Consider the following 72,089-nt stretch of genomic DNA (forward strand, 5'->3'; position numbering starts at 1 on the left):
GCTTTTTCCAGGCCTTCCATTCTTTTTTCAAGGCATCCTTCCTATTTTTAAACTTCCTTTATGAATAAGTTTTGTCAGTTTCATTCTCAAAGTTGGTCATTATTTTTAGCCATCCTCTTTTGTGAAATGTGTACCAGGTCTAGTGCTTTTCAATACTATTTAATACAAAGATCACAGAATGTTAAAGTTGCATGACCCAAATTCTAAGAGATTGCTTGCAAGTCAAGTTAAACAAAATATATTTTCTTTCTAGAAGATTTAGTATTTATTAGTATAATATATTTAACATTTATTAGCATAATATATCTAACATTGATTAGAATTAGATTTTTTCAACCTATAAATAGATGTAGTCGAAACTCATCTTTTATCATTTGAATTCGAAATTAGTAAATTTTCTTCTCCTCTACCTATGGTTTTTCCCCAAAATTTGTGTATTCTATTTTTCTTTCTTTTTCTTTGCTATCTTTTTACATTGCTATTATTAATGTTCATTTTTTAACAAATTAGTATCAGAGCTTTTCGGGTTGCTTGTCTCGATCACGGTAATGGCGATAATGAAGTATGATATTTTGCTATTGGATTGCAAAACTAGATTCTCGTTGTGGTAGATAAAGATACAAGCAGTTCTTACGTAGATGGATTTCGAGAATACGCTACTAGGGGTAGATAAGATGCCTTCAAAATTGATAGAGGAAGAGAAAAAATGAAAAGATCAAAAGGCTTTAACGAAATTACATCTGTATCTATCGAATTAAATTCTACATGACATGATGAAGGAGAAGACCGTCGCTGCATTATGGGCAAAGTTGCAGTAGCTATGCATGTCGAAAACCCTACCTAGCAAGTTGCATATGAAACAACACATTTATGCTCATTATTTGGAGGAAGGTGCGTCTATGTATGAACACTTAACTGTGTTTAAAGAAATCCTCTCAAACCTAGAGGCTAATGAGGTTCAGTACAATAAGGAAGATTTAGAGTTAATTCTACTTTGTTCGTTGTCCCCATCTTATTCAACCTTTAGAGATACGATTTTGTATAGTCGCGAATCTCTCACAGTTGATGAAGTGTATGCTTCCTTAACATCGTATGACAAGATGAAGCATCTTGTGTCTAGATCCGACTCTCAGGGAAGGGTTTCATTATTCGTGAGAGACAAGAATGAAATACTGATGATAATCATGGGAGAACACATGAAAGAAATCCTCTCGGTAAATTTAAGGGTAGATCGAGATCTTGAAATAGATGTAAAACCTATAACTTCTGCAAGAAGAAATGGAACATTAAGTCTGGGTGCTATAAGTTGCAGAATAAGATCAAAAGGGAGGTAGCAAATCAAAAAGGAAAAAAAACCAGAACAATCTTGTAAAGCTAATGTTGTAAAAGACTACAATGATGGTGAACTCCTAGTTGCTTTTTCGAACAACCCTAAAGTGAGCGAGGAGTAGATCATTAATTCTAGTTGCACCTTCCATATGAGTCCCAATCGATATTGGTTTACAACATATGAAACAGTGTCTGAAGGTATTGTTTTGATAGGAAATAATATTTCATGTAAAATCGAAAGTATTGGCATGATCAAAATGAAGATGTTCAATAGAGTCGTCAGGACACTGAGTGGCGTACAACATGTACCAAAATTGAAGAGGAATTTGATCTTGTTAAGTACTCTTGATTCAAAGGGCACAAGTACACAACTGAATGTAAGGCTCTGAAGATTAGCAAGGGTTCCCTCGTTGTGATGAAAGGGCACAGAAAGACTGTCAAGTTATATGTTTTACAATGTTCAATTGTTACAAGTGATGTAATTGTCACTTCCTCTTCCTTGTCAGATGATGATATTACTAGACTTTGACATATGCGTCTAGGGTATATAAGTGAGAATGGCATGACAGAATTGACCAAAAGAGGACTTCTTGATGAACAAGCCATTAGCAAACTGAAGTTCGATGAACACTGTGTTTTTCCGAAGCAAAAGAGAGTTCGATTCACTAAAGGAATCCATAACACGAAGGGAGCACCGGATTATATTCATTCTAATCTTTGGGGACCATCTAAAGTGCCTTCAAGGGGTGACGCTAATTATATGCTGATGATCATTGATGATTTTTCTAGAAAGGTTTGGGCATTCTTTCTGAAACAGAAAGTGATGTGTTTTCCACATGAAAAACATATGAAGCATGATAGTATATAATGACTTATGTTACGTGAAGTTATGCCATGAAACTGGATTTTCATGCAAGAGCTTGAAGATGTTTATTGTGTATGATGATACAAGGTTTCATGCAAACACTAGAGTTAATCTATGCTTATTGTGGATCGAGTTGGCTTACTTTCATGTGGTTGCATATATATAAAGTTTCATGCCTTGAATATATATGTATGGTCCTAGATAGTTGTATTTATAGTTATATTGTTGTGAGGGTAGGGAAATGTGTATATATATACTCTGAAATAAGGTGATATATATATGTATTTTCTGGTAATATATATAATTCTTAAAAACTCATAAAAATCAAATTCTTTGGTTGAAATGGAAAAGGTAAATGACTGATATGCATGTGTCCTAAATTCAAATTTTATTATAGTATTAATTTATTAAAAAATGAAAAGATAAAAAAATACTCTCATATTAATACTTATTATTTTGTACATAAAAGGATATTTTAGTAATATCATAACTGAATTAGTGCTCAATTGACTTGTGAGATCAAGCCAGTAATAGAGTTAATACAAGTATAGACAAGTAACTAGTATGGTTCTCGACTCATGCTTCACATTGGATTAATTATTTTAGGGATAAATTATAAAGTTAAAATATAAAGGTTATAATATGCTCCAAGTTTTTGTACTTTCTCCATATTTGTATTCAGTCCCAATATTTTTGTGTTTGAAAATTTAATCCCTTTAATTTTTTGATTTAAAATATTAGATCTAATTGTTAACACCGTTAAAATTATTTTTTTTGATAAAATGATTGGGTACTTAATTGAATTAAAAATAGCAAACAAAGCCCCGAACTTTGGCCCAAGTCACAACCAAATGAAAAATGGAAATCCGGCCTCACTGTTTTTAAAATGATAGCCTCCTAATAATTAAAAAAGAAACAAAGCATTTAATGAAAAGTAAATAGAATATCTACCCCAATCAAATCTGAAACGGCTGGCATCCATTTTCTACCGTTTAGTCAAATCGAAATCCAACTTTCTGACGATAGCAATTCCCAAGAGATAAGGTTAAGTTTGCTATCTGCTTTTGAAAACATTTCCTTTATTCTCTCCTTCAATCCGGGTTTCTTGGTCCTCTCCTCTCCCAGGCAAGAACATGCCGGTCCAGATCTACTCCTATCAGGTAAACGTTTTCCTCTCTGTCAAGAGCACTTTTTGCCAACCTATGTGCATGCGAGTTCTCTGATCTATTAATGTATTGAAATTTTAGTTACTGGAAACATGGTTTCTTATTATGGATATCTCTGATAATAGCCCCAATCACTAATTTATCTAGTGAAGCTTTCAACATTTTTTAATAACTGTTCTGGAGTCCCCCATGATTTTGATTGATAACATTCTTAGTGAGATTCCTAACTTTATACTTTCCAAACATGTGTACGCCTCTGCTACGAACGAGGAAGAAACATTGTTGTGAACCACCGTCTTAAGCACCAACAAATCCCCTTTTTGGTCCCATCCTACCAGTCCTGTTGCTGACTTGGAGCTTCTTCTGTCAAACGCTGCGTCGAACTGAATCGTTGCTTTTGGTAAGTCCTCCTGAATCCTGCAACTTCTGATCGTAGTCTTCTGTAACTTCATTGCTCTCACTCCTTCATTTCTGCCATTTGTCTCTAAATGCTTTGTGCTAAAGCCCATCCCGTTTTGTTTTTCCCTTCATGTATAAACTGGTTTCGGGAAATCCAAATCGACCATAAAGCATAACAAAAAAGTCGACACTGAGCATCAGTTCCTTTCTTAAAAACCCAAGTTAACGAATTCTAAACTTCTTTTGTTATAGGGCACTCTCAAAATACATGGAGGCTTTCTTCAAACCAGGACCGGCAACGAGGGCATTCATCATTTGTAATGACTTTCCTGCACCTGAGATTAACAAAATTGGGAATATAGTCTCAGGAGATTCTCCAAATAGTCATTGTAATTTTTGGGGGTAACTGTAAGCCCCATAATTTTCTATAAAATTCTTTATATTTGGTCTGTAATAAATAACTAGTAGGATTTAGGGTAGCCTCTTGTAATAGTTTATAGGTGCTGTGTACAGAAAATTCACCGAATAATTCTCCCTTCCAGACTTGGACGTCTTCATACTCTATCTCTGCTAACGGCATCAGTAAAATTTTCTGAGTTGTTTCCGCTTGAAAGGTATTATTAATCAAGGCCTCCATCCATTTCCTATTTGAATTATCAATAAGGTCTGAGTCTAATTGTAATTCCCCATTATTTGATCTACTTTTTCCTTCAACTTTTCGCGATCCCCTGTATCCAACTGTCCTCCCAAATAGAGATGTACCCTCTACCCACTCTCCAGTACAATCCTTTTTGATGAAGACCCTTTGCTGCCCAAATACTCCTCCAGGTGAGTGAAGGTAAATTCCCTAACTCTGCCTTAAGAAAACATGTTCGCGGATAATATTTTACTTTTAGAACTCTGGCTAATAACGAATTTGGATTATTAAAAAGTCGCAATCCTTGTATTGCCAGCAACACTATTAAATTGAGCAAGATTTCTAAAACCTAAACCACCGTTTTCTTTTTAGGAATAAAGATTTTTCCAAGTGCACCAATGTATTCCCCTTTTCCCATGTCCCTCCTGCCACCAGAACTTGGCCAGACACTCAATATCGTTACATAGTACTTTAGGTAATAAAAAGCAGGCCATCGTATAAGTCGGAATAGCCTGAAAAATATCCTTTATGAATACTTCTTTCCGTTCTTGCGATAAAAACCTATTGCTCCAGTTATCAATACATTTTTTAATTTTATCCTTCAATTTTTGAAAAGAATTTTTCCCCCCAACCCACCATTATAGGCAGTCCTAAATAACGTTCTAGTTCATTAGAGCTTCGTACCCCCAAAAAATTGACAACTAATCTCTTATCTTCCTCCATTGTATTCTTGCTGAAAAAATAGTTGATTTATCAAAATTTACTCATTGTCCTGAGCAAGACTTGTATTCGCATAGAATGTTCTTGAAAAGATTAGCTCCCCTGCTTGTTGCTTCTCCAAGCAGAATGCAATCATCAGCAAATAAGGGATGGGATATTTGCGGGCCGTTCTTACTAATCCTAACACCTTTTAGAAAACCCCTATTTGTTGGTAGTCTCATAGGCTTGACAGTCCTTCACATAAAAATAATAAAAACGGGCTAAGTGGATCCCCTTGTCTAAGTCCTCTAGCTGGGAAGAATTTTTCTCCGATATGTCTATTGATGATTACTGAGTAAGAAACCGTAGTTACACAATTCATTATAGTATTTACCCAACTTTGATCAAACCTTATTCATAACATTATTCTGTTTAAAAACTTTCATTCCACTCTGTCATATGCTTTACTCATATTAAGTTTAATAGCCATATACCCTTTTTTTCCCCAATCTATTATGTTTTAACTTGTGCAATATTTCATAGCTAATAGCAAATTATCTAAAATAAGTCGACCTCGCACAAAAGCACTTTGCGCCTCATCAATACATTTTCCAATGACTCCACTTAATCGATTTGCTATAGCCTTTGCAATGATTTTATAAAGAACATTACATAGGCTAATTGGCCTAAATTGTGACATATTAGAAGGACTAGGAACTTTTGGGATAAGTACTATATTTGTAGAGTTAATTGGACTTACCTCTTTAACGCTGCTTAATATCTGTAAGCAAAAAGTGGTGACATCATCTTTGACTATTTGCCAACACTTCTGATAAAATAGGGCTGGAAAAACATCTTCTCCTAATGCTTTTGTGGGTCCCATAGCAAAAACTGCTTCCATAATTTCATCTTTGGTATATGCTGCTGTCAGCTTCCGGTTATCTTCCTCATAGATACAACGTTCAACCCGTTCTAATATGTGTTCATAATTCCCCCTTCCTTCTGTTGAAAACAATCTTTTAAAATAAGACCGTGCAACACCTTTCATATCTTGCAAGTCCACTATCTCTCTTTCGTCTTCGTTTTTTAACTTATGAATGAGATTCTTTCTCCTCCTCTGTGATGCTTGACCATGAAAAAAAGTTGTATTTCTGTCCCCATATTTTAACCAATCTATTTGGGCCCTCTGTTCCCAGTAACATTCTTTTTTTTCGATCTTAAAATTTAAATTGATTTTCATATCAATCAGTTTAGCCAAGGTTTTATCATCTCTTTCTTCCTCAGCCAACTCTGTTAATTTCCATATGATAACCTATTTTGTCTTCTTCCTTTCATTTTGAATTTGCTCAGCCCACCATTTTAATCCTTTTTTCAAAAAGTCTAATTTCTGTACCAGCTCTCTTGATGATTTCTCCCACAAGCTCTTAACTTCATTAACGAAAGACTCCTCCAAGGACCACCAAGCTTCAAATTTAAAATTATAGCTCCTCCATCGTTTTTCATGCCGCCTTGTATTAATAAGAAGTGGGCAGTGATCAGAAAATGAATGCACTAAATGCTGAACTTTCACCTTTGGAAACATATTAATCCATTCCGTATTAGCAACTCCTCTATCTAACATTTTTTCTATGTTCGTCTCTAGTAAATTTCCTCTTTCCCAAGTAAACCAGCTACCTTTGAAACCCACATAATACAAATGACATTCCTCAAGTGTTCTTCGAAACAATTCCATCCTCCTCTCATCTCTAGGCAATCCTCCTTTCTTTTCAAAACCATACATAATTTCATTGAAATCTCTAGCAACAAACCATGGGAACTCCACATTAGTAGCCAAACTTTTCAAAACAGCCCATGAATCATTTCCATCCTGCACATATGGGGATCCTTAGAAACCTGTAAATCTCTATTGGCATCCTTTTTTCCTTATCAACAACGATCACATCAATGTGTCTTTTAGAGAAACTGCATAGCGTTATATCAACATCAATTCCCCATGCTAAGCACAATCCTCCTTTCGTACCTTCTGATTCGACTTCAATGACATTCGTATAACCACATCTTCTATGAACTCGTTCCATCTGCTGTCTACCAACTGTTGTCTCCATAAAGAATACTATTTGGGGATTATGTAACTTCAGCATCTGCCGAAGTCTTTTAACTGTCCGTAGTCTCCCCAAACCACGGACGTTCCAGCTTATTATTTTCATTGCACCCGGTCGACTTGCCTCTTGGTAGCCGCCGATGATAAAAGGTCGAATTCCACTATTTTTCTATTTCTTGTAGTTGCATTAGCACTCTCTGCATTATCAAAAAAATCTTCCATTTCCCCCATGCTTCGCTTTTTCCCCTACTTCCCAACTAAGGTCTCATCTTCCACATCATGTTCCATTGCCATACTCTAGATCCAATTTTGTCCTTTTACCATTCAACAGATAACACCCCTCCTTCAATACTAAACCCCAAAATTGGGTCAATAACTTTTCCCCTTCTTTCTTTTATATTTCCATCCCTATGACTTGATCCCACAGACCGATTTTCCATCCATCTTCCTTCCCCTTTTCCTTATTCCTCTTCTCGTAGCCATATACTATTCATTAAAAGGGCTCTTCGAGATTGCACTCGCAATGATAAATCCCAACCCAATTCATCTGTATCTACCCCTATCATCATTTTTATCTCACAGAAAGAGTCATTGTGGCCCAACTGTCCACAGTAGAAATAGAAAAGCGATAGTCGTTTATATTTAAACTTAACATATGACCTAACCCCACTGCATGAAACCTACTTCTTCCTTTTCAAAGGCTTCCTAACATCAATCTGTACTCTTACCCTCATGTAATTGTGATTTTTTTTTCCTAGATTTGAAGTATCATATTCCAGGAAAACACCTATAAAATTGCTCTATTAAATTCACTGGTGTAACATTCTAATTTTTTATTAAATTCTCACTTGGTAGGCACATTACAAAAAATGGTATTGTAATGGACATATATTTAACATAGAATTTTAATGGTTAAAAATTCTTAAAATTCACATAGTTATTTTTAATAAGAATAAAGTATTCAGACTAACCAATAAAACTAAAATATTTGAAATGTAATTAAAATGTTTTGAAATTTAAAACCAATTTTTAAAAAAAAACATAATAATTTGAAGATATTTTTTTTCTATTTATATTAATAAGCATAAAATATGACTCATAAGCATTGTGAGTTTTTTCTTGACAATCCAAGAAAATGTTTTAAAATTTATTTCCTTCTTGAAACATAGAGAGTTAATTCCCCCCTCCCCTCAAAGTATATATTGGTACATTTTTTAATAAAAATATATAGTTCTTGGTATAATATCTTAAGAAAATTATTTGATTTTTAGGAAAAGGAAATAAGAAAATCGTTTAAATTTAAGAAAATGATCGTAAATTCTAATCAGTTCTTATGATTTTGGGTGCTTAAATTTTCTCTTGACTAGATCAATCATTGTCTAACCTAAATTAAAAAATGAAATTAATTTGCTCATTTGAACAACAAAACAAGTAGTATTGATCAAATTCAATGATACAATTTATTACAAGCATAATTTTTGGATTAAGTTTTACTTTCCTTATTTAAGAAAACCTGTTGAAAGAGTAAAGTTGAGGACTTGTTGATTTATTCAAAAAGTGCTGCGAAACCCATTTTCCATGACTGATTGCTAAGACTATACGCTCCGTCGACTGGTAAGTTAACACCACTAATAAATTTAGCCTCATCACTTGCCAAATACAGTGTCGCATTGGCAAAATCTTCAGGCTCCAATACGGTGCCTTTCAACACTGCTGAAACCGCAAGCATTTCCTCTCCTTTCTTCTTATCAAAATTCCCAATTGATTTTTGGAACAATGGGGTCACAATTGCGTTAGGCGAAATGCAGTTAACTTTAATTCCATGCTCACCTAACTCCACGCTCAAGCTCTTCGTCAGCCCTGTGACGGCATGCTTTGATGCCTTGTATGCATGGGGGAGGCCCGTACTGATTTTTGAAACAATACTTGATGTGAAGAGTATGCAGCCTTTCTTAGCCGGGACCATGGCCCTGGCAGCATACTTGGCACCCAAGAAACCACCCAATACATTGGTATCGAACACTCTCTTGAAGTCCTCAATGCTGGCTTCTGTCACTCTTACTTCACTGTCACCAGTAATGCCTGCATTGTTGAACATGATATCTAGCTTTCCGTACTTGGAGACAACCAAGTTTACAGCATTTTCAACATCGGATTCGCATGTTACATCGCAGTGGACATAGCTGATGTTTTCCGTTCCAAGCTCTTGACAAAGGGAGTGGGCTAATTCGTCTTGAATATTGTTGCGCGGAAGCGTGTGAAAGAGTAAAATTATTGTACTAAAAAATCACACTAAGTTCAATTCCCAGGAAAGAGAGGTGGATCACGAGGATCGCTTACATACCAGATCTTTCCTAGCCAGAATATCCCTCTATCGTAATTTAATAGCACAATAAATCACTACAATGACACTTGCAAAATATGTAGAACAAAAATAAAGAACACTAGAATTTTAACGAGGTTCAGCAAATTTTGCCTACGTCCTCGGGCACAACCAAATATATTTCACTCTAAAAATACAAGTGAAAGTTTACAAATAGGGAGAGAGAACAATTGCCTTAAGTAGAGAATGGCAAGTGTGGGATGAAGAAAGTAAGAAATGGTTAGGCCTATTTATAGTTGAGGTTTAAGGATCAACTTGCAATGTCCCTATACAATTAGGGACCAAAATTGTAATTATCCCATGCCAACTAATCTTACTTTCTACTTTCGGTGCCTTTCGGTGCCAACTTTCTGCCACTATTCATCTTTGAAAAGTCAAAGATTGTAGGTATCCAATAATCTCCACCTTGAAGATTTGATTAGGATAATCTTATCTTCACACAATTCTTTCTACCTTTGACAACAATACTTAATAGTGCCTTCTTCAACTGTTAAACTTGCAGGATATTGATCAAGTTCAAACAATGTTCGAACTTGGTTGTTGTTACCACCTTGGTCATCATATCTGCGGGATTATCTGCAGTCTTGATCTTCTGAAGATAAATTTTCCCCTCTTCAATAATTTCCCGCACAAAATGGAATCGTATGTCGATATGTTTTGTACGTGCATGATAGACTTGATTCTTTGGTAAATGAATAGCACTTTGACTATCACAATACACGTTAATATGCTCCTGAACCAACCCCAAGGTTTTAGCCATACCTTGTAACCAAATAGCCTCCTTTACAGCCTCTGTTACAGCCATGTATTCGGCTTCTGTGGTTGACAATGCAACTGTAGACTGTAGTGTAGACTTCCAACTTATTGGTCCTCCAGCAAGTGTAAACACATAACCGGTGGTTGATCTTCGCTTGTCCAAATCACCGGCATAGTCAGAATCAACGTACCCAATAACACCTTTACCAAGTGTATTATCCTGCTTGAACAGTAATCCAACATCCACGGTCTTCTGAATATACCGTAGAATCCATTTCACAGCTTGCCAATGTCCTTTTCCAGGATTATGCATATACCTGCTCACTATACTAACTGCCTGTGAAATGTCGGGTCTTGTACACACCATTGCATACATCAAGCTACCCACTGCATTAGAATACGGAACTTGCAACATGTATTCTCGTTCCGTATTCGTCGAAGGAGATAGTTGTGCAGAAAGCTTGAAATGAGAAGCCAACGGGGTACTTACAGGTTTGGTCTGCTCGTTCATGCCAAACTGCTGTAGTACTTTCTTCAAATACTGCTTCTGAGACAAGCTAACTCTGCCATGAGCTCTATCTCTACATATTTCCATGCTAAGAATCTTCTTAGCTTCACCTAGATCTTTCATCTCAAACTCGAGATTGAGTTGAGTCTTCAATCCCTCAATCTCAACTTTGCTCTTAGATGCTATCAGCATATCATCAACATATAAGAGCAAGTATATGAAAGTTCCTTCTTGTAGCTTCTGAAAATATACGCAATGATCAAATTTACTTCTTGTGTACCTTTGCCCTTTCATGAACTGATCAAATCGCTTGTACCACTGCCTCGGAGATTGTTTCAATCCATAAAGCGACTTTGTCAGTTTGCAAACCCAATTTTCTTTATCAGCAACATTGAATCCATCAGGCTGAGTCATATAGATTTCCTCTTCCAAATCACCGTGTAAAAATGCTGTCTTCACATCAAGCTGAACTAGTTTAAGATCGTATTGCGCAACCAAGGCTAGCAAAATTCAAATAGACGAATGCTTCACAACTGGAGAAAACACTTCATTGTAGTCTATTCCTTCTTTCTGAGCGTAACCCTTTGCTACCAATCTAGCATTGTATCGAATTTCATTTTTACCAGGAAATCCTTCCTTCTTTGCATATACCCATTTGCATCCAATTGCCTTCTTTCCTTTGGGCAGTCTCACCAACTCCTAAGTCCTATTTTTATGAAGAGACTGCATTTCTTCATTCATAGCTTGCTTCCACTTTACACCATCAGAGTTACTTATTGCTTCTGTGTAAGTGGAAGGAACATCATCATCTGCAATTGGAAGTGCATAGGCCACCATATCGTCAAAGCGAGCAGGCTTACGAATCTCTCTTCTTGGCCTCCTATATGCAATTGAATCTTGTTGCTGTAGAAGTTCTTGGGTCGAAACTTCTTCATCATTTGTTCTTTCAATATTAGCTGGATCATCATTAACCTTTTTAAACTCCACCTGCTGTAAAGTACTACTGGTTTTGTCATCCTTTTGTGAATCCTCGTTCTTCATCATGGTTGATTCATCAAAAGTTACATCTCTACTGAAAACAATCTTCCTTGTATCAGGACACCAGAGACGGTATCCTTTTACACCACCAGTTATACCCATGAATAATGCTTTCTTTGCTCTTGGGTCTAACTTAGATTCTTTTACATGATAATATGCAGTGGAACCAAAAACATGTAAAGAATCATAATCAGTAGTAGGTTTACCAGTCCACATCTCCATAGGAGTTTTTCCATTTATTGCAGCTGATGGCAATCGGTTAATTAGATGGCACGCATATGTAACTGCCTCAGCCCAAAATTCCTTGCCCAATCCAGCATTGGACAACATACATCGAACTTTCTCCAGTATAGTCCGATTCATGCGTTCTGCCACCCCATTCTGCTGTGGTGTATCTCGAACAGTGAAGTGTCGCACAATGCCCTCATCTTGACATACTTGTAGAAATGGATCATTTTTGTACTCAGTACCATTATCTGATCGAAGTCGTTTGACCTTTCGACCTGTCTGAGTCTCCACCATCTTCTTCCACTTTAGAAATGCATCCAAAACTTCATTTTTTTCTTTTCATTAGATACACCCATACTTTTCTTGAATAATCATCAAGAAAAATGACAAAATAGTGCATACCTCCCAAAGAAGCCACTTTGGTAGGTCCCCACACATCACTGTGAACATAGTCCAATATTCCTTTCGTATTGTGAATTGCTGAACCAAATTTTACCCTCGTCTGCTTGCCCAGAACACAATGTTCACAGAATTCCAATTTGCAAGAATTTGCACCTTTCAACAAGCCTTGCTTCGCCAAAGTCTGCAAAGCTTTTTCACCAGCATGTCCCAATCGCCTATGCCATAACCTGGTAGCCTCTGAATCTGCATCTTTCGCAGAAGCTGTTGATGTTGATCCAATAACTGTACTTCCATTTAAATAGTACAAGTTATTTCTTCTAGTGCCTTTCATCACCGTTAATACCCCAGCTACTACCTTTAGTAATCCATCTCTCAAAGTGATTGTGAGCCCTTTAGATTCTAGGGCCCCTAATGAGATGAGATTTTTCTTCAAGCTGGGTACATAGCGAACATCTGTCAGAACTTGGATTGAGCCGTCATGGTTCTTCAATTTGATTGTACCTACACCCATTGTCTTACAGGCACTATCATTGCCCATAAAAACAACTCCACCTTCTAGTTCTTCAAGACTAGAAAACCAGTCCTTATCAGGACACATATGGTAAGTACATCCCGAATCTAATATCCACTCATCCGTTTGACATGCTATTGCCATGCCAACCAAGCTAAAGTCTGACTCCTCATCATGCTCCGCTACACATGCATTAGAAATAGACTTGCCCTTTTGTAACTTAGGACAATTCTTTTTCCAATGCCCTTTCTCACGACAAAAGGCACATTCATCTTTGGCTGGTCTCCCTTTGGACTTACCCCTTCTACCAGGTTTGCTGCTGTGTGAACGACCTCTTACTGTTAAGACTTCTGCAGTTGTATCTCTGTGATCTCTTTTATCTTTCTTTCGAGTCTCAGATCTATACAACGCACTACAGACTGCATCAAATGTGATTGAATCTTTCCCATGAAGCAATGTGGTGGTAAGATGATCATATTCATCAGGAAGGGAATTCAACAACAATAATGCCTTGTCTTCATCTTCAAATTTCTCATCCAAATTTAGCAAGTCTGTTAAAATTTTATTGAATGAGTTCACATGGTCATTCATCGACATACCGGGTGCATACGTGAACCGAAAAAGTTTCTTTTTCATATAAAGCCTATTTTCAAGACTTTTCGTTAGAAACTTTTCTTCCAATGTATCCCACAGCTTCTTCGCTGATGTCTCTCTCATGACGGAGTACTTCTGCTCTTTGGCCAAACATAGGTGGATTGTACCACACGCCTGTCTATTGATCTTGGCCCACTCCTTGTCATCCATCTTGTCAGGTTTTTCTTCAAGGGCTATATCCAGCTCTTGCTGACATAAGACATCCAGGATCTCACACTGCCACATACTAAAATTATTGGTACCGTCAAATTTCTCTATTTCAAATTTTGCATTTGTCACAGTAGTCCTTGCTGATGACGATGCTGCTGCCATTTTCTCCTCAATCTCAACTACTGTATACGTGAACAGTACCATATACGTGAATAGTGCCGTATACGTAAATAGTATCGTATACGTGAATAGTGTCGTATACGTAAATAGTACTGTAAACGGTCGTATTCCCTAAGTACGAACCTGGCTCTGATACCAATTGTTGCGCGGAAGCGTGTGAAAGAGTAAAATTATTGTACTAAAAAATCACACTAAGTTCAATTCCCAAGAAAGAGAGGTGGATCACGAGGATCGCTTACATACCAGATCTTTCCTAGCCAGAATATCCCTCTATCGTAATTTAATAGCACAATAAATCACTACAATGACACTTGCAAAATATGCAGAACAAAAATAAAGAACACTAGAATTTTAACGAGGTTCAGCAAATTTTGCCTACGTCCTCGGGCACTACCAAATATATTTCACTCCAAAAATACAAGTGAAAGTTTACAAATAGGGAGAGAGAACAATTGCCTTAAGTAGAGAATGGCAAGTGTGGGATGAAGAAAGTAAGAAATGGTTAGGCCTATTTATAGTTGAGGTTTAAAGATCAACTTGCAATGTCCCTATACAATTAGGGACCAAAATTGTAATTATCCCATGCCAACTAATCTTACTTTCTACTTTCGGTGCCTTTCGGTGCCAACTTTCTGCCACTATTCATCTTTGAAAAGTCAAAGATTGTAGGTATCCAATAAATATCAGCAATCAGAACCTTGGCTCCATGTTTGACAAATAGTCTGGTTGTACACTCTCCTAAGCCACTGGCACCACCAGTTATCAGTGCCACCTTGCCATCCAGTCTGTATCAAACAAAGAAGAAATAAGGTTTAGATACTAAAAGTTGGACCCAAACCTATTCAATATCATATCTTCAAGGACTAATTATATGAACCGAATTAAGCTTCGAGTTCGACCATTTTCACTTTAAAAACACATTGGTAAGCCTATCTTAAAGAAGAAAATTCTAAATGTGAAATATGAATTTGCGGAATCGTTAGATTTAATTACCTTTTGGTTTCTGAGGACCCGAAACTCATTGTTTTAACGAAGAAAATAGAATTTCGCCTTTGCTTTTTCTTTTGATTGAATGCTTGGGATGCTGTGGTTTCAACTCAATGTTATTCTGGTCTTTTATAGCTTCAGGGAAGGTAACAATGTTCTGAAAATTCAACGATTTCATCATCCTAGCTTGTAGACTTTTCTAATTATCACTCTATTCTAAACATGTGGAGTCAAATTATATTTTCTAATAACAAATGTTTTTTAGAGTAAATTATATAATTTTCATAAACTTTCATTTTAGATATTTAAATATTTTAACAAAATAAACATCGAATTAATTTACATAGTACGTTAACTTTAGCACTCTCATGGAAAACCCGTGTAGAATTTAGTATAAGATTTTGATTTATTGATATTTTTCACATATAATCAGGGGTGTAGTCAAAAAAAATTTCTGAGAGGACTGTCATTAAATTATATATTTTTACAATAGTAAAAATATAATTTTATCATTTTAATAGTTTATATATTTATAATTTTCAAGGAGTTAAATTAAATTTTTATCATTTTTAGGGGGCTAAAGTATAATTTTACCATTATTAATTTAAAATTTTTAAATTATAAAGGGTCTAAATTAAAACTTTATGATTTTTCTAGTAAGCTCCAACAAATCATATAACTAAACTATTATCAATTTAATTACTACTTTCTTTTATTTATAAATGAAGAACCCGAAAAATTGGAGAAAATTATTTGCCTATTCCCGTACTTCTCTGGTGCAATAGTGACGCAACGGTGATAAGAAGAAACTGTGAAGAGAAAACGAAGGAAAGCAAGGAGATGGAAGATATGTTTTTAAAAATTTTCTGCTATATTAATTAGTGACAAATTTTCTGCTTGACGCTTACAATAATTTCACTAATTGGTCGACACATTTGATGATTGATAATTCAAAAAACATTCGTAGGTTTACGTTGCTATATGTTTGGCACCAAAGTTTACCTCTAAAAATCACCAGTAAACATAAGAGAGATTACTAGCATGAATAAGATAGAAGTTTCTCAAAAAGGAATGAAATATTAAAATAATAATTTTTAGAAGAGGAAAGTTAAATCTTATTCGAAAAATAATGACACCGAAAAGAAAAGAGTAGACAATATCATTTTTAATTGATTTTCTTTTTGTATTTTGGTTATATTTTAATATATTATTTGACTATTCAAATTCAAATATATCATATTTTTTGGTCAAAAGTTTGGTACATAGTTTGAATAAAACATTAAAATTTGCATTTAAATATATTATATTTTTTGTCAAAATTTATGTAAATATATAATTTGAATATTCAAAATTTTGATATTATTTTTAATGATTTTATGTTCTAATTCAATGTTTAATCAATATTATTTTAGTTAAATATTGATTTTACATTTGATTTACGGGAATATAAATTTAAGTAGTGGATTCTTTTCAAAGTCTAAATAAGGGTATGTTAAAATTAGGTTCACCGGTTGTAATTATTGAAAAATAGTAGATTCTTCTCACTGAACTAGTATACGTAAACGTAGGAGAACTCAGCTGCATAAACAAATTTTTTTATCCCTCGTTAAACTTGTTTAGTTCCACAGTAATTTCTACTCATACATATTGCTTGTTACTTTGCAATTATTTCAAGTCAACAAAAATTATTCTTAAAAAATCAATAATATGAGTCTGTCCAACTTAAACATGAAAATACTTCAAATAGAAAATTATCTAAATTTAAATTACTCAAATATAAAATGACACCAACATATAACTTCAAATAATCTGATATGATTTTGTCCACAATTCCAAAATGACTCATAGTAGTTGACAAGAAAATAAACCCTCGCTTTTGATTTTTCTTCTGATTGCAATGCTTGGGATGGTGTGTTTCAATTGAATGTTATTCTGGTCTTTTATAACTTCAAGTAGGGTAACAATGTTCCAAAATGTCAACAATGGCATCCTCATGGTTTGTACGCCTTCGTTATAAAAATAATATATTTTATAACTTTCAAATCAGTGACCCAAAAAAAACAAAAAATTGATGTCTCGATTATGACTTTTCTAAGTAATCACCCTTGACCCGGAATATGTATATATCATTAGCCAAGTATTTTGGCTCGGTTAGGTTTCATAAATTAAATGATATTGATTTAAAGTACTTAAGCGGAAAACCTTTTTTTATCAACTATTTATTTTGAAATGAAAATGAAAGTGGCCACCAATCTTTTTTATTTAGGTGTGATTGTATCACCTCGTAATTTAATTATTTTAATAAAAGTTTAAATTTACTAAAACGATCATTTTTGGTCTATAAAATCCAGGAAATGGGTTCGGGAGTCGATTACGCACGAGGAAAGGTTAGCACTCTCGTAACGCCTAAAAATGATACCTAGTTGGTTAATTGATGTCTTAGTGTCGAGAATTGAAAATTTGAAAAGAGTTCAAAACATGATTCCTTTTTATATTAAGGCATTGCATAACTAAAATAGTTTCCGCAAAAAGGGCTTATTTCAAGTTAATCGAGAAGAAATTAAGGATCATGTCCCGTAAGTTAGAACACAATACCTTAAATCCTCGAAAACAATAACAACCGCCAAAACCTTATTTTTTTTATTTATTTTAAAGTATATATTCAACTATCTCGATTTTAGAAAGAAGCCATATTCCGTAAGCTAAGAACACGACTTTTTTAGTTCCAAAATAATGAACATTACCTCGGTTTTGAACGTTATATAAAACGAAGATAACATCTTTTTTTTTAAACATATTTTTTTTACAAAAAAATGAATGAATATGTTGTGATATAATATATGAAATGATGATAGTAATACAACTACAATAATAATGAGAATACCAATTTTATAATACCAATTTTATAATAATAATATCAATTTTATAGTAATATTGATTTTATACTAATCACAGAGTAGTTATTATCATATTAATAATATAAGTAAGTAAAATGATAATAACAAGGATAAAATAGAATAACATGTAAAAATAATATGGTAGTTTGGTAAAATAAAATAAAATGGGTACATGAGTAGGATATTAGAATATAAAATATAAATAAATTAAATAATGTAACCATGATAATAAAATATATGAGATTATTTAAAATAAAAATAAACGGAAGATGCATGATTAAAAAGACAAGGCATGAAAGTACTAAAAATAAAAGAAGTAATAAAATAAAAAAAATTGAGGTAATAATGACAATATGACAAAAATGTATAAAAATGAACAATACGAATTTTAAAATAAAAAAGTAAGGCAACAATAAATAAATAAATAAGCAAATAAAAAAATTATGAAAGGCTGAAATTGCCATAATAAATAAATAAATAAGTAAATAATAACAAAAAAATAATGAAGAGCTGACATTAAATAAATAATGAGTTAAATTGAAATTTAAATAAAATCAAATTATAAATCGTAAAATAATAAAGGAAAAGGGAAAGTAAGGACTAAATTGAATGTCCATTGAAATCTAAGGTCTGAATTAAAAAAACATAAATGACTAAATTAAAACACGATGTAAAGTTTTGAGGACTTCGAAGAAATTAATCCAAAAATACACGCGTCCTTCCCCTGAGGGTCAGCGGTCTGAGGACCAAATTGAAAGAAATTTAAAATTAAGTGGTGCGATCTAAAAAAGGAACAAAAAAAAGAAATTAGGACCAAATTTAAAAGAGGCCTAAAAGCGAAAAGACCAAGGTCTCAAATAGACCCTTGCAACAAAAACACGCGGATCTAGAGGTGGGTAGGGTTGATTTTCGGGTCGAGCCTCAAAACGACGCCGTTTCAGGCATCCATCACTTAAAATGGCCCATGGTCCAAAATGAAAATAAAATAAAATTGAGTGGGAAAATCAAAAAAATAAAAATAAAATAATACTAGATTGAAATAAGCTGAAAAATAGAAGGGCCAAAGGCGCAAATAGACCATTTTTTAAAAACACACGAATCTTGAGGTCGACGGGTTAGTTTTTGGATCGATCTTCAAAACGACACCGTTTCGAGGTTTATGGACCCAGGCCAAAACGACGTCGTTTTGAACCTTTATTTAAGTTAAAAATTTCTAGAAAATAAATTATTTCAGCCTTAGTTTTTTCTCTGAAATCCCATTTTGCTCCAGCCATTGGCGTCGTCGCACGTTCACCGTGCCCATTGGCCATCGGCGATGGTGATGGCGACCGCCACCTCCAATAGCTGAAAAAACCCAAAATGCCCCCTTTTGCGTAGTTTTTTGCGTAGAACTCGGATTTGGAGTTGAAACTACCATAATCAAAGCCAAAGTTCCAAACATGAGAAGACCCTTCAGTTTTCTTCTCTCCGATACAACCATCAACGAATCTTTTAAGGATTTAGAGGTCTTCTGCATTGGAGCCACCCACGACAGCAGCAGACCAAATGCTAGGTGAGTTTTATTTTTTGTTTTCTTTATATATATATGTATGTAATAACAAATTCAAAAAAAATCACCTTTTGAAGTTTTTTTATTTTGTATTTTGAATGCTCTTTTTTTTAAAAAAAATCCCCTCTTACAAATTTGTTCAATGGCTTTTATAGTCATTTCATACAATTTTTATATATTTTTTTACTATTTTTACCACTGTTTCTATCTGTTGCGTGTTTGGTTTCTGTCCTTGCAGATGGTGGTTGACGGTGGTAGAGGGTAAGGTGTGGTGCTGATGTGGCCAAGGCATAGGAGCGGCGGCGAGGCTAGGGTTTCTGCTGAAAAGTTTAGGCTAACGGGCCATTAGGCCATTAGGGTTTTTTGTTAATTTGGGTCGTTTGGGCTTGATGTAATTTGGGTCTGACATTTTGTAAATGGACTGGACTGTTTATTGGACTTCTATTTATTTGATTTTTTTATTATATTATTTTGTTTAGTGGGCGGGGCAGAATTGGCCTATTACAACTGCCCCTCTTTGCTCAATGTCGCATAACGGGAATAGAGCAAAGACTTTAAAAATGCCAATTTTGACTGGTCTTGCCGAATCTCGACTTCTTTGGTGCTTCCCTTCTTCAAGTAGCCTCATTCTAACCCACTACAACTTCAGGGATATAGGAATTGTAATTTCAATCTACTTCGCTGCAACCTCAAGGAGATGAGATTTGTAGTTTTAATCAGCTCCACTCTAACTTCAAGGAGATAAGATTTATGGCTTTAATCTGTTCCACTGCAACTTTAAGGAGATATGGTTTTAATATGCTCTACTACAACTTCAAAGAGATAAGAGTTACTATCTTCTATTTGTTCCATTGCAACTTCAGGGAGATAAGATTTGTAGCTTCAATCTGCTCTATTGCAACTTTAGAGAGATAAGATTTACTATCTTCAATCTGCTCTACTGCAACTTCAAGGAGATAAGATTTATTGCTTCAATCTGCTCTATTGCAACTTTAGAGAGATAAGATTTGTAGCTTTAATCTATTCCACTTCAAGGAAATAAGACTTACTACGGTAGATTTAATCCGATCCACTGCAACTTCAATGGTATAGGATTTGTAGCTTCAATCTGCTCCACTGTAACTTCAGTGAGATAAGATTCGCTATGATGACTTCAATTCGTCCTACTGCAACTTCAAGGGTATAGGATTTGTGGTTTCACTGATCTGTTACGCCGTTCTCTAGGGAACATGACCTGTAGAATCTATTTTATGGGCTTATATTTATGCCAAGCGATTAGTATGTTATGATCAGAATGAATCAAATGCTTCTAACTAGATGTATATGAATGATATTTGCATGAATGCAGAATGTCATTTTTTGAGAATGATCCTTTTTTACTGCTTTGGTTGGCATTGCTTGTTCGTCAAGATTCCATCACTGATGTGTTCCCATGCCTTCTTGTTCAGATCTGGTATCTTTAACAGAAACCCACAAAATAATTACAATTTAAACTACTCATTCCCAAACATTTTCTAACTCTTAAATTTGGTCAATTCTGACTAGTGGTTCTATTTCAGGTCATTGTACTATTTAGAAAACCTTTTAGAGCAATATACAAAAATCCTTTTACTTCAATATTATTAGTCCATTAATCATTATTTCAATGAAAAATGTTTAAAAAAGATCATAACAATGGTCAAGATTGAAATTTATTGGGAGCAAAGCTCGAAATGAATAGATTAATCAAAGTAGAAAATGTTGCTAAAATACAAAATTAGTAAGATGAAACTAGGTGCCCCATATACCGTATAATAAGCTTCTCTGCACTAACTTCTCGAGGACACTTTTTAAGCCTAATTCGTGTTTAGGAGATCCAGAGTACTTTGTTGATGCCCCAAAATGTAATGTTCTTCCTTTCGAGAAGACCTGGCCATCACATGTTCAATCTTTAATCCAAATTTGAGCTGCCCTTTTTCGGGTTTTCAACTTAAAACTCCTTTGGTCTCAATGAGCCCTTTGTGAGTTTTCGCCTTGGCTTCTCTTTTTTTTAGGTGAAGTATTTCTTGATTGCATCCGAATTCACAGGATTAGACAAGTTTTTTCCATCCATCTTTGTTAAAATCAGCGTTCCTCTAGAAAAGGTCTTCTTTACCACATAAGGTCCTTCCCAATTTGGCATCCACTTTCCTCTGAAGTCTTTTTGTATGGAAAGGATCTTTTTCAATACCAGGTCCCCCTCATGGAATTCTCTGGGGTGAACATTTTTGTCATAAGCTCACATCATTCATTTTTGATACATTTGACCATAACGGATAGCCTTCAACCTCTTCTCTTCAATCAAGTTCAGCTGATCATATCGAGATTGGGTTCATTCTACTTCATCTAACTTCAATTTTAACAAAACTCAGAGAGAAGGAATCTCAACTTCAATAGGCAAGACCGCCTTCATTCCATAAACCAATGAGAAAGGCGTTGACGTGGTGGAGGTTTTAATAGACATTCGATAAGCATAGAGGGCAAATGGTAACTTTTCATGCCAATCTTTATAAGTCTTTGTCATTTTTCCCACGATCTTCTTAATGTTCTTATTGGCTACCTCCACTGCACCACTCATTTTTGGGCTATATGGTGACGAGTTATGATATTTGATCTTGAATTAACTACAGACCTCCGCTATCATACTATTGTTCAAATTCAATGCATTGTCATAATCCTTTTTGGCATCTCATACCGATATATGATCTCTTTCTTCAAGAATTTACTGACTGTCGACTTCATGACATTGGCATAAGAAGTGACCTCTACTCACTTGGTGAAGTGATCAATGACCATAAAGATGACCATTACAAGCTTTGGCGAGATCGACCCAATGACATCCATACTCCATATAGAGAAAGGCCATGGAGAAGTCATAACATGAAGAGGTGAATGAAGCACATGAATTTTGTCTATCTAAATTTGGCACTTGTGGCATCTCCTGGCATAACTGATACAATCCCCTTTCGTGATGGACCGATAATACCCGAATCTTATGATTTGCCTGGCCATTGTAAAACCATTAGCATGTGTTCTGCAAACACCCTCACAAACTTCTTCCAAAATCTTCTTGGCCTCAATGATGTCCACACATCTTAGGATCTCCCTATCTAAGACATAGTCATTGGCCAATATCTTCAGCATCCTTTTATCATTCTCGATCGCCTGATTAGGGTATTCACGATTCTTTACATATCGTAATATATCATGGTACCAAGGGTGATCATCCTTTTCCTCTTCCTCGATGTTGTAGCAATGAGCCGGTGCCTCATAAATACTCACTTGGATAGGTTTTACATCCTCTTGTTTGTTCATTTTGACCATGGAAGCTAAGGTAGCTAGGGCATCAGCTATCAAATTTTCATCTCGTGAAAGGTAGCAGAAGGTGATGTCATCAAACTCTTTAATTAACTCTAGGACTAGCCTTCTATACTCGATCAACTTAGGATCTCTTGTCTTCCATTCACCTTTGAGTTGATAAATCACTAGTGCAGAATCCCCATATACCTCTAGTATTTTGATCTTGCGTTTTATGGCTGCATGGATACCCATGATGCATGCTTTGTATTCTGTCATATTGTTCATGCAATCAAAATCCAATTTCCAAGTAAAGGGATAATGATCCCCGTTTGGGGATACAAGGACTACCCCAATTTCGTTACCCATAGCGTTTAAAGCTCTGTCAAAATTTAGTTTCCAAGGATCCCCTTCTTAAGCATCTTTTTCAGTGGTTGGAATATACATCAAATCTTTATTCAGAAAAGCAAAGTTCAAAGGCTCGTAATCTTCTAGAGCTCTATTGGCTAGGAAGTCTACTATTGCACCCTTTTTTATTGTTTTCTGGTTCACATAGATTATATCAAACTCAGAAAGCAGAATTTGTCATCGGGCAATTCTTCCATTCAGAGCAGTCAACTCCATCACATACTTTAGAGGGTCTATTTTTTAGATTAGCCAAGTTGTGCGGTACAGTATGTACTATTTTAGTCTCCAGGTTGTCTAGATTAAGGCGCAACACAACTTCTCAATTGGCGGATATCTTGTCTCACATTCAATGAATTTCTTACTGAGTTAGTATATCGCCCTTTCTTTTCTTCCTGACTCATCGTGTTGGCCAAGCACGCATCTCATAGAATTCCCAAATATTGCCAAGTACAGTGTCAGTGGCTTATCTGGACTAGGTGGCATCAGTATTAGAGCATTAGACAGGTAATGTTTGACCTTGTCAAAAGTTTTCTGGCATTCTTCGTCCTACACACCTGGATTTTATTTTTTAAGGAGATCGAATATGGGGTCGAATTTCTCTGCTAGCTGTGAAATGAACCGGGCGATGTAATTTAATCTCCCTAAGAAACCCCAAACCTCTTTTTAAGTGCACAATAGAGGCAACTCTTGTATAGCCTTGACTTTATCTGGGTCAATCTCGATCCCTTTTTACTGACTACGAATCCTAGGAATTTTTCCGACCTAGCCCCAAAGGTACATTTTACCGAATTGAGCTTTAGTTGAAATTTCCTAAATCTGAAGAATAATTTCCTCAGGACTTGTATATACTCTTCTTCTATTCGAGATTTTGCAATCATATCGTCGACATAAACCTCGATTTCTTTGTGCATCATATTATGAAAAAAAGTTACCATGGCTCTTTGATATGTCGCTCTCGTATTTTTCAGTCCGAATGGCATTACGTTATAGAAAAATGTTCTCCTCACAATTAGAATGTAGTCATTTCTGTATCTTCAGAATGCATCTTAATCTGGTTGTATCCAGAGAAGCCATCCATGAAGGAGAACAATGAGTAACCTGGCGTGTTATCAACTAAGATGTTGATGTGAGGCAACGAGAAATTGTCATTTGGGCTAGCTTTGTTTAAATTCTTATAGTCTACACACACTCGTACTTTCCCATGTTTCTTAGGGACGAAAACTATATTAGCTACCCACTTTAAATATTTAACCACTTGTAAAAAACTAGCTTCAAATTGATTTTTGACCTCTTTTTTTATTTTCAACAGGATGTCGGGCTTTATCCTTTGGAGTTTCTATTGAACTGGCTTTCATTCCTTCTTTATGGAGAGCTGGTGTACCACAATATCAGTACTTAGCCCAGGCATGTCTTGATACGACCATGTAAAGACATCTTTGAATTCTTGAAGTAACTCGATGGGGCCTCGTTTTGTCTCTACTGTGATGCAAGTTCCAATCTTCACCTCTTTCTTTTCTTGTTTGTCTTCTAAACTCACAACTTCTACTGACTCTTTGTAAGGTAAAATTTGTTTCTCATCTTGTTCTACCATCCTTAACAAATCAGGAGATAGGTTATAAATTCAATCCTCTTCAAAGTCCTGAGGTTCCTCTAGACACATATCTAGCTCAAAAGGAGATTCTAAGTCAGTAGCAGCGTTGCTCATATCATTGATATCTAAAGACCTATTATAGGAACGAAGGAAGACCCAAAGAACAAATGAATCTAAGAATAATTATCTGTGTGGTATTAGTATGAATGAAATGGAAAGAATAAAAGAACATTTGCCAAAATGAGACATAAAGATGCATTTTATTGAAATAAAAATAATGGACATATACCTTTTTCACTAAAGGATTCTTATTGCTCTCAGGCTTAGAGCAATAAGTGTGTTTTGAACATTACTCTGAATCAGTTCTAAAAATTACAGGGATCTCTTCCACAGTCTAATTGTTCAGAACACTTCTGGAGATATAAGGACGAATGCCTAACAAGTTTTCCCCAATTCCTTCTTTGGATATAACATTGATGCTCAAGCTTTCCAACATTCCTTTTGAACTCTCTTTTTCTACCATTCTTCATTTAGGATAAATTATTTCTCCTGACACAAATGTTTTAGATATATGGGGAAAAGTTATCTGTTCCTATTTGACTTCTCCCCCGTTAAGTTACGCTTTTCTTCTTTCTTGTTTCTTATCCAACTCTCTCTTCTTTTGCTTCACATTTGGCTTGTATCCTAAGCCAAAATGGTCTCATTTGTCCATCAGCATTGGTGCCTCGACTCTCTTTCAAAGGTATTTTCTGAGTTTTTTTTCAAGTAAGGCTCCTTTTCCAACCATCAATTGCATGTCCATCTTCGTGGTTTTGGATATTCTTCGTACTGGGATCTTGTTTCCTACAACAATGAAAGATGCATTAACAAATTTCAGTGGTCGAAAGGAACATTTTATTACCTTATCATCTGCTCTTATGTATAGTATGTTACTAGTTACGGATGTAATAATATCCTCTTCAGCGTTTATCGTCACCAGTCGACCCTCCGTTAACAACTTCAGTTTTTGGTGTAGTGACGATGACACTACCCTAGCCGAGTGAATCCAAGGCCTACCCAACAAGCTATTATAAGAAGGTTTGATATCCATCACTAAAAAGTCTACCTCATATATGTTCAGACCAATTAGGAGAGGTATTTCAATCCTTCCCATCACCCTCCTTTCTATACCATCGAATGCTCTCACTATATTTTGACATGTCTTTATGTAAGAGCTATCCACTAGTAATCTGTTTAATGATGATAGAGGCAAGACATTCAATGCAGATCTATTTTTTTATTAATACCCCCGGCAATGTATATCTTTTACAGCTGGTAGTGATATGTAGGGCCTTTGTGGATTCCATGCCCCTCGGAGGTATTTCATCATCATTGAAAAAGATTAAGTTGTCGGCACTTATATTGTTAACCAGTAGGTTTATCTTATTCACAGAAATATCATTAGTGACATAAGTTTCATTTAACACCTTCATTAACGTGCTACGATATGTCTCTGAGCTCAAGAGCAAGGTTAGTACTGATATGTGAGCTGGTTGTTTGTGTAGCTATTCTACAACACTATACTTGCTATGCTTCAAGAATTTCAAGAATTCTTAGCCTCGTTCTTATTTACTAGCTCGTTAACAGGAGATTCAAACCTAATCGTCATTTCTTTCTTATGTTCAACTGCCAATATTTTTCCTTTAACGGGCTCGGTTCTCGCACTTGCAAGGTTATAGCGCCCCTTATTGTACGTGTAGAAACTGATATCCTGGTCGTCTTCTGAAGCGCCCACCGAGCTCTTCTCTCCTGTAACCATCACATTGCATTCATAATTCTATGGAACCTTTTTGTTGTCCTTGTAGGGAAAAACCACAAGTTTTTTAATTATGACTCTTGGCACAGCTTATGTTCCTGCTTTATTACTTCTCGACTGTGAAATAATCAACACCGGGTGATTGACTTTGTGGACCTTCTCTGTTCATCCTTCCTCTAAGGCGCAGATGTCTCCTCCTTTTGAGCCTTTGACATCTTCAAAGAATTTTAGCTTCTTGTTATCCATCAAACTTTACACTAGAGCTCTGAATTCAGTGTACTCTTGGATCTCATGACCTTCTTCAGTGTGGAACTCACAGTAGCTCATAATCCCTTTAGGTATCTCTTTCGAATCTTGAATCATTAATCCCACGTCTATTATTTTTTTCCAAATCCATTGTAGTGGGGTTTTTACTTTTGCCACATCAGTTTTGGTCCTCTTTCCTCCACTTTCCATTATCATGTTTACCCCTTGATTTGAATGACTAGGTAGCAGATTTTCTGCCATATTAGGTCCCCACGGATCATCGAACCTTACGATTCTCATCTTGATGAACCTTTCAGTCAAATTTTTGAATGCAGTGTAGTTCTCAATTAAATGTCTCAATATTCCTACGTGGTACTCGTATTGAGCATTTGCATCATACCATTTTGGGGACGGAGGTTGCATGAGTTCTAAGTAAAATAGGGATACCACATGCGCATTGAACGAATTCTAATATAACTTCCTATATGTGATCGGAATGAGTGTAAACTGGATTTTTTCTATATTTGGTCTTGAGTTAGATTCTTGCCTTAAGGGACCCTGATGGCTGGTTGTTATGGTCCTTGGTTGGCCTACAATGTCCTATTTTGATAAACTTTATACACACTAGTGGAGTTCACTTCATTTTTCTTCTTTCTCGGGGCTGATCTTTTAGCGTTTTCCCTCGTATCTATTTTCCCACTCCTTACTGTATTTTCAATCATCTCTCCAAACATTACTATATCTGAGAAGCTCTTGGTAGCACTTCCCAACATATGGTTAATGAACGGGGTTTTTAGAATGTTTATGAAAAGCATTGTTATCTTCTTCTCCAGAAGAGGTGGTTGGACTTGTGTCGCCACCTCTCTCCATCTCTAAGCATACTACCTAAAGCTTTCACATGCCAGTTACATGGTTGTATTGATTCATAAAAGCCTACGTCAGGTCTTTCCATGAGTTAATTTTGGCATGGTTGAGCTAGTTGTACCACTTGGCGGCCCACTCAGTCAAACTATCCTGGAAGCAGTGAATTAACAATTGGTCGTTATTGACGTATCCTGTCATTCTTCGACAGAACATTGTGATATGGATTTCAAGACAACTAGTCTCATTATATTTTTTGAATTTTAGAGTTTTAAATTTTGGTCAGAGCACTAGATCTGGGACTAAGCTCAGTTCCCTAGCATTAACCCCGCAAAGGTAATCGGCATTCTCTATAACTCTGAATTTCTCTTCCAACCACTTACACCAACCTTTTAGTTTTTTTGGCAGTTCTACATTTGCTCTATCCATTTCGGCCATTTTTTTCAAATCGGGAACAACTGGGTTGGTCGGATTATCCCCGAGGTTGGAACCTGAACCTGTTAGGTAATTCACCGGTACTAAAGTACTAGCTTGATACTATTGAGGTCTTATGGTAACAGGTACCCTTCATGGATATGTATCTGGTTGGGCTTGGGCATTTACTGGGTAAAGCCTGGGGGTATATAGGGTCTTTATTATCATCCTCAGAGTTATTTACAGTACTTTTCCCCTTTTCAGTCCCTCTGGCCAACAACTAAGTCAACAGGCTTATCATGCTTCGTTGGGACTCTTGTATTTAATCCCTCATGTTTTGTTGTACCTTAGCTAATTTTTCCTGCAGCTAGCCTTGCAACTGATCTTGCATATCCTTCTGAATTTGTTCCAATCTCTCTAACTTTTGATCCATGGCTCTGGTTTTACCTCAGGTGCCATAACGATATTCGGTTGGCAAATTCTTGTTGGTTTCCAGGGTAATTGTCATAATTTTGATTAATTAAGGTCTTTTTATGAAACTTAATGCATGTGATGAAATGTAATGTTGATGAATGAAAAATGAATGCAAAAAGAGGTGTTGATTCTGATTCAATTCTATTAGAATAACTTTACTAGAAACTGAATCTCTTTACATAAAACGGATACATTTTACATATACGACCTTGTCCAAATATTCAAAGCCTTGACTTTCCTAAGAAGCCAAGCTAATTCTCAGCCTCGATCTGATTTTGATTCGTATTTTAAGCTCAGCATGTCAACTTGAATCGTTAGGGTTTGCAAATGGTCGGCTACATCCTATACTTAAGTCACAGCTTCGCCCATGATGTGATCTTTATCTCTAATCTGACCTTGAGGGCATTGAAATTACTTTTTCCAGTGTTCATTGTTCGTTTCTAAAAGTTTAACTCGAAGTTCACAATTTGGCAGTGTAATCTCGAGCTCTTCTATTTTTCTCTTCAACTCTTCAATCTTATTTAGGCTTGCTTTCAACTCAATTATGGAGTTGCGACTACAATATTGACGCAGTGTCCTTTCTAATCCTGTTACCCGAGCCCTTAATCCAACATTTTTCATTTCGACTTTCTAACAAATCCCTTTCTAGAACATCTTTTCGAACTCGAGCATCTTGAAATTTCTTTTCCCACTGATCAACTCTAATATTTCCTTCTTTGATTTCTTGCCACCATTGTTCTGATGTTTTACCTAACCTGATAGTCATTATCAATAAGCGCAGCTTCTTATAATCTATTTTTAGACTGTCTAAGTCTTCTTCAGCTTTATTCTTTCCTTTTCTCATTTTCTAGGCTCTAACTTTTGGACGTCGACGTCTAACCTTAGCTACATCTTTTCCTCTTCCAACTGTTCTATCTTTTTCTCCGGCTACGAACTCCTATTTTCAAAGTCTTGCTTTATGACTTCCAACTCAGACAGGTTTACTTGTAAGTGTTCTTCTATTGGCCGAGTGTTTTCTTGACTTGACATAAGGACATACTCATTGACTATTTTACCCTACCACCAATCATATTCGAGGGTTGTCATGGGATTTGCAGTAAATCATTTCATTTTGTGGGTTTGGTTCTAAGTGTTCGATATTTCACGAACCTTTTTCTTGTAATATCTCCCTTGTACACAAACTTGCACCATGCCAACCCTTGCATTATCGGTATAAACTGCCTCAATCTATACAGTTGTAATACAAGTAGAGAGGAGTATCCAATAGCTCTCTATATCTCGAGTAAAGGGACCTAGTCGAAGTCTGCACATCAGTTCAAAATCTTATTAAGGATCATCTAATGAGCCCTCCATTCAACGTCTTCTTCTTGGAGACTCTGGAGAATTGCCATACATTTTTCCTCTGAAATATCATCTCGCTTTGGCGTAGCCATGAATTCTTTCAACAGAGAGTAGTTCTCTGAGAATACTCAATAAGAAACATTTTGTACCTTCTAAAAGTGGCTGTGAAACCAGATTAGTAAGAGTTGTGCACACACAATAAATCTTCCTTCACCCGTTCTCCAGGCATTTATTCAAAGATCTGAAAGTTTTTGCCAAAATTGTCAAGACGGGTGTGACCCTTTTGTTAAGCCGGTCAAATAAATCTAAAACTGTCTCATCTTTGAGGAAAATGATCAACCTATAGATACTCAAGGTGAAGACGTTAACTCTTTTCTTCGTATCTGGATGTGCCAAGATCAGATCCCGTAAGCTTTTCTAAGGGATGCATTTACTATCTCCCTTTTGTTTAATCTAGGTCGTAACTCATTGCTTGCTCATCCCCCTGATGCTCATTAGGTTTTTAAGAAATTCGGGACGTTAGCTTCTCTAGAATAAGCTTTGTCGGCTTGAACCCTCGGGCATCGGAGTAGAGTTGTGTATTCTTCTACGGTGGGCACCAAGTCTATCTTTCCAAAAGTGAAACAACTATAGACAGGATTCTAATACTGGGCAAGAGCTCAAAATAAGTGCTTATCCATTTTGACATCGAGTAGATAAGGTAAATCACCATAGTTACAGTAGAATAACTGCTTGGTTTCGTCATCCCATTGGTCTCATACCTCTTTCAACTATTAGAGATTATTTTGAGTCACATTGATGCGAGTAAAATCTCATAATTCTGACATGTACCCCTCTGTTAGGCTGTCACCCTTCTCTTGTTGTGTCTTCTCAAGCCATATCCAGACGGCTGCATTATCTTCCACTTTATCTAGAAATCCCTTTTCCATGACAAGCTCTCCATTTAGCAACTGAACGTGAATCAACACCATTTTCTATGATGAAAATGCAATGCAGACACAACCAAAATAAAATGAAACAAGTCAGTACATTTCATACAAAGCAAGAAATAATAAATAGAAAATTTATAGATTCAGTATGGTTTTATTTAGGGTAGGTTCTTAAGGCTCATTATATGTGGTTCGGTTCTAAAGTAAGGGTATCTGGACCAACAGATTCCTCGATCCTCACCCATTATAAGCTCATATAGACTAAGTTCGATTCAAGGGAACACATTTCCCTATGGTTATACGAAGATAAAGATTTCACGAAGACATAGGTACGAATGTATCCCGAAAGCGATCCACAATCCTATACGGAGGTGAAGACCTCACAAAGGAATAGCTTCTCACTCACACTTAAGACGGGCAAAATCAAATGATTATGCAATGCACTATGAGGAAAACACATAAAAAAAACTTCTGAAGTAATAAAATAAATATACTAGATCGCTATATAGCCCGAGAGATCAAGGACAATATATGAAGAATGAAATGCAATAAAAGGGGTCGTAAATTTAAACCAAATTATCAATTTTCACTAAAAAGACCAAAAGTAGTCAACTCGCGGGTTGACCCTCTTATTTTGTCCCCAGCGGAGTCACCAAGTTGTCGAAACCACTTTTTTATAGACTTTTTATTTTAAAATGAAAATGAGAGTCGCCACCATTCCTTTTTATTTAGGTATGATTGGATCACCTTGTAATTTAATCATTTTAATAAAAGTTTAAATTTACTAAAATGATGATTTTGGTTTACAAAATCCAAGAAATGGGTTACGCACGAGGAAAGGTTAGCACTCTCGTAACGCCCAAAAATGGCACCTAGTTGATTAATTGATGTCTTAGTGTCGAGAATGAAAATTTGAAAAGAGTTTAAAACACGATTCCTTTTTGTATTAAGGCATTACATAACTAAAGTAATTTTCGTAAAAAGGGCTTATTTCAAGTTAATCAAGAAGAAATGGTCATCTTTCCGTAAGTTGGGACACAATGCCTTAAATCCTCGAAAACGAGAACAACTACCAAAACCTTGTTTTATTTATTTATTTTAAAGTAGATATTCGACTATCTCGATTTTAGAAAGAAGCCATATTTCGTAAGTTAAGAACACGACTTTTCTAGTTCCAACATAATGAACATTACCTCGGTTTTGAACGTTATATAAAACGAAGATAACATCCTTATTTTTTTAAAAAAAACATATGTATTATTTTTTTACAAAAAAATGAATGAATATGTTGTGATATAATATATGAAATGATGATAGTAATACAACTACAATAATAATGAGAATACCAATTTTATAATACCAATTTTATAATAATAATATCAATTTTATAATAATATCGATTTTATAATAATGGTACTAATCACAGAGTAGTTATTATCATATTAATAATATAAGTAAGTAAAATGATAATGACAAGGATAAAATAGAGTAACATGAAAAATAATATAGTAGTTTTGCTAAAATAAAATAAAATGGCTACATGTGTAGGATATTAGAATGATAAAATATAAATAAATTAAATAATGTAATCATCATAATAAAATATATGAGATTATTTGAAATAAAAATAAACGGAAGATAAGACGAGGCATGAAAGTACTAAAAATAAAAGAAGTAATAAAATAAAAAAAATGAGGTAATGATGACAATATGACAAAAATGTACAAAAATAAACAATACAAATTTTAAAATAAAAAAGCAATGCAATAATAAATAAATAAATAAATAAGCAAATAAAAAAATCATGAAAGGCTGAAATTGTCATAATAAATAAATAAGTAAATAATAACAAAAAAATAATGAAGAGCTTAAATTATATAAATAATGAGTTAAATTGAAATTTAAATAAAACTAAAATTATAAATCGGAAAATAATAAAGGAAAAGGGAAAATAAGGACTAAATTGAATGTCCATTGAAATCTAAGGTCTGAATTAAAAAAAAACATAAATGACTAAATTAAAATGGGATGCAAAGTTTCAAGGGCTTTGAAAAAATTAATCCAAAAATACATGCGTCCTTCCCTCAAGGGGTCAGCAGTTTGAGGACCAAATTGAAAGAAATTTAAAATTAAGTGGTGTGATCTAAAAAAGGGAAAAAAAAGAAATTAGGACCAAATTTAAAAGAGGCGAAAGGACCAAAGGCGAAAATAGACTATTTTTTAAAAAAGATGCAGATCTTGAGGCGGGCGGGTCGATTTTCAAAACGACGCTTTTTTTAGGTTTATAGACCTAAGCCAAAACGACGTTATTTTGAACATCTATTTAGGTTAAAAATTTCTAGAAAAAAATCATTTCAGCCTTAGTTTTTCTTTTTTAAATCTAAAAAACCTTTATTTTTTCTTTGAAATCCCCTTTTGCTCCGGCCACGGGCGCCGTCGCATGTCTGCAGTGGCCACCGGCCATTGATGACGGCAACTACCACCTCCGGTGGCCAAAAAAACCCAAAATGCCCCCTTTTGCGTATTTCTTTGCGTAGAACTCCAATTTGGAGTTGAAACTACCAAAATCAAAGCCAAAGTTCCAAAAAGAAAATGAGAAGACCCTTCGGTTTTCTTCTCTCCGATACAGCCATCAAAGAATTTTTTAGGGATTCGGTGGTCCTTCGCATCGGAGCCCACCCACGACGGCAGCAGACCGAATGCTAGGTGAGTTTTCTTTTTTGTTTTATTTTTATATATATGTATGTAATAACAGATTCAAAAAAAGAAAAATAATCACCTTTTGAAGTGTTTTGATTTTGTTTTTCGATTGCTTTTTTTTTAAAGAAAAAAAATCCTCTCTTACAAATTTGTTCAATGGCTTTTATAGCCATTTCATACCATTTTTATATTTTTTTTACTGTTCTTGCCACTGTTTCTATCTATTGAGTGTTTGGTTTCTGTCCTTGCAAATGGTGGTTGACGGTGGCAGAGGCTAGGGTGCGGCGCTGACATGGCCAAAGCATAGGACTGATGGCGAGGCTAGGGTTTCTCCTGAAAAGTTTAGGCTAACAAGCCATTGAACCATTAAGGTTTTTTTGTTAATTTGGAATATTTGGACTTGATGCAATTTGGGTTGACATTTTATAAATGGATTGGACTGTTTATTGGACTTTTATTCATTTAGTTTTGTTTATTATATTATTTTATAAATGGATTGGACTGTTTATTGGACTTTTATTCATTTAGTTTTGTTTATTATATTACTTTGTGTGCGGTGCAAAATTGGCTTGTTACACACAACACCAATAATTGAATTGCATTTCAACGTAACTCAAGGCGCCATTAATCAATCAATGCGACGTAGGAGTAGGGACTTGGTTATATATTGTCAAGTTTATATTTATTTATTTCAGCTTGTTAGTTTATTTTGATCTATTTTTTATATTGGAAAAATATTAAATTAAAAATAAGTATAAAAAGTTTAAAAGTAAAAAAGAAACAAATAACCTCATCAAAAATTAAATAAATTTTCATCGAAATTTTTCAGAAATTGTTATACTATTATAAAAGTTATTGAAAACTTTTGCCATGTAGCATACTATGGATCGGCACATGGTACACTTGAGCCAGCAAGATGTAATGGAGTACTGAGGGATGATAAGGGTTTGTTCTCAGGCCCGCTTGGTGTGATGGTCTCCAACGAAGCTAAGTTATATGCGGTCAAAAATGCACTATATTTCAACTCTGTGGATTGGTTTGACGGTCAGAGTATTCGGCCTTCGTCCTAATAGATTCTTCTATCTTACCACTTCTAATAAAAATAAATTGCATAAATTAAATTAAGAATTATAGATGAAATCCAAATAGATTCTTATCTAGGTATTATTTTGTCACTTGATTAATACAGGATTGTCTTAGTGTTTTATTCTTTGGTGTATTTATTAGTTAATTTAGATAATTTAATTTAATTTAATTTTAATCAATCCTTTAAATTGATAGGTATACTTTCCTTGATAAATTTATTAGTTATTTTAGTTTACATTATTTAAGATTCTTCATTAGTGTTATAATATATAAAGATGGATGAAAATGAAGACCAACTTTCCGAAGAATTTCATATCTTGATTAAGGCTACTAGAGTTTGAAAATTCAAATTAGCACGTCTTGTTTTCCTCAGAGACTGCAGCTAACACCTGCTATAATTGCATATTGATGAAGAAAGCATACATCACAGACCGACCGACAATACAATTTATTACAGGTACTTTAATTTTGGGTAATTTTTATTTTCCCTATTGAAGAAAATATTGTTCAAAGCTTAAAATAGAGGACTTGTTGATTTATCCAAAAGTGCTGCAAATCCCATCTTCCATGACTGATTGCTGAGACTATACCCTCCATCGACAGGCACGTTAACACCACTGATGAATTTAGCCTCATCGCTTGCCAAATACAGTGCTGCATGTGCAAAATCTTCAGGTTCCAATACGGTGCCTTTCAACACAGCTGAAGCCGCAATCATCTCCTCTCCCTTCTTCTTATCGAGCAACCCCAGTGTTGTTTGGAACAATGGGGTCACAGTTGCGTGAGGTGAAATGCAATTAACTCTAATTCCATGCTCACCTAACTCCACGGCCAAGCTCTTCGTCAACCCTACGACGCCATGCTTCGATGCCTTGTATGCATGGGGCAGACCGATGCTGATTTTTGAAGAAATACTCGACGAGAAGAGAATGCAACCTTTCTTGGCCGGAACCATGACCTTGGCTGCATACTTGGCTCCCAAGAATCCACCCAAGACATTGATATCGAACACTCTCTTGAAGTTGTCAGTGCTGGCGTCTGTCACTCTGACTTCACCATCACCAATAAGGCCTGCATTGTTGAACATGATATCGAGTTTTCCATACTTGGAGACCGCTAAGTTTACGGCATTTTCGACATCAGATTCGCATGTTACATCACAATGGACATAGCTGAAGTTTTCAGTTCCAAGCTCTTTGCAAAGGGAGTGGCCCAATTCGTCTTGAATATCAGCAATCAGAACCTTGGCTCCATGTTTGAGAAATAGCCTGGCTGAACACTCTCCTAAACCACTGGCACCACCAGTTATCAGTGCCACCTTACCATCTAGCCTGTATCAAACAAAGTAGAAAAAAAGTTTATATACTAAAATTCAGACCCAAACCTATAAGATATCATATCTTAAGGGACTAATTACATGAACTCAATTAAACTTGAATCCTCCTTATCAACATTGACAGGATGTAAAATCAACTCGACTTGCCAAATTGAAATATCTAAATCCAATATAGTGAAATATGAATTTACGGAATATTGCAAGGATTTAGTTACCTCTTGGTTACTAAAGACTCGGAAGCCATTGTAGTTTGTGAAGAAAATAGACCCTCGCCTTTGCCTTTTCTTTTGATTGCAATGCTTGGGATGCTGTGGTTTCACGTCCTGTTATTCTGCTCTTTATAACTTCAGGGATTGTTCTGAAAGATCAAAAACGGCGTCGACCTTGTTTGTATGCTTTCATTTTAAAAATAATATATTTACTATAAACAATAATATTGCGTCCAAAAATTGAACTCCTCCATGTTTGCTACTTTCTAGTCTATTGGGACAAAATATTTTTCCATTATTTTTGCTTTGACTTGGAATATGTCGGGACTTGTCAGTATGGGCGTAACTTTTTATAATATATTTTACTACATGTGTGTAGAATTTAAAATATTTCATTGTATTTTTATTTTTAGAATTTTAATTTATTTACTTTTTCAAATTTTAAAGTTTAGAATCAATCGTTAACCCTGTTAATTTTTTTGTTAAATTTAAGTTTATTAGAACGTAATTATTTTTACTTACACGGATATTAAGTGAGTATTTTTTTTATTTCAAATATCGCACCAACAAGTTGAATCAAAAATATTGATAGTATTAACAAACGGAGTTTAATTTTCAATCTGAAAAATAAAGAGATTAAATTTTTAAAAATTAAAGTATAAGAAATAATTAAATTTCAAAATTCTAAAAAATATAGGGACTTATGTAATATTTTAACCTATTTTTTTAAACATTTTTTTGTTATTGGAAAAAAGTCAAAGGAATATTAAAAATGGATTTAAATATTGAATATTAAATTCTAAAATATAATTTCAAAAGATCATACAACAATTTAATTCAAAGGCTAACTCTATTTTTTTTATATAAAATGAAAATTAAAAACCAGGCTTAACCTTTACCTACTCAATTAAGCACGAAAAACATTTCACAATAAGTCTGTCGCCATAGCCCCACTTATCGTTGGCTTTGATATAATCTCGATATGATCAACTGAACTTGATTGAAGAGAAGAGGTTGAAAGCTATCCGTCATGGTCAGATGTACCAAAAACAAATGATGCGAGCTTATGACAAAAGGGTTCGCTCTAGAGAATTCCATGAGGGGGACCTGGTATTGAAAAAGATCCTTCCCATACAAAAGAACTTCAGAGGAAAGTGGATGCCAAATTGGGAAAGACCTTATATGGCAAAAAAGGCCTTTTCTAGAGGAGTGCTGATTTTGACCAAGATGGATGGCAAAAACCTGCCTGACCCTGTGAATTCGGATTCAGTCAAGAAATACTTCACCTAAAAAAAAGGGAGAGGCCAAGGCAAAAACTCGCAAAAGGGCGTATTGAGACCAAAGGGGTTTTGAGTTGAAAACCTAGGAAAGGGCAACTCAGATTTAGATCGAAGATTGAACATGTGGTAATCGCGTCCTCTCAGAAGAAGAAACGTTACATCTTGAGGCATCAACAATGTACTCTAGATTTTCTAAACACATATCAAGCTTAAAATGGTCCCCGAGAAGTTTGTGCAGAGAAGTTTATGCTATGATATGTGGGGCACCTATTTTCATTTTATTCATTTTGTATTTTAGCAATGTTTGCTGTTTTGATTAATCTATTCATTTTGAGCGTTGCTCCAATAAATTTCTATCTTGTCCATTGTTACAACATTTTTCAAGCATTCTTACATTGAAATAACGATTAATGGACTAACAATATTCTAGTAAAAGGATTTCTTCCTATTGTTCTAAAAGGTTTTCTAAATAGTGTAAGGACCTGAAACATGACCAATAGTCAAAACTAACCAAATCTAAGGGTTGGAAATATTTGAGAACGAATAGTTTGAATTGTGTTTATTTCTTTTAAATTCCTGTTAAAGATGCCAGATTTGAACAAGAAAGCAGGGTAACACATCAGTGATAGAACCTTGACGAAAAACGAGCCATATCAACTTAAGCATTAAAAAGGGACTCATGACATTCTGCATGCACACAAATATCATTCATATACATTTAGTTAGGAGCATTTGATTCATTCTGGTCATAACATCCTAATCGCTTGGCATAAAAAGGCTTATGAAATGGATCCTACAGGTCATGTTTCCCAAAGAACAGTGTAAAAGATCAGTGAAACCACAAATCCTATACCTCTGAAGTTGTAGTGGGTCAGATTGAAATCACCACAGTAAATCTTTTCTCCCTAAAGTTGCAGTAGAGCAGATCGAAGCTACAAATCCTGTACCCCCTGAAATTGCAGTGGGTGGGATCTACCATAGTGAATCTTATCTCCCAGAAGTTGTAGTGGAGCAGATTGAAGCTAAAAATCCTAAACCCCTAAAGTTGCAGTGGGTCAGATTAGATCTACCATAGTGAATCTTATCTCCTTGAAGTTGTAGTGGAGCAGATTGAAGCTAAAAATCCTATACCCCTGAAGTTGCAGTGGGTCGGATTGAATCTACCATAGCGAATCTTATCTCTCTGAAGTTGCAGTGGAGCAAGATAAAACTACAAATTCCATACCCCTAAAGTTGCAATGGATTGATTAAAACTACAGTGGCGAATTTTATCTCCCTAAAGTTACAGTGGAGCAAGATAAAGCTACAATTCCTATATCCCTAAAGTTGGAGTGGGTCAGATTAAATCTACCATATAAAGCAGATTAAAGTTACAAACCTTATCTCTCTGGAGTTGCAGTGGGTCGGATTAAATCTACCATAGCGAGTCTCATTTCCCTGAAGTTGCAGTGGAGCAGATTAAAGCTACAAATCTCATTTCCCTGAAGTTGCAGCGGAGTAGATTGAAATTACCCTTGAAGTTGTAGTGGGCTAAAATGAAGCTACTTGAAAAAGAGGAGCACCAAAGAAGTCAAAATTCGACAAGACTAGACAAAACGGGCCCTTCTTAAAGTCTTTGCTCTATTCCCGTTACATGACAACGAGCAAAGAGGGGCAGCTGTAAAGGCCCAATTTTGTCCGACCCGAAACCAGAAATAAATAAACAAAAAAAATAAAAACCAAAAAATAAATAGTAAAACCCAAGTCTATTTACAAAATATGCTAGTCCATTTACAAGTCCCGAAAGCCCAAACAAAAAAACCCCAAGGCCCAGTGGCCCAATAGCCTAAACATTTTTTCAGTAAAACAGAAACCTTAGTGCCCATCGTGCCACTGCCCTTGGCCATGTCAGCATGCTCGCGCCCTAAAGCCTGATGCCTCATCTACCGCCCTTGCACCAAAACGGCAAAGGCAAGGGTCTTGCCCTGTCATTGACCCTCCACTACCACCTACAAAGAGAAAGCAAAAAGGACAACGCAGGAACAACAAAGAAATAGTAGCAAAAAATAGTGGAAACCGCAGAAGCAACAAGGAAAATGCAAAAAAATAATATGTAACATATGGCTATAAATGCCATAACCACCTACAAAAAAAAACAGAGATTTTGAAATAGAAATCATATACAAATATTAAAATGTGATTTACTCTCTTTTTTATTTTTCCTTTTTAAGTAATAAATAAAAATAAAAACTTTCACCTGTCGTTTGGTCTTCGCGCCACCATCGGTGTCTCCTTCGGTATGAGAGGGCGTCGAATCCTTGGGGATTCAGCCAAGGCCGCGATAGAGAACATCGGGAACCGAAAGGTGTTCTTCCTTTTTTGGGAGCTTCAGCTTTAGTTTGGTATTTTCGACTCCGAATCAGAGTTCTACACGAAAAATGGGTTAAAATGGGTTTTTAGGCGATTTTTCGGCCACGACGGAGGTCCGTTGTTCCTATGGCCGGACTTTGAGGCCTCTTTCAGAGAAAAAAGAATAAAAAATGGTTTTCAAAGTTTTAAAAAATGATAAGCAGAATGAATTTTTTTAAAAAATTTTGGTTTATATAAGTTGGGTTAAACGACACCGTTTTGACCGGTGTTTGTAAGTCCCAAAACAACATCGTTTTGAAGACGACCCGCCAACCGGACCCAACCTTAGCAAGATCTGCGTGTTTTTTTAAAAGGGGTCTACTTGCTGCTGTGGTCCTTCCACTTTTTTGCTAATTTTTAATTTAGTCCTACTGTTTATTATTTTGTTATTTTCGCCCTTTTTGTTTTGTTTTTTGTGCAATTTAGTCCTTGGACCACTGTAGACCTGTTTAGGGGATGACACGTGTCTCATGGCTTGGAATAATTTCTCATTTAGTCCCTGTTTCTTTTCACGCATCTCATTTTGGTCTTTTATTTTGTTTATTTTTTATTATTTACAATTTATACCCCTAATTTCATTTAAATTTCAATTAAATCATCTACTTATTTCATTTCAACCTTTCTACAAACTGTTATTTATTTATTTATTACTTCTTATTTTTTTACACTTAAAAATTAGATTGTTTATACTCTTTTATTTGTGCATTTTTTGTTCATTTATTATTATTGTCGTTATTATTTTTATTTTTATTATTTTTCTTGTTATTTTATTATTTCTTTTATTATTTTTGGTACTTTCATGTCATGTTTATTTATCTTTTTAAACATGCATTTTCCATTTTTATTTTTATTTTAAGTTACCTTATTTATTTTAGTATTATGTTCTGATTATTATTATTATTATTATTATTATTATTATTATTATTATAGTATTCCTTTATTTATTTATTATATATCATTCTAATATTCTACCTATATAGCCATTTTATATTATTCCATTATCACTATATCATATATTATGTTTAAATATAATTGTCCATTTTTAAACTATACCCAAAAGATAAATACACATTATTTTAAATGTTAGATTTGTTATTACTCAATGAATGACATTTTAAAATTAAGTCAATATCCCGTATTTGGAGATTCGAGAAGTCATGCCCTAACTTACGGGGTTCGACTTTCTCCTGAACTTAGATAACCGAACATCCCTTTTAAAATTAAAACACATGAGATTTAATTAATAATCGAATAATGAGCAAACTTTTGAGATGTTGTGTCCTAACTTATGGGACGTGACATTTTTGTTTACCTCGAGAAAAGAAGGCCTTTTACATATGTTTTAACTTACTTAAGTGATTTTAAGTTAAAATATCATTATGCAAGGTGGGATCGTGTTTTAAATTCTCTTTAAATTTTCAATTTTTAATTTTCGACATTAAGACATCGAATAATCAATTAGGTACCAATTTTGGGCGTCATGAGGGTGCAAATCTTTCCTTGTGCATAACCGACTCCCGAACTCATTTCTTAGATTTTGTAGATTGAAAATTGTTTTAATAAATCAAACATTTTATTAAAATTACGAGGTGATCCGATCACACCTCATGAAAGTGATTTGTGACGACTTCATTTTCGTTTTTTAAAATAAAAAATCGATTTAACACAAGTAGAAACCAACCCAACCCCCTGAATAGAAATTACCTCTTGATTACTGAAGATTCGGAGCTCATAGTAGGTGAGAAGAAAATAAACCCTCGCTTTTGATTGGAATGCTTGGGATGGTGTGTTTCAATTGGATGTTATTCCGGTCTTTTATAACTTCAGGGCGGCCGGTAACAATGTTCCAAAAAATCAACAATGGCATCCTCCTAGTTTGTACACCTTCATTATAAAAATACTATAGTTTATAACTTTGAAGTCAATGATCCAAAAAGAATAAAAACAAAGTTGAAGTCTCGATTATGACTTTTCTAATTAATCACCCTTGACTCGGAATATGTCGGGACTCTCCAACCTAATTACATTTTTTTTAAATACAAATGTTTATTACCATATCCATGCATATGAAGCATATATTTTATCATTAGCCAAGTATTTTGACTCGGTTAGGTTTCATAAATTAAATGAAATTGAACTGCATTTCAATGTAACTCAAAGAGCCATTAATCAATTAGCGCCACATAGAAGTAGGGACTTTGTTATATATTGTCAAGTTTATGTTTATTTATTTCATGGTTTATTTTGATTTTTTATATTAGAAAAAAATTAAATTAAAAATAATTATAAAAAGTTTAAAAGTAAAAAAAAAATAATCCTCATCAAAAATCAAGTAATTTTTTATCGAATTTTTTCATCAAATTGAGCCTTTATCGACAATGAAATAATGCTGTGACATGTAGCATGTATAATGAATGTTGATGTGGGTTAAAATTATAAAATTATTATAGAAATCATTATATTCTTATAAAAATGATTGAAAAGGTATGCATGTAGCATGCATGCCATGGATCAGAACGAGGTAAACCAGGGCTAGCGGGATGTAGTAGAGTACAGAGGGATGATAAGGGTGTTGTAAAGGGTTTGTTCTCAGGCCCGCTTGGTGTGATGAACTCCAACAAAGATGAGTTACAACTTACATGCTGGGAAAAATGCTCTACGCCTCTTTAGCTATTCGCAATGGTTACATAGGATATTGTTAGTAATTCTTTCACAACTGATAACGTATATGTGGTAATTCATACTTTTGATTCTAATCATATTTTTTCATATGAGACTTTTAGTTATTGTGAGAAGGGGGATCAAAGGGCTAAAGTGTTAAAATTTCCAAAAGTTAGATCAGTTTTTGAAATTGAGGAGCAAAGAAAAAAGGTAGAGGTAAAAAGAGTAAGAACAATTTTCCAAAACCAAAATCTTCAGGAGAAAAATTGCTAATGAATAGCTATCATATTCCGATTTTCAAAATCAAAAGAAGATATCATGGAAAGAGGCGACGGAGGCATGGAAATTTGAAATGAGGTCCAATTTGGCCCCATACTTCAAAGTTTAAAATTTTTGTTTTATTCTCCAAAAATTTTGATGACATTCAATTTAGCCCCTGACTTGAAACCAAATTTTAAACCTTAGTTCTAAAATCAAATTAAATTTAACTTAGTTCTAGTGTCATGAGACTAGACTTTCAGTCTCGTAATTCGTGCAGCCTTAGGCGATTCTATCGTTTCAAATGTGCCGAAGTCAGTCTAACTTTCACAAAGTGAGGATTCTCGCAAAATTCCTCCAAGGCACCAATTTATATAGCGGAAGCAACTCAAGCCAAAAGAATGTTCAAAAGAACGGAATAACTACAAAAAACAATGCATGAGAGGTGTTTGAGCAGATGCTATCAGAAAATTCTATTACTCTAAGAATTTAGGATACAATGGATGATTTACAACTGAGGGGGAGACTACCTATTTACAGTTGAGTTCCCCCAAATCCAATGGTCTAGCTAAATTTACATCGACAAACGAGATAAAGCCTATCCCTACAATTAAGGGATTTACAAGATTACATAATCAAATCTAATCTAATCTTATTAAATATTATACTACTCAATCTTCTAAGATTAGTTTCCTTATTTACCAAGGTAGCCTAATTTCTCATATTTGTATTGTTGACACCATTTTTTGGATGAAAAACGGGGTCGACTTGGATTTTGAAAACAAAAACGAAAATGGGAGTCGCCACCAATCTTTTTTAATGAGGTGTGATTAGATCACCTCGAAAAGTGGTTGTTTTTAATAAACTGTTTGATTTTATTAAAACAACGATTTTGGTCCGCGAAATTCAGAAAAATAGGTTCGGGAGTCAGTTACGTACAAGAAAGGATTAGCACCCTCGTAACGCCCAAAATCGGTACCTAGTTGATTAGTTAATGCCTTAATGTCGAAAATTGAAAACTTTGAAGAATTTAAAAATATGATCCTTGTATGTTGAAAATTTTTGGGAAAAGGGGCATATTTCACATTTATCGAGAAAAAGAATCATATCCAGTAAGTTAGGACATGATGTCTCGAATTCTCGATGCGTAAAAAATGCTTATTTGAAAGATATTTCAGCTATCTCGAATTAAAAAGGGATCACGACCAGTAAGTTAGGACACGATCCTTTTTTAATTCCCGATATCATTTAAAACTTGAGTTTAAAAAAATTCGTGTAATAAATTTTAAAAGAATATTCAATTGTTTAAATGAAATGAAGAAATCGCAACCCAATACGTTAGGGCACAATTTCTCAAAATATTAAACATTGAATATTGCATTTATTTCGAAAAATCCTCGTCTCGAGAAAATAATGTGTCACATCCAATGCGTTAGGACACAACGTATTGAATTCTCGATAACGAGCTTTTTATCATTTTTAAAAGAGTAATCCCGATTATTTAAGTTCAACGAAGAAAGTCGGAACCCAATACGTTAGGGCTCGATTCTCTCGAAGATCCAAAATACCAAATATTACTTATTTCTTTTAAAATTTCTTTTTTGAAATCTAAAAAATGGGTGTAATGAAATGGTAATGATAATGTAAGTAAAATAATCACGAGCAAAACAAAATATAAATAAGTAATGAGACTAATATATAAAAAAAAAATACCAAACAGACAAACCTAAGCAAGATAAATTAACAATAGCAGATATGTACATGAAGAAAATAAATAAAGATATATATATGAATTATAAAAATAATGGAAATATATAAAAACATGTATATATAAAAGTATGTATATATATAAATTAAAGAGTATGAAAAAAAAGTATAGAATTACGTGTATATATATATATATATGAAAATTAAGAATATGTATATAAATATATATATGTATATATATGGTATAGAAAACATATATATAAAAATACATATATAAAGAAGTATAGATATATAAGAAAATATAAACATATATATAAAATAAGGTGTAAAGATATATAAATAGTTATATAATAGTAATATAATAGGACAAGTTTATTTAAAATTTAAATAAGTAAATATAAATAAAAATATAACAATAATAAGGAGGAACTAATAGTATAATAATAGTAGCGTAAATATATATAAAGGGAAAATATAATAATAATAACTAGATTAGTTAATAAAACAACAAAAATAACAAAATGGACCAATTTGAACTAAAAATAAAATTCAAAGATTAAAACTATAATAAAATGGGCAGAGGGGGACCAAAACGGAAGGGCGCGAAAGGGAGAAGGACCAAAGAGGGAAATAACCCCTCGTTCATAAAACGCACAACTTCAAGGTGGACCAGATTGTAAAGCAAAATAGGTTATAGGGCAAAATTAAAAAAAAACGAAAAAGCTCGATTGCAAAATCATTTAAAAGCGGAAGGATCAAATCTGGAAATATCCCAGAAGTAAAAAAAGCGCGGATCTTACTAACGGGTCGGGTCGGCCGAATCGGGTAGCTCAAAACGACGCCGTTTTGGTGTTTTGACGGGCTGAGCAAAACGGCGCCGTTTTGCTTCCCTATTTAAACTAAATTTTCTCTTCAAAAAAAACACTTAGCAACAGTATATAAAAAAAAGCCTCTAGCTTTTTCTCTGTTAGGGTTTTTTAAAGCCCTCCTTAGCCGCCGCCGTTTCAACACGCCTCCACCGCAGCTTCACGCTAATGGTGGTCGGAGACGCGTCCTCTGGGCATTTAGCCTCTTGCTAGCGGATCCAAAGGCGAAGGTAACCCCTTTTTCCCCTCTTCCCTTTTTTTACGTTATTATAAGTTTTTGTTTAAGAAAAATAAAAAAGACTTATAAAAATAGAAATAATAACGATAAGTAAAAAAGAAAAATAAAACTAAATGGAAATGGTGATGCTCAACCTTTGGAATTCTCTGGTTTTTTTCTTTTGATTTCTAAAATGTTCCTAAAAAAAGAGAGATTACAAAACGTTCGGTTCCTGGCTTTATAGCCATTTTTACATTATTTTTATCATATCTTTTTGCTTGCTGGTGTTTCCTTTCTGTCATTGCAGGCGCAAGTGGCATGGGAGCGGCAGAGCAGGTGAGCGGCGATGGGACGTGCGGCGGCCAGCAAGTGGACGACCCTAGGTGCGGCGCACCTAGGGTTAGGGTTTCCTACTTTTTTTGTCTGATTAATGTTTTGGGCTATTTGGGCTGTGGGTTAGTTTGGGTTGTTAATTTGGTTTTGTTTAGGGTCTGTTTTGGTTAGGGTAATGGGCCATTTGGGTCTGGGCAAAATTGGGTTGTACATGTATCATGGGTCGACTGATCTCCATCTAACCGATAGACTTCAATGGGATGCATTTTGTGCAATGGTAACGGGTTTTGAACTGCGGCTCGTGACACTAGAATTAGATTAATAGGTCAATTTAACTTAAAACCACATGAGCCCTTATTTCAATAAAATAAATGTCCAACAAATTCCATGCTGAAAAGCACAAATAAAGTTAGGTGTTTACAGTCACCCCTCTTTGCATGTTGCTTGCTAGTAAGGAATATGCAAAGATGAAGACTCATAATTATTTTTTACTTAAAAATAAAAACCAACCAAACAAAATAAGGTCTTAAAAAGTGAAGGAATCTATTAGTAGGATTTTTTGTGAAAAAGAAGAATGGATGGAGCTCAAAACTTTGAAAAAACTAAGGATGGGATTGGATGGGCAGTGGTTTACTTGCGGTTAGTGTAAAAATAGCAATAGCAGTGAGATTAGATGCTGTAGAGATGTTGTAATATGAAACAAAAAGTAAGCTAAACGTACCGCACCCCACCACCCATCCAAACCCACCCTAATTGAACCTCACAACCGAGCCTCTAAATAGGCAAGTAAATTGGGTTTCCAAATGTAAATTGACTTCACTGATCAAGAATAGACCTCAAAACTAGGTCTCTAATGATAATGGACCCCAAAACTAGGTTTCTTAACATGATCTTGGTTTTGTTGTAATGTTATAACGAATCTTTATTTTGTTTTTTATCATATTCATATCAGATTCAGATCGACAAAAATTGAACAATTAAATAAAATTAAACTCAAATTTTCGCTGGTAAATATGTACTCTTTTTCTAATTCAATTGTCGAGTTAACTCATGACCTCTCAGAATCTTTGGTTTGTTCCACCATCCTCCCCGAAAATCATTAGAATTCGTTTTCAATAAAATCCTCAGCATTCAAAACAAAATTCTTTTTTATATAAGAAAACAATTAAGACACATTTAAGATTCTTCATTAGTGTTATAATATATAAAGATGGATGAAAATGAAGACCAACTTTCCGAAGAATTTCATATCTTGATTAAGGCTACTAGAGTTTGAAAATTCAAATTAGCACGTCTTGTTTTCCTCAGAGACTGCAGCTAACACCTGCTATAATTGCATATTGATGAAGAAAGCATACATCACAGACCGACCGACAATACAATTTATTACAGGTACTTTAATTTTGGGTAATTTTTATTTTCCCTATTGAAGAAAATATTGTTCAAAGCTTAAAATAGAGGACTTGTTGATTTATCCAAAAAGTGCTGCAAATCCCATCTTCCATGACTGATTGCTGAGATTATACCCTCCATCGACAGGCACGTTAACACCACTGATGAATTTAGCCTCATCGCTTGCCAAATACAGTGCTGCATGTGCAAAATCTTCAGGTTCCAATACGGTGCCTTTCAACACAGCTGAAGCCGCAATCATCTCCTCTCCCTTCTTCTTATCGAGCAACCCCAGTGTTGTTTGGAACAATGGGGTCACAGTTGCGTGAGGTGAAATGCAATTAACTCTAATTCCATGCTCACCTAACTCCACGGCCAAGCTCTTCGTCAACCCTACGACGCCATGCTTCGATGCCTTGTATGCATGGGGCAGACCGATGCTGATTTTTGAAGAAATACTCGACGAGAAGAGAATGCAACCTTTCTTGGCCGGAACCATGACCTTGGCTGCATACTTGGCTCCCAAGAATCCACCCAAGACATTGATATCGAACACTCTCTTGAAGTTGTCAGTGCTGGCGTCTGTCACTCTGACTTCACCATCACCAATAAGGCCTGCATTGTTGAACATGATATCGAGTTTTCCATACTTGGAGACCGCTAAGTTTACGGCATTTTCGACATCAGATTCGCATGTTACATCACAATGGACATAGCTGAAGTTTTCAGTTCCAAGCTCTTTGCAAAGGGAGTGGCCCAATTCGTCTTGAATATCAGCAATCAGAACCTTGGCTCCATGTTTGAGAAATAGCCTGGCTGAACACTCTCCTAAACCACTGGCACCACCAGTTATCAGTGCCACCTTACCATCTAGCCTGTATCAAACAAAGTAGAAAAAAAGTTTATATACTAAAATTCAGACCCAAACCTATAAGATATCATATCTTAAGGGACTAATTACATGAACTCAATTAAACTTGAATCCTCCTTATCAACATTGACAGGATGTAAAATCAACTCGACTTGCCAAATTGAAATATCTAAATCCAATATAGTGAAATATGAATTTACGGAATATTGCAAGGATTTAGTTACCTCTTGGTTACTAAAGACTCGGAAGCCATTGTAGTTTGTGAAGAAAATAGACCCTCGCCTTTGCCTTTTCTTTTGATTGCAATGCTTGGGATGCTGTGGTTTCACGTCCTGTTATTCTGCTCTTTATAACTTCAGGGATTGTTCTGAAAGATCAAAAACGGCGTCGACCTTGTTTGTATGCTTTCATTTTAAAAATAATATATTTACTATAAACAATAATATTGCGTCCAAAAATTGAACTCCTCCATGTTTGCTACTTTCTAGTCTATTGGGACAAAATATTTTTCCATTATTTTTGCTTTGACTTGGAATATGTCGGGACTTGTCAGTATGGGCGTAACTTTTTATAATATATTTTACTACATGTGTGTAGAATTTAAAATATTTCATTGTATTTTTATTTTTAGAATTTTAATTTATTTACTTTTTCAAATTTTAAAGTTTAGAATCAATCGTTAACCCTGTTAATTTTTTTATTAAATTTAAGTTTATTAGAACGTAATTATTTTTACTTACACGGATATCAAGTGAGTATTTTTTTTTATTTCAAATATCGCACCAACAAGTTGAATCAAAAATATTGATAGTATTAACAAACGGAGTTTAATTTTCAATCTGAAAAAATAAAGAGATTAAATTTTTAAAAATTAAAGTATAAGAAATAATTAAATTTCAAAATTCTAAAAAATATAGGGACTTATGTAATATTTTAACCTATTTTTTTAAACATTTTTTTGTTATTGGAAAAAAGTCAAAGGAATATTAAAAATGGATTTAAATATTGAATATTAAATTCTAAAATATAATTTCAAATAATTTAATTCAAAGGCTAACCCTATTTTTTTTTTATAAAATGAAAATTAAAAACCAGGCTTAACCTTTACCTACTCAATTAAGCACGAAAAACATTTCACAATAAGTCTGTCGCCATAGCCCCACTTATCGTTGGCTTTGATATAAAATAAGGAACTTTTTCAATGCATTATAGTGAATTAAATGTGAAAGTCATTTTAATAATATTAATTATTAATTATTCATATATTTTTAAAGAAAAGTTAATGAAATGTCTGAGTAAAGTTTATTGTCAAAAATATATAAATTTATACACCATGTGTAAAATACAAACACTTTTTTAAAATTAATAACACTCATATATTTAATTAACATTTTTAATACATTTGAGTAGTTGCTTTAGACTGCTATCTTTGTCTTCGCTTAAATTCATTAGTTATAGAAGAGTTCAAATAGGATTGTGTCTAAAAAGTTTACGGTAAAAGTATTATGAAGTCAATTGTATTAGGAGTTAGATTATATATATTTTTTATTTTAAAAATCGACAAATTAATTTTTATATATTATATAAAAGAACAAATTAGTCTTTCTGTTAAAAATTTCATCCAAATTTACAATTAAAAATTGATGCATGTACATAAGCATGATTTACATGCCACGTGTCATTGTCTGGTTATCTCATCAATCATGTCAATTTTTAACAGTTCAAATTAATGAAATTTTTAATAAAAATAACCGATTTATTTTTTATTTAATATACATACATTAATTCATCTATTTTTTAAATTATAGAACAAAATACAATCTAATTCTTAAATAAAAGATCCTATGGTATTTTGACCGCAAGGTTATTCAAATTAGTCATGAGGGGCTGTGAAAGCTTGACCACCGTGATTCGGATAAACTAATTAGCAGCCAGATTTACGAAGTCTTTACAAAATATCTGCACTAAAATTAAATTACTTAAAGAAAACATTTAAAATAATTATATTAAGGCTTTGAAAATGTCTTTAGAAAATAATTGTAAAATCAATAAGTTTTTAAGGTAAACTTATATTCAAAATTTTAATTATATTTTTAGCAGCGAAAAAGTGATATCTAACTTAGTTTTAATAAAAACCATATTTCATGTATAGATTAAAATTCATGTTTTCACCATCCTAAAATCAAATTGAGTGTCATGCATGCTATATACATAAAAAAAACTTAAATCCCAAGTATCATGTCATAATTCAAAAATAAAACAATATAGTCTCTGATATGATAAGAATATCAAACGATAAATCCAAGATATTTGAAAAAACAAATCCGTCAAGTCCCTCCAAATGTTGTGTCCGCTTCCTAACCTAGTAGGTTACTTGTAAGGATGGAAATAAAATGAGAGTGAGCTACGAAGCTCAGTGTGAGTTCCATCGCAAGAAACTCAATGCAAACAGTGCATAAAACATGCTAAATAACGATGCCTAAAAAGGGCACCATCAATTAACAATTCCGAGTTCACAGTTTATGTATGCATGTGTTTGTGTATGGCAATGCAATTTTAATATATCAAAATAAAAGTTCTACCCAACTCTGCTACACACCACAATGGTTGTTCCCCCTGAACTCCAACAATCTTATACATCGGGTTTTGATTTAACCACCAATGGTTTGCAGATGAGAACTACCACTAGGTTGTGGATGCACAGCAAAACAATGTAGATAAAATCTGCCACTGACTGTAGATGCACAAAATGTTTGCAGTTATTAGGATAAACACTGCCAATGGTTGTGGCTATACAGCAAGTTTGAAGATAGACTATCAATGGTTGTGGTTTGCACAACAAATTTGTAGATAAACCGTCAATCTTCCTTCGTACATATCGTCCCACCTCATGCAATAAAATATGACATGCTTATAACAGATCAAGACGGTAGAAACTAATATGCTTATAACAGATCAGTAAGGTAGTGATTAATGTGCTTATACATATCAAAATGAATGTAATTAATATGCTTATAGCAAATTAATACACCAGGAAAAGACATGCTTGTCATGTGTTCGATTTAATGGTATCATACGACATGCTGAACATACAATTAGTAATACGGATGCAACAAGCATATATTATTCACATATCAAGCATATACAATAATAATTTGATCATTCAGATCATGCATTCCAATACTCATATTATCAGGGGTTCAATTGAAAGAAATAAAACTCTAAAAATAGTTTAGGGACTATTCAGAGACTAAACTAAACAAGTGATAAACTTCTGGGAAAACTTGTAAAATCTAAAAAACAGAGGTCACACGACCGTGTAACAGGCTGTGACTATGTGACACTTGCAAAACTATCCTACATAAAGGACACTGTCGTGTGGCAGGCCGTGTGAGGGGTCGTGTGGTCCACACACTTATGTGATAGACTGCGTGGCCTTAATCCTAGGCACAATTTGCCCCAATTTTCTTGTAAAAGAACACACACCTCTCACCGGGATTCCAATCGACGTTTCTTACAATCAAATCTAATCTGACACACCTAAAAAAGGTACTTCAAACGGCATATTTGCACAAATTAACATTATGTATCAAGATTTGACAAGATTAACGAAGATTTTTGCAAGATTCAAAAAAGATCATTTTAAATGATCTTACGATTAGCGTAGATAAAAATTCTACAAAAATCTAAGATTAAACACCAGGATTGAGATTTGCAAAGACTAAGGACGTTATTAGGCGACAATTAAGATTCCGGTGGAAAAATAAGTATTAGGAAACAATTTAATTTGAGAGAGAAAAATATTTAACAGTAGAAAGATGTAAGATTTAATGTAAAAGAGAGGATAGAAAATATGAGAAGAAATAGGAAGGGAAAAGAAAATTTCTAATTAGGTTTTGAAGAGAAACAAAATCCATGTCTGATTGGTAAAAAATTGGACTAAATAGTTAGGTTTTGAGAATCTTAGGGGCGGCATGCAATTTCTCCTAGCTTACTGAAAAAAAAATGAAAGAGACATGAGAATGGGGTGGGTTAAGCCTGGTTTAATTAAGGGGAGGACAAATGCTTAACTATTGGGTTGATGCCCATTTCTTGCTAGGTTTTCACTTTCAATAATATTTGTTTTAGCGTGGTTTTCATCTTAGTTTGCTTAAAATAAAAAGAAAAGGAATGGGAGAGGAGTGGAGTGGAGTGGAGTGGTTTGAACCTAGAATCTCTAAGGAGTGTGCTAACTACTTAACTATCAAGCCTATTCAATTTCTTGTTTATTTGTTTCAATTAACCCCTATATTTTGGGGCATGACAACTCTTTTCTCATTAAATAAATTTCATCCTCGAAATTTACTTGATTCAAACAAATGAGGAAACTATTGACGAAACACATCTTCCAGTTCCCACGTAGCCTCTTCAGTGCCATGGTTCTGCCATAGAACCTTGACAAGTGAGATCCTTTTCCTACTCAAAACTTTTACATCATGATATAGAATTTGTACGAGTTCTTCCTCAAAGGAAAAATTCGGTTTCACCTCAATCTCTTCTATTGGTACGATATAGAAAGAGTCGAGTCGATATCATCTCAACATGGAGACGTGGAAGATGTCATGAATTCGACCCAACTCTGGAGGTAATTCTAGTTGATACGCTACTGAACCAACTCTTTTAAGGATTCTATATGGTCCAATTAACCTAGGACTTAATTTGTTATTTCATCTAAACCTCAACACTTTTCGTCATGGGGACATTTTCTGGGAGACTTGATCTCTAACACTGTACTCAATCTCTTTCCTCTTTAAGTCTGCATACGACTTTTCCCTATCCGAAGCCACTTTCAATCTATCCTGAATCAATTTCATTTTACCATCAGATTTTTGTACCACTTTTAGACCCAAAATTTTCCTTTCACTTAGTTCCGTCCAACACAGTGGTGTTCGACACTTTTGACCATTGATTAAATGCTAAAAATACATATTTCACGTAATTTAATTAGTCAATTTATGAGAATGCACCACTGATTTTTCCATTTTATATTAATTTTATACAGGGGTGCAATTTAGGGTCAAAAGAGAAAAAAAGAAGCAATTGGGCTAGATTGAAGAAAGGAGCAAAGAAGGCGGGCCAAAACGATATTTTTCCAAGATGTAATTAGCTAAAATTTTATGTTGACTTAGTGGGAGATTATGTAGGGATTTTTATATCATGGAATATTTTATTTCCTTGATTTTCTATGGCTAGTGGCTCTTAATTTAGCAAAGCCACTAGTGTAAATAAGGGGCTACTTTGTTCATTTAATAATCAAGTCTTTCATCAAGTTTTCAATCAAGCTTTCATCTTCTAAAATATAATCTTTCCTTTCTTCTTTATTTGCTAGCATTAGTTCCTTATTTTCTATTTCATTATTTAATTTTCAGCTTTAGAAATACTGCACCCAAACCTTGCGTCACTCACATCCATCTACCTTCATTTCTTTTATTTAACCCTCTCCAAATATGCTCAACTCCAATATGCCTCAAACTTTAGCCAACTAAACCCTTTTCAGCTTTAGGTCCGTGTTAGCTTCGTTAAGATCCGTGAGTTACGAACCCAAGTAATTTAATTCCTAATTTTTAGTATTTATTACTTCTCCGGATTAAGAGTATGACTTCATCAACTCACAAATTCAAATCAATTGTAAGTTAAAAAAGACGTCGTTTGAGTTAGTGTGGTTAGACGTACAGTTGGAATTCCGAACGGATCGATTGACTAATTGGTTTTTCGTGAACATATTGGCGTGCCAAGTGGGGATTGTTGTTTGGTTCCGTCAAGGGAAGTAGTAACCGAATTTAAATTTCCCACGCAGTTGAGGGCATTGGTTCGAGCTAGGCTCTTCTAGAACGCAAAGCTGCCGGAGTTCTAAATCACGAACGTTTTGTTGGTTGTTCGATCAGTAAGGGTTAGTTATAGGACGTTCCATAACTAATTTACACAAGGAAGAGTTGGTGTCCGAGGTGTCCTTGGTAACTATAACTAGCTTATTAGAAAAGAGGAATTCATCTAATTTCAAGGACCGATTCAAAGACGAGAAAAAACTCGTGCCTAAAGCTGAGCTTAGTTTAATTAATTTTTCTTCAGATTTATTTAACTATTTTTATTATTTTATTTTCAGCTTTTACTTTTCACGCATTTTTTTCCCTGTGTATTTCAAGTTCCAGGTTTTCAATTTTATCCTCCCTCTAAATTTTTTGGGCACGACAACTGCCCAAACACAAATCTGGTCGAGAAAGAGAAACAATTTTCAGTAAACCTAGTCTCTGAGGGATCGACCCTACTCCCTATACTGCTTAAATTACAAATTAAGCGTAGGTTTATATTGGTGGACTCGACACACATCAGTTTTGGCACCGTTGCTGGGGACTGGAAACACTTACAATTGTTTAAATCATTTTCATGACCAGATCTTCATCTGGAGATCTCGAATATGACCTAGAGATCGAGAAATTAGCACGAGCACGACGAAAAGAGACAGAAGCTCTTAAACATGCAAAGGCAATTCAATGTGGAAAACAAGTCGAAGTGGTTGAACCTGAGACTGAACCACTTTTTGAAACAAAAGAAGCAAAAGACAACCTCGGTGAACTAGAAAGAATGGCAAACCGAACCATTCGTCAACTAGCCGCTACTCCTAACGAGCAAACACCGTTGTGTATCAACTATCCAACCGGAGAAACCCCGTTCGAGTTAAAATCAGGTCTGATTCACCTTTTGCCCACTTTTCGAGGCTTGAAGAACGAAAATCCACACACTCACTTGAGAGAATTCCACATGGTTTGTTCAAGCATGAAACCTTAGCGAGTAACCGAAGATGAAATTAAACTTCAGGTTTTTCCTTTTTCTTTAGTTGATACAGCAAGAGAATGGTTATTTTACTTACCTCCAGTTCTATTACAACGTGGGATGACTTATCTCATGTATTTCTTTACAGATTCTTCCCAGCGTCGCGAGCAGCTAAACTTAGGAAAGACATAGTGGGAATTCACCAATTGGAGAGTGAATCGCTCTATGACTATTAAGAGCAGTACAAAAAACTGTGTGCAAATTGTCCTCAACACGGTTTGACAGGAACAATTACTTCTTCAGTATTTCTATGAGGGTTTGCTCCCTATGGAATTGAAGATGATTGACGCTGCTAGTGGAGGGGCACTTGTCAATATGACTCTTCAAAGGGAAAGAAAACTGATATTCACCATGGCGGCAAATTCTCAACAGTATCGGTCGAATTCAGAACCCACAAGATGGGTTAATGGGGTAAACGTTTCATCCTTAGAAGATAAATTGGATAAGCTTACTAATATTGTTCAATCTATGCTTACAGAAAATAAGAATCTCACCCAACTGTGTGGAATTTGTATTACGTCTGAACATCCGATGGATTTGTGCCCAATCCTTAACGATAATTCAACGGCACATGTTGACGCTATCAGAGGTTTTTCGGGACCTCCATAAAGATGCTATGATCCTTTCTCCAACACTTACAATCCCAGGTGGAAGGATCATCCCAACTTAAATTACGGAGCTAATCCCCGATATAATCCATTATACCAACTGAGACCTCTACAACCACCACAACAACAACCCAAGCTGAGCACATCTCTAGAAGCTGTTGTGGAAAGACTTCCCATCGATGCTGTAAAATATCAACAAAGGACAGACACATCAATACAAGATTTAACTAATCAAGTTAGTAAACTCTCGATGGCAGTTAATCGTTTGGAGTCTCAAGGTAAACTACCTTCCTAGACAGAGCCAAATCCTCGATAGAATGCAAGTGTAATAACTCTTCGTAGCAGAAAGGTTCTAGAAACAATTCCAGATAAAAGTCATGGGTAAGACAAGGAATGGGAAAACCAGATCTCTGGTCCAAAAGCCAGACCAAAATCAGAAATTCAGAAACCAGTCGTAATGCCACCTCCTTTTCCAGGGAGGCTCGTAAAGGATAAGAAAGAGAATGAGGAAAAAGAAATCCTTGAAACATTTAAGAAAGGTGGAGGTAAATATCTCTTTGCTCGACGCTATCAAACAAATCCCTAGTTATGTAAAATTCCTCAAGGAATTGTGTACTAGCAAGAGGAGGTTAATAGGTAACGAAAGAGTAAATGTAGGAGAAAATGTCTCCGCAGTACTGCAAAAGAAAGTTCCGCCCAAATACAAGGACTAAGGTATGTTTGCTATTTCCTGTGAGATAGGTAATGTAGGAATTAAGAAAGCCATGTGTGATTTAGGGGCTTCCATTAATGTTATACCTTATTCTATTTATAAGTTGATTAACGTGGGTCCTTTAAAAGAGACAGGAGTAATAATCCAGTTAGCGGACAGGTCAGTCGTCTATCCCGAAGGATTGCTTGAAGATGTCCTTGTTAAAATTAACGAATTAGTTTTCCCTATAGATTTCTACATTATTAATATGGAGGACGATAACTCAACTAATTCGTCTGACCTTTTGCTTGGAAGGTTGTTTCTAAGTACCGCGAGTGCAACGTTCGAAGCGGAACACTGACAATGGAGTTTGATGGCGAAATCGTGAAATTCAATGTTTACGAAGCAATGAGTCATCTTAACTCACTATTAAATATTTCTAGTATCGATAATATAGATTGTCTAAATCAATCTTATTTCGAATATCATGACTTTGATGAGTTAGAAAATGTCATTTACAGAAGCATTGACATGGATGTTTTAAATCACCTCGAGGAATTTAGCAATTATAGAAGAACCGTTGCGAGAAACTGTCAAACACTTGGAGACGCAACCATCATTGATGAACAAGGTAACCAATTTGAACTATTACCTTCCCAAACTAAAATGTTGCCTTTGGTTTTGCAGCCACCAACCTTGGAGCTTAAAGTATTATCGGACCACCTTAAGTATGTCTTTTAGGGAGAGAAAGACACCTTACCGGTGATAGTGTCAAACTAACTAACCAAAAACAAGGTGGAAAGTCTAGTTCGAGTTCTGAGAGATTATAAGGAAGCTATTGGTTGGACAATAGTTGACATAAAAGGGCTAAGCCATCCACTTGTATGCACAAAATTTCCATCGAAGATAACACGAAACCAAAGAGAGATGCTCAAAGGTGTCTTAATCCACCCATAATGGAGGTAGTAAAGAAGGAGATCCAGAAACTGTTGGATGCTGGAATGATATACCCGATTTCTTACAGTGATTGGGTTAGCCCGGTTCATGTCGTGCCCAAGAAAATTGGCGTGACAGTAGTGAAAAACTCGTCAGGAGAGCTGGTCCCTACCCGAGTCTAGAATGGATGGATGGTTTGCATCGATTACAGAAAGTTGAATGCAGCTACCCAGAAAGACCATTTTCCACTTCCTTTAATCGATCAAATGCTCGAGTGATTAGCTGGTAAGACCCATTATTGTTGTCTCGATAGGTACTTAGGATTTTTCTGAATTTCGGTGGCTTCTGAGGATCAAGACAAAAACAACTTTCACATGCCCCTTTGAAATGTTCGCGTATAGACGAATGCCGTTTGGACTCTGTAATGCTCCGGGCACTTTCTAAAGATGCATGATGAGCATATTCTCTGATTATGCCGAGAAAATCATTGAAGTCTTCATGGATGACTTCACGGTATACGATAATTGTTTTAATGAATGTCTCGATAATCTTGTTTTAAATTATGAGAAATGCCGCTTCATGGTTAACAAAGGATTAATTTTGGGTCGTATAGTTTCTTCGGAAGAAATTGAGGTCGATAAGGTAAAAACGGATATTATTAACTCGTTACCTTACCCCACATCCATGAGTGAAGTTCATTCGTTTCTTGGTCATGCAAGATTTTACAAACGATTCATGAAAGACTTCTCGAAAATCGCGCAACCGCTTTGCAGTCTATTACAAAAAGATAAAGAATTTGAATTTGACCAGACTTGTAAAGACGCATTTGACATGCTGAAGCAGAAATTGGTCTCCGCTTCCATAGTGTAACCACCAAATTGGAACTTCCCGTTCGAAATCATGTGTGACGCAAGTAACCGAAATGTAGGAGCTATTCTTGGCCAAAGAATAAGGAAAGAGCCTCATGTTATCTACTATGCTTCGAAGACTTTTGATGCTACCCAAATCAATTACACAACCACTGAGAAAGAATTATTAGCCGTTGTGTTTGCTTTAGACAAATTTAGATCTTACCTGTTGGGAACTAAGGTGATTATTTTTTCTGATCATACAGCTTTGAAATATTTAATAGGGAAGAATGAGGCAAAACCTCGACTGATTAGGTGGATTCTGCTCTTACAAGAGTTTGATTTTGAAATCCGAGATAAAAATGGATGTGAAAACTTAGTAGCTGACCATCTGAGTCGATTACCGATTCTAGTAGACGACACACCATTGAAAGATAACTTTCCAGATGAAAACATGTTTTCAGCAAATGTAATCCCTCCTTAGTACGTAGATATAGTAAATTATCTCATTACAGGTACTGTTCCTTCAGAATTACCAAGGTCTAAAAAAGATAAGATAAAAAAAGATGTTCGGTATTACATTTGGGACGATCATTACCTTTGGAAGCATTGCTCCGATTAGATAATTCGACGGTGTGTAGCAGAAACAGAGGTACAGTCCATCTTAACTTTTTGTCATTCTTATGCATGTGGAGAACACTTTGGACCTAAACGCACCGCACATAAAATTCTTGAATGTGGACTATTTTAGCCAAACATATTTCGTGATGCCTTTTTATTCTGCAAAACCTGTGAAAGGTGCCAAAAAGTTGGCAATCTTAGTCGTCGAAATGAGATGCCCCTTACTCCTATTCACATTTACGAAATTTTCGATGTGTAGGGCATCGATTTTATGGATCCTTTCGTTTCTTCTTTTGGTAATTTTTATATACTCTTAGCTGTTGATTACGTTTCTAAGTGGATAGAAGTGAAGGCCACTTACAATGATAATGCTAAGACCGTAGTTGACTTTCTTAAAAGTTCTATTTTTTCCAAGTATGGCACTCCACGAGCATTAATCAGTGACAGAGAAACTCTTTTTTGCAATAAGCTCATAAGTGCATTTATGGAAAAATATGGAGTGACTCAACAAATTGCCACTTCTTACCATCCATAGACAAACGGGCAAGCTGAAGTGTCGAATCGAGAAATCAAGTCCATTTTAGAGAAGACTGTTAAACCTAACAGAAAGGATTGGAGCTTGAAACTAAATGACGCACTTTGGGCTTATAGGACAGCTTACAAGGGACCAATAGGCATGTCACCTTATCGACTCGTTTTCGGTAAGCCGTGCCATCTCTCGGTCAAATTAGAGCACAAAGCATTTTGGGCAGTTAAGTAGTGTAATATGGTGATGGAGTCTGCAAGAAGGTCTTGGAAGTTAGACATCCAGGAACTTAAGAAAATTAGAAACGATGCATATGAAAATCCTCGAGTTTATAAAGAAAAGACGAAGGCGTTTCATGACAAGCTAATCACTAAGAAGTAGTTTTCAATAGGACAAAAAGTTCTCCTATACGACTCCACCTTAAAAATTTTCGCTGGTAAGCTTCGATCCAAATGGATATGTCCATTCATTATAACTAATTTATTCTCGAATGGTGTAGTGGAAATTCAAAGCGAAGAAACCCGGAAGTGCTTTAAGGTGAATGGTCAAAGACTAAAACCCTTTTACGAGAATTTTCAAACGCACACAGTTGAGGAGATTGTTCTTGAGGAGCCCAGAACTTGAATAATAGGTCGTCGAGCTAACGACGTTAAAAAAAGCTCTGTTGGGAGGCAACCCAACTTTTTCCCTTTATGCAAATAAAATTTTTGGAAGGTAAAACGGAAAGTGAAAATGCATGTCGAGTATCGGTTCTGTCTAAGGAAAGACTTGGTACTTAAGAATGTCAATTGTGACTCACCTCTCTTTCCTGGGAACTTACCTGGTGCATTTATCACGACTATTTTACTAAATCTCATAATCTTATTTTTTTAATAATTTAAGCATAGTATTAGCTAAGCTATAAATTTGAGAAATAAAAATTACACATTTTATTTTATTTTTCTTCTTTCTATTTTATTTTATTTTGCAAGCAGACCTTCCAAGACAAAATTGAAGCCCCTATGTCAGCCCACAAAATTCCTTCAATTTTAACCAATGACCCACCATTTAACACCATAGACACAACTACGCGGCCACCCTCCATGACGTTGAAATACATGGGGAGTTTCTTTTTCTCTCTTTTTCCTACTTATCTTTACTTTTTATTCTTTAAATTACATTGGGAAAATGTAAAATAAGTAGGGGGAGGGGAACATAAATTGATTCTAATTTACTTATCCGTTGTCGCTTTTTGCATGTTTCTTGTGAAAGGTAAATAATTTCCTTGATAAATTGGGATGGTCCACTTATGATTTGACATACTTAGCTATTTAGATCTTTATGTATAAACTTTTCAATAGCCTTGACTTAAAGCAAAAAAAAAGGAATAATAATACTCCTCTGATATGAACGTTAAGAGTGAAAATTGGGGTTGTACACCGAACTGAGTAATCGGAATATGGTGCTTGGGTTGTCATCACATCTCGCGTAAAAAGGTTCGTGTAGCTGTCCAATTTCTTTGCACTCACTCCACTAACAAGCTATCACGAGTAGGGCGAAATATCCCGCTTAGAGACATCCGAATTGAGTAAACCGGAACATGGTGCTTGGGTTGTCATTAAGTCTCACGTCAAAAAATTCGAAAATGTTCTAAGTACAAAAATAATAAAATGAGGGGTACTCTTCCTTATTTCTTAGGCTAGGTTAATATGTAAGGACTAAATTGTTGAATTGTGCAAACCATGGGGGTCAAGTCCTATTATGGAGGAAATTTTTCCTTTTGCAGATACATACAAAATGCTCGAGGACTAGCATGAACTAAGTAGGGGGATTTGATTAAATGCTAAAAATACATATTTCATGTAATTTAATTGGTCAATTTATGATAATGCACCAGTGATTTTTCCATTTTATATTGAATTTTATATAGGGGTGCAATTTGGGGTCAAAAAAGAAAAAGAAGAAGCAATTGGGCTAGATTGAAGAAATGAGCAAAGAAGAAGGGCCAAAACGGTATTTTTTCAATATGTAATTAGCTGAAATTTTATGTTGACTTAGTGGGAGATTATGTAGGGATTTTTATATCATGGAATCTTTTATTTCCTTGATTGTCTATGGCTAGTGGCTTTTAACTTAGCAAAGCCACTAGTATAAATAGGGGGCTACTTTGTTCATTCAATAATCAAGTCTTTCATCAAGTTTTCAATCAAGTCTTTCATCAAGTTTTCAATCAATCTTTCATCTTCTAAAATATAATCTTTCCTTTCTTCTTTATTCGCTAGCATTAGTTCCTTATTTTCTCTTTCATTATTTAATTTTCAGCTTTAGAAATACTGCACCCAAACCTTGCGTCACCCACATCCATCTACCTTCATTTCTTTTATTCAACCCTCTCCAAATATGCCCAACTCCAGCATGCCTCAAACTTTAGCCAACTAAACCTCTTTAAACTTTAGGTCGGTGTTAGCTTCGTTAAGATCCGTGAGTTACGAACCCGAGCAATTTAATTCCTAATTTTTAATATTTATTACTTCTCCGGATTAAGAGTATGACTTCATCAACTCACAAAGTCAAATCAACACTAAGTCAAAAAAGACGTCGTTTGAATTAGTGTGGTTAGACATACAGTTGGAATTCTGAAAGGATCGATTGTCTAATCGATTTTTCATGAACACATTGGCGTGCCAAGTGGGAATTGCTGTTTGGTTCCATCAATGGAAGTAGTAACCGGATTTAAATGTCCCACGCGGTTAAGGGTATTGGTTCGAGCTAGGCTCTTCTGGAACGCAAAGCTGCCGGAGTTCTAAATCACGAACGTTTCGTTGGTTGTTCGATCGGTAAGGGTTAGTCATAGGGCGTTCCATAACTAATTTACACAAGGAAGAGTTGGTGTTCGAGGCGTCCTCGGTAGCTATAACTAGCTTATTGGAAAAGAGGAGTTCATCTAATTTCAAGGATCGATTCAAAGATGAGAAAAAACCCGTGCCTAAAGCTGAGCTTAGTTTAATTAATTTTTCTTCAGATTTATTTAACTGTTTTTATTATTTTATTTTCTGCTTTTACTTTTCACGTATTTTTTCTCTGTTTATTTCAGGTTCTAGGTTTTCAATTTTATCCTCCCCCCAAATTTCTTGGGCACGACAACTGCCCAGACACAAATCTAGTCGAGAAAGAGAAATAATTTTCAGTAACCCTAGTCTTTGACGGATCGACACTACTCCCTATACTACTTAAATTGCAAAATAGGTGTAGGTTTATATTGGTGGACTCGATACCCATCAACCATACAAGGCTTCATAGGGTGCCATTTGTATACTCGATTGGAGGTTTTTGTTATAAACAAATTCTACTAGAGACAAATGTTCTTCCCAACTACCTCAGAACTCGATCATACAACCTCTGTAGTCTAAAATTTTTGCCAGTAGTTGTGGCTACACAACAAGTTTGAAGATAGACTGTTAATAGTTGTGGTTTGCATAACAAATTTGTAGATAAACTGTCAATCTTCCTCCGTACATATCGTCCCACCCCATGCAATACAATATGACATGCTTATAATATATCAATACGGTAGCAACTAATATGCTTATAATAGATCAGTACGGTAGTGATTAATGTGCTTATACATATCAAAATGAATGTAATTAATATGCTTATAGCAAATTAATACACTAGGAAAAGACATGTTTTTCATGTGTTCAATTTAACAGTATCATACGACATGCTGAACATACAATCAGTAATAAAAATACAACATGCATATATTATTCACATATCAAGCATATACAATAATAATTCGATCATTCAAATCATGCATTCCAATACTTATATTATTAGGGGTTCAATTGAAAGAAATAAAACTCTAAAAAATAGTTCAAGGGCTATTTAGAGACTAAATTGAACAAGTTATAAAATTTTGGAAAAAATTATAAAATCTAAAAAACAAAGGCCACACAGTCGTATCGCCAGGTCTTGTAACAGACTGTGGCCATATGACATACAATCAGGAATACAGATGCAATATGCATATAATATTCACATATCATGCATATACAATAATAATCTGGTCATTCAGATCATGCACTCTAGTACTAATATTATCAAGGGTTTAATTAAAAGAAATAAAGCTCTAAAAATAGTTTAGGGGCTATTTAGGGACTAAACTGAATAAATTATAAAAGTTAAAAAAACTATAAAATATGAAAAATAGGGGTCACACGATCGTGTGAGAGGGTTGAAGCCATGTGGTGGGGTTAGACGGTCCTGTAACAAACTATGGTTGTGTGGCATTTGCAAAATTATCCTACAAGAGCGACACGGCGCGTGTGGTAGGCCATGTGGAGGGTTATTGACCATGTGAGATTCGAACTATCCTAGGGTTCCTGAGACACATGGCTTTGTGAGGGGCATGTGGAGTAGAAAACCTTGTGCCCTAATTTTAGGCACTATTTACTCTCGATTCACTTGTAAAAGAACACACACCTTTCACTTGAAGTCTGATTGACATTCCTCGCGATCATACCTGATCTGGCGCACCTAAAACAGGTCCTTCAAATGACATATTTGCACGAATTAAAATTGGGTATCAAGATTTAACAAGATTAACAAAGATTTTAGCAAGATTCATAAAAGATCGTTTAATCGATCTTATGATTAGCGTGGATAGAAATTCTACAGAAATCTAAGATTAAACATCGAGATTGAGATGTTCTAACCGATTCTTTGGCAAAGACTAAGGACGTTATTAGGTGACAATTACAATTCTGGTAGAAAATCGAGTATCGGGAAATGATTTAATTTGAGAAAGCAAAAATATTTAACAATAGAATGATATATGATTTAATGTAAAAGAGTGGAAAGAAAAGAAAAGATGAGAAGAAATAGAAAGGAAGAAGAAAATTTCTAATTGGGCTTTGAAGAGAAAACGAAATCCATGTCTAATTGGAAAAAAAATTAAACTAAATAGCTAGGTTTTGAGAACCCTAGATGGCGGCATGGAAATTTCCCTTAGCCTGCCGTAAAAACAAACAAAAAAAAAAGGGACATGAGAATAGGGTGGCTCAAAACTAGTTTAATTAAGGGGAAGGACAAATGCTTAACCATTGGGTTGCTGCCCATTTCTTATTAGGTTTTCACTCCCAACAATATTTGTTTTAGTGTGGTTTTCATCCTAGTTTGCTAAAAATGAAAATGAAAAAAAATGGGAGAAGAGTGGAGTGATTTGAACCTAAGATCTCTAATAGTGTGCTAACTACTTAACCATAAAGCCTATTCAATTTCTTGATTATATATTTCAATTAACCCCCTACATTTTGGGGTGTGACAATTTATTTGGCCCTCCAACTTTATAAAAAAAAAGTTATTTTAGCCCTCCATCTAATTTTCGCCTCTTTTACCTATTAAATTTGCATTTTTTATTAAAAATCACCTCAAAATATATGGAAAAGTTAATGTATCTTAACTTTGCTAACATGACATCCATAAGTATGTCACATCAATAATTAAATAATTCTTTTTAAAAAAATTAAAAATTGTTTTATATTTTTATACATTTTAAAAAATATTAATAATTTAATTAATAACTTTTTAAATTTTTAAATATTACAAAAATTAATTAATTGTTGACGTGGAAACCTACGTATATGTCACATCAGTAAAGTTAACATATATTAACTTTTTTATCTATTTAAAGGTGATTTAACAAATAATTTAATTTTTAAAGTAGAAGAGATAAAAAAATTAACTTGAGAGCTAGCTTGACATTTTTATAAAATTAAAGGACTAAATAAATATTTTTTGTAAATTAAATTGACATCATATTATTCTTTTTTAAAACATATAATTTTATTGTTATTGAGAAAAAAGTAAAAGGAATATTTAAACTTGAATTTAATTATTGAATTTTAAATTCTAAAATATAACTCCAAAAGATCATAAAATAATTGAATTCAAAGTTGGCTAACTCTATTTTTTTTATAAAATGAAAATAATAAACTAAGCTTGACCATCATCTACACTGTTAAGCACAAGAAATATTTCAAAATACGCTCCGTCATCATAGCCTCACTTTTCGTCGCCTGTGATATAAAATAAGAACTTGTTTAAATGCATTACAGTGAATTCAATGTGATCTCATTTTAATAATTATTTTAATTTACTTATATTTATTTTAAAAAATAATGAAATGTCTGACTCAAGTTTATTGTAATATATATATACACACACACACCCCATGTGTGAAATGGAAACACTTTTTGTAAATTAATAACACTCATTTATTTAATTAACATTTTTATTACGTACATGTGAGTAGTTGCTTTAGACTGCTGCTATCTTTGTCTTTGCTTAAATTTTATTGTTCAAATAGGGTTGCTGAAGTTAGTCATAAGTGACTTGGAAAGCTTGACCACCATGATTCAAATAAACTAATTAGCAGCCAGATATTAGGAAGTTAGTGTGCATTATGTTTGTCGACATCTTTACGAAATATCTACACTAAAATTAAATTATTTTTAAAAAATATTTATAATAATTATATTAGGACTAAAGGGTTAAAAATGTTTTTAGAAAATAATTGTAAAATCAATAAGTTCTTATGGCAAATTTGCTCTCTATTGAGCTATTTGTGACTAAGATTAAATCAATAGAGCCTCTCATGTTTTAAAATAGTCATTTTAAGACATTTGTTGACACCATTTTTTGATAAAACGAGGTCGACTTGGATTTAAAAACAAAAACGAAAAACGGGAGTCGCCACCAATCTTTTTTAATGAGGTGTGATCGGGTCACCTCAAAAAATAGTTGTTTTTAATAAACGGTTTAGATTTATTAAAACAATGCATTTGGTCTACGAAAATCAAAGAAATAGGTTCGGGAGTCGGTTACGTACGAGGAAGAATTAGCACCCTCGTAACGCCCAAAATTGGTGCCTAGTTGATTACTTAATGTCTTAGTATCGAAAATTAAAAACTCGAAAAGAATTTAAAAATACAATCCCTCTTTATATTGTGTTATTTCAAAATTACTCGAATAAATCAAAATGGAAAATGTTTCCTTATCTCGAAGTAACAAGATGTCACATCCGGTAAGTTAGGACACGACACCTCGTATTTTTTAGAGTAAGCTTGCCTTTTATTTTTTTTATTTAAACCTTATTTGTTTTAATTTTAAAAGGATATTCGGTTATTTAGGACCAACGCGAGAAAAATCGAAGCTCAGTAAGTTAGAGCACGATTTCTCGAATTTTCTAAATACGGAATATTACCTTTATTTTTGAAATTTTACCCTTTTGAATTTTGAGTACGAATTAATGGAATATTTAAAAACCAAATGCGTGCAATTTTGATTGTATTTGAAAAGACATTGTTTAAAACGGAAGGGGTGCCGTACACGACCTATAATGAAAATACAACGTACATTTAAAATCCATAACATAATATGCATCCTAACACATACACATAGCATTGATACAAATAAATCGAAATGCATGAATCATGATGTAAGAAACAATACAACAATAACATTAATATAATAACAAAACAAATACAATCCTAATGAATCTAGATTTGAAAACATTTGAAGATAACAAATAAATAATTAATAGAATGAAATTGCAACAATAATGGCAAGAATTAAAATAAACAAAATCAGTGTTTAAAATAGTGAATAAATAAAAAAATAAAACCTAATGTAAGTTTGATCAAAATTAAGTAAATAAATAACAATTATGAAATATTAAATAAAACGGTTTTTTTCTGAATAAATAAATAAATAAAATAATTAAACTGGCTAGGGACTGAATCGAAAGTAGACACAAAATCTGAGGCTTAAATCACAAATAAATAAAGGATTATGGCCAGGGAACTGAAATGAAACGCGCTCAAAGCGCGAGGGACCTTCAGGGAAATATTCCCCAGTCCCGAAACGCGGCGTTTAACCAAAGAGGCTGCGTATAGTCTAAGGACCGAATTGAACACGCAGCTAAAAATCATGGCCAAAATCGAAGATGAGCAAAAAACAGATTGCATTAGGTTACAAAAGAGGAGGGGTTAAATGTGCAATTAGCCCCTACCACTAAAACACGCGAATCCTGACCGCATTCGGGTCGGGTGTAACACCCCTTACTCGTATTCCGGCTCGGAACAGAGTATGAGGTATTACTAAGTTTTTTAAAAAAAAATTCGACAGCATTTTTGCTTAATTTTGCTTAAACCTCCTGCAAATTTAAATCACAATCCAATATATATATATCAACCAAACTCATTTATAATAATACTCACAATTTAACTATTAATGAACACCACATTTTAAATCAAACCATAACATATATTTACATGATGATTCCATATTTCATAGGTCGTCTATACATGCCATAATTTTCCGGAACGATAGTAGCAAAATACCCCAAGTGTGAAGGATAGTGTGGATGATTGTCTGACTTCGTTCCAAATTTCCGAGTTGTCGGAAGTCACTATAATCAAGGGAAAAATAAAATCGAGTAAGCATATAGCTTAGTAAGTAAACACATGATAAATAAGTAATTACTCACATAACTACACCAAAATATAAACTTATTCATGAATAACTTCATTGTTTAGGCAATTTCCAGCAAACTGTTTTTCTGCGTCATAGTCGCTAATTTATTTTTATCCGGAGCTACAGGGCTCCAAATTGAGTTTCGTAAATTTTCCCTGAAACTAGACTCATATACCATTTCACCATAAAAATTTCAGAATTTTTTACCCAGCCAATTAGTACAGTTTATTCATTAAAACTTCCCCTGTTTCACTGCCCAACGGTTCTGACCCTTCCTCAAAAAAATTCACTTAACTCTCTGTACAAAATTTTAAAAATGGTTTCGCTTGTTTCTATTAAAAATAGAGTCAATAAGGAATCCAGGAATATAAATTTCACACCATAATTATTTTTTTACAATTTTTGGTGATTTTCCAAAGTTAGAACAGGGGATCCCGAAATCAATCCAGCCCTGTTTCAGTAAAATTCAGATATCTCCAAAAATACAACTCTTTTGCTTATTCTATTTATTTCATATGAAAATAGACACATTCAGCTTCAATTTCATATATTATTCAGCTTCCCATTCATTTTCCACCATTTATGGTGATTTTTCAAAGTTACCCATCTGCTGTTGTTCAACACAGTTTATAACTAAATCGTTCCTTTTTTCGTTTTTGATATTTTCTCCCATCTCATACATGGATCGATTTAGTATCCAACTCAATATTTGCCCCATAAAAATTTCCACCATATGGCAATATTCACCTTCCACACTTTTTCGTTGAGCACTCGGAATGTTAACCGTTATTGGTGGATCTCGCACTTAGCACCACCACTTAATCGGGGAATCAGCACTTAGCAACCCCTTGGGGAATCAGCACTTAGCAACCCCCTTTTTATTTCAGAGATACGGTGGATATCGCACTTAGCACCACCAATGAACCGGGGAATCAGCACTTAGCAACCCCTCGGGGGAATCAGCACATAGCAACCCCCTTTCACATTTCAAAGATACGGTGGATATCGCACATAGCACCACCAATGAATCGGGGAATCAGCACACAGCAACCCCTTTATGTACAACATACTTCGGCTTATTCCGAGTGTTCAACCCATAAATCATATATTGCAACCCTTTACCACCTTTCCCGATTTAACAACATTTTTAGGATATGGCCAAACATTTATTTTAATTCCAAATAAATCTCAACATATATCAATTAATGTCAAAATAATACATCAAGTCACGTGTTTACTTACCTCGGTGCAAAATATCGTAATTTTGCACTTCACTCCACTATCTTTTCTTTTCCTCGTTTGAGATAATCTTCACGTCTTTCTTGATCTATAATAGCAAATTTAACTCATTTAATGTTCACATTCATTAAAATAATCCACCACCCAACTTTTTGAAAAATTACAATTTTGCCCCCAAACTTTTGCATAATTACACTTTTGTCCCCAAGCTCGGAAATTAAACTTCATCACTTATTCTTAGGTTTTATGACATGCTGAACATTTTTCCCTTCTATGGCAACATCAAATTCTCACTCTAACATACACTTATGAACAATAATTATTTTTACCGATTATGCCTATTTACCCGTTTTCGCTTAAAATCGCTTAGCAAAAGTTGTTTAACATAATTTATAGCTTCATATTCCACCATAAAACAGCAAAATAAACACATTTCACCTATGGGTATTTTTCCAAATATGAGCCCTAACACGAATTATTGCTAGAATAAGCTAAACCGAGTTACGAGGATTCCAAAAATGCGAAGAACATTAAAAACGGGGCTAGGATGCACTTACTATGAGCTTGAGAAAGCAAAGAAACCTTAGCTATGGCTTCCTTCAAATTTCGGCAGCAACTAATGAGGAAGATGATGATTTTTGTCATCTTTTTCCCATTTTATTTTTTTTATTACCAAATGACTAATATGTCCCCACTTAAAAAAAATCTATTTCTCTCATTTCTTATGTCTATTTTTGTCCATCAACTAACTAATGGTCTAATTACCACATAAAGACCTCCAATTTAAAATTTCATATCAATTAGATACTTCTACATATAGAACTCAACTTTTGCACTATTTACAATTTAGTCCTTTTGACTAAATTGAGTGCCCAAACGTCGAAATTTTCGAACGAAATTTTTACGAAAATTTTCCGTGAAATTGTAGACCATAAAAATATAATAATAACCATATTTTCCCTCGTCAGATTTGTGGTCCCGAAACCATTATTCCGACTAGGCCCAAAATCGGGCTGTTACATCGGGTGTTCGGGTCACATGTGAAATGACGTCGTTTTGGCCATTGATGCTTAAGCCCAAAACGGCGTCGTATTGGACCACATATAAATAGCAAAAAAAACAAAAAAAATCATTCCATTTCCATTTTCCAGCAAAAACAAAGAGAGGGTCTCCAGATCCTCTCAACACCCTCCTTTTTCGGTTCTGGTACAACCATCGGCCGTTGTCTGTACCGTCGTGGCTCCGCCGCGGGCAGTGTCCGGAGCACCAAAAAAATGATTTTTTAACCCCGCATCAAACTCCGCTCATAGGCTGAGCCTTCTCGGCCCGAAAGTCGAAATACGAGAACCCCACACCCATTTTCGGTCTGATTTTCAGCGACCAAACAAGGTCTCCGGCGACGGGGTTTGCGGCGATTCCAGGTATGATTCCCATTTCCTTTTTATATTTCAAAAATATTTTAAAAAATAATAATAAAAAGAACAAAAAGAAAATCGAACGCAAAGGAAAATAGAAAAAAAAAGGTCTCAAATCACCTTAGTTTTTGGTTTTTATTTCTTAGTTTCGTAAAAAAGGAAGAAGAGTTACAAAACACCAGATTTTTGGCTTTTAAAGCCGATCTAAACAACTCCTAATATCCATTTTTGCTGTTTTGTGATTTGTTTTTTTCTGCTTTTCCTTTTACATGCTGCTTTTTCTATTCGGCCTTTTTCTGTTGAGTGTGTTTTTTCTTGCAGGTGGCAAAGCAGTGTCAGACGTGTGGAGGAGGTGGCGTGCGGCAGACGTGTGAGGCGATTGGCGAGATGCGGCGGTGGAGGCTGACCAGGGCAAGAGCGACGGCTAGCATCTAGGGTTTTTTGCTGAAACCTTTTAGTTTGTGGGCTAGGTTTTTTAATTTTTGATTTGGGCCATATTAGGCCTGCTGTAATGGACTGTGTTTTTATTTTATTTTTGCTGGTATTGGGCTTTAGTGTTTTGGGCCCCGGGAAAAACGACTATTACAGCTGCCCCTCTTTGCTCATTGTCGTGTAACGAGAATGAAGCAAAGGCCTTAGAAGAACCAATTTGCTCGGCCTTGCCTAGTCTTGACTTCTTTGGGTGCTTCTCTTCTTCAAAGCCTCCTTCCAGTCCATTGTGTCTTGTCGCTTTGATCTATTTCACAGCATCTTCAGAGAGATATGACTTCAATCTACTCTGTCGCAACTCCATGGGGATGAGATTTGTGGTTTTAGTATGTTCCACTACAACTTCAGAGAGAGGTTGATGTTTTAAATATGCTTCCCTAATACCTTGGGAAGATAAAATTTGTCGTCTTCGATCTGCTCCACTATTGCTTAGGGAGATAAGATCCAAAATCTTCAACCTACTCCACTGCTGCTCAGAGAGATAATGTTTTTCTTCTGTCTACTCCACTACTGCTTAGGGAGATAAGACTGGATGCAATCTGCTCTACTGCAACTTCAGAGAGATAAGATTTGTGGTTTTCGATCTGCTCCACTATTGCTTAGGGAGATAAGATCGGTTTCTTTTGTCTGCTCCACTACTGCTTAGGGAGATAAGACTGGATGCGATTTGCTCTACTACAACTTCAGAGAGATAAGATCTGTGGTTTTCAATCTGCTCCACTACTGCTTAGAGAAATAAGACTTGATGTGATCTGCTCTACTGCAACTTCAGAGAGATAAGATTTGTGGTCTATAGCTTCTCTTTTTAAACTGCAATGTCGGGGAACAAGATTCGTTGTTGTAGCTTCAATCTGTTCCACTGCACTGCCAGGGAAGTAGGATTCACCGTTGTGGCTTCAATATTTTAAATTGCAATATCGGGGAAGCAAGATTCGCCATCGTAGCTTTAATCTACTCCACTGTACTGCTAGAAAAGTAAGATTCGCCATTGCGGCTTCAGTCTTTTTAATTGCAATGTCGGGGAAGTAAGATTCGCTGTTGTAGCTTTAATCTGCTCTACTGCACTGCTAGGAAAGTAAGATTCGTCGTTCCGACTTCAATATTTTATATTGCAATGTCGGGGAAGCAAGATTCGCTGTTGTAACTTTAATCTGCTCCACTACACCGCTAGGAAAGTAAGATTCGCCGTTGCGGCTTCAATCTTTTAAATTGCAA

At 34.8% G+C, this 72,089-nt stretch overlaps 3 protein-coding genes, 1 long non-coding RNA gene and 1 pseudogene across 7 annotated transcripts; 1 reads left to right on the forward strand and 4 right to left on the reverse strand.

Annotated features, from left to right (window-relative positions):
• The first annotated feature begins 3,020 nt into the window (after window positions 1-3,020).
• On the forward strand, window positions 3,021-6,144 carry LOC107928207 (uncharacterized). Of its 4 annotated transcripts, XR_005909625.1 has the most exons (4): window positions 3,113-3,760; window positions 4,012-4,373; window positions 4,514-4,597; window positions 5,937-6,144. It is a non-coding gene; the product is annotated as an uncharacterized lncRNA (long non-coding RNA). The 4 variants fall into 4 exon arrangements; XR_005909624.1 differs by having other exon boundaries at window positions 3,109-3,760; window positions 4,012-4,597; XR_001692575.2 differs by having other exon boundaries at window positions 4,514-6,144.
• A 2,551-nt stretch (window positions 6,145-8,695) lies between these two features.
• On the reverse strand, window positions 8,696-15,028 carry LOC107928171 (momilactone A synthase-like; annotated as a pseudogene).
• Window positions 15,029-22,373: 7,345 nt separating this feature from the next.
• On the reverse strand, window positions 22,374-23,123 carry LOC121213617 (uncharacterized). Its single transcript, XM_041086418.1, has 2 exons — window positions 23,006-23,123; window positions 22,374-22,924 (listed from the first exon to the last, which is right to left on the reverse strand). Exons 1-2 carry the CDS (start codon window positions 23,121-23,123, stop codon window positions 22,374-22,376), a joined length of 669 nt encoding a protein of 222 aa, XP_040942352.1.
• An 11,853-nt stretch (window positions 23,124-34,976) lies between these two features.
• On the reverse strand, window positions 34,977-36,324 carry LOC107928231 (momilactone A synthase). The gene is made up of 2 exons (XM_016859420.2): window positions 36,151-36,324; window positions 34,977-35,930 (listed from the first exon to the last, which is right to left on the reverse strand). Exons 1-2 carry the CDS (start codon window positions 36,177-36,179, stop codon window positions 35,114-35,116), a joined length of 846 nt encoding a protein of 281 aa, XP_016714909.2. The 5' UTR covers window positions 36,180-36,324; the 3' UTR covers window positions 34,977-35,113.
• Window positions 36,325-47,166: 10,842 nt separating this feature from the next.
• LOC107928123 (momilactone A synthase) lies at window positions 47,167-48,501 on the reverse strand. The gene is made up of 2 exons (XM_016859308.2): window positions 48,342-48,501; window positions 47,167-48,121 (listed from the first exon to the last, which is right to left on the reverse strand). The coding sequence occupies exons 1-2, from the start codon at window positions 48,368-48,370 to the stop codon at window positions 47,326-47,328; spliced, it is 825 nt and encodes a 274-aa protein (XP_016714797.1). The 5' UTR covers window positions 48,371-48,501; the 3' UTR covers window positions 47,167-47,325.
• Window positions 48,502-72,089: the final 23,588 nt, after the last annotated feature.

Source organism: Gossypium hirsutum, chromosome D01 (assembly GCF_007990345.1).
Source record: "Gossypium hirsutum isolate 1008001.06 chromosome D01, Gossypium_hirsutum_v2.1, whole genome shotgun sequence".
Taxonomy (NCBI): Eukaryota; Viridiplantae; Streptophyta; class Magnoliopsida; order Malvales; family Malvaceae; genus Gossypium; species Gossypium hirsutum.

Coding starts and splice junctions, on each gene's coding strand:
- LOC121213617 (XM_041086418.1), bottom strand. CDS start 23,123: ATGGGTAACGAAATTGGGGTAGTCCTTGTATCCCCAAACGGGGATCAT. Junction 22,925..23,005: donor ATACAAAGCATGCATCATGG/GTATCCATGCAG, acceptor ATCAACTCAAAG/GTGAATGGAAGACAAGAGAT.
- LOC107928231 (XM_016859420.2), bottom strand. CDS start 36,179: ATGGCTTCCGAGTCTTTAGTAACCAAGAG. Junction 35,931..36,150: donor GAGTCTTTAGTAACCAAGAG/GTAACTAAATCC, acceptor TGTTTGATACAG/GCTAGATGGTAAGGTGGCAC.
- LOC107928123 (XM_016859308.2), bottom strand. CDS start 48,370: ATGGCTTCCGAGTCTTTAGTAACCAAGAG. Junction 48,122..48,341: donor GAGTCTTTAGTAACCAAGAG/GTAACTAAATCC, acceptor TGTTTGATACAG/GCTAGATGGTAAGGTGGCAC.